Source organism: Ursus arctos, unplaced genomic scaffold, assembly GCF_023065955.2.
Source record: "Ursus arctos isolate Adak ecotype North America unplaced genomic scaffold, UrsArc2.0 scaffold_9, whole genome shotgun sequence".
NCBI lineage: Eukaryota > Metazoa > Chordata > Mammalia > Carnivora > Ursidae > Ursus > Ursus arctos.
This window is the reverse complement of record NW_026623111.1, coordinates 78,595,279-78,667,367: the sequence shown is the minus strand read 5'-3', so window position 1 is coordinate 78,667,367 and position 72,089 is coordinate 78,595,279. Positions and strand designations below refer to the sequence as shown.

Genomic DNA, 72,089 nt, shown 5'->3' with positions numbered 1-72,089 from the left:
TTGCAGATGAGGAACTGGAGGCACAGAGCAACTAGGTCTAAGATCAATAGTAGTAGGTGATAAAGCAGATATTTGAAGCCAGCAGATTGTTCCAGAGTCCACATGCCTACAGGATATGTTGTATTGATAGTAGATGCTGCTGGTGGTAAAATCGATACCAATGTATACCAAAATTAATACCAAATGGTAAATTTATGTGAGTTTTTAAATATGTAATTTTCGTGGGGTGTGTTTTCTCTTAAATTTTGTACTTTTGTCTCTTCTCATCACCTCCTTACCCTCACTTGAATGGAAAATTACAGAAATGTACATTCTAAAAGAAAACATTTTGTACTTTGCCAGCTACTTTGCAGTATGCTAAATTCAACTCAACTCAAGGAAAAACGTGTTTACCAATTGTCTGAGGAAATGCTATCAGCAGAATAATAGGAAGTAATCCATTATTCTGGTATAAGGTCGCTCTGAGGTAGAACTGTCTGTAATGTTGGGGTTGTTTATATCCTCGTATCCGTTATGGTAGCTATGTGGCTGTTGAGCGCATGTAATTTCATAGTACGGTTGAGAAACTAATCAATTTAAATTCAAGTAGTCACAATTGTGGCCCTAACTGGACAGTGCAGCTCTGTAGCATTACAGGGAGTTTTTATCAGAATCATCTTTAGCTTTTCAAAGTTTTTTCTTAGTGGAAAAATTCTATTTTGTTATTTGTTTAGAGTCAAATTTTTTTCTCTAATGTTGTATGTTTTTCTGAACTACATTAATTTTGTTTTCAAAAAAACTGGTCTCAGTCTATTATTTGTCCCTAAAATTTGCAAACCACTGGTCAAGAAATTTAGCTTTTCTTTCTCCTGTACTTTGTCTTTTGGCGACTTCAGTTCTGTTTAGAACAGGCTTTAAGGATTTTAACTTTGAGGAGAAAATTATATTCAACAATCTTTTAATTGATAGGGAAAATAAAATTTATAGGCAATTTAAAATTTTTTTCAAATTAGGTTTCATTTACTTTGTCTTTGCCATTTGTGCCTCTTAATGTTATGTAATTTAAACGTAGTTTTATCTTTATATCTTCTTTCATTCACGGGAAGAGTGATGGTTCTTCTCTAGGAGTTCGGTTTGAGTATTTTAAACTGAGAGAAAGTGTGGAATGGTGAAGAGCTACCTGAGTCAAAAGGCATGAGCTGGGTTTTTCTTGTGGTTCTTTCACTGAAGAGCTTTGTGATGGGGTAGGAAACGTAATATCATTGGTCTCCTCATTTGTAAAGCTGTTAAAGCAAATGCCCTAAACATTCTGATGATACTTATTGTTGAAAGTATGCTTCCAAATTAGCAATTACACACACACACACACACACACACACACACACACACACACTTCGTCAAATAATGTTCTCTGAACTAAAGTTGTTTCTAAAAAGTACTTATTCTGTTGTAGACTTTAAGTTAAAATAATCTAATGTTCTAGTCCAAGTTATAGTATCTTTGTTTTAGGGACTCACATATAAACAAGCATCAGATCATGGAATTGGTCATGCACAGCTCCCCCTTGGAAATTTTGTGAAGATGAATAGTAGAAAAGTTTTGGCAATTAATCATGGTAAGCTATAAGGGGATTATGAAAACATACTTGAGTGAACAATGTGAAGAATAATATTACCTTTGGACAAGTAGAAAATATACATCTTGCTGGAGACAAAGTTATAAAATGTAATCATTTATAATCTGTTTGAATATAGAAATAATACGTGCATATTTTAGAAAAAATTGGAAATATAGAAAAGTATAAAGAAAAATAAGCTATAATTTACTACCCAGAGATACTTGGAATTAACTTATTGGTGTGTTTCCTTTCAGTTTTTTCCTATGCATATATAATACTATTTGTTACATAATTGGATTTTTACTCTGTTGCATAAAATGTTATAAATTTGGGTGTTTTCCCACCATTTATAATTATATTTTTCTGTCATTGAATCAATATTAATGGCTACATAATATTCCATCATCTGAATATACAATAATGTAACTGTTCTGCTGTTGATCTTTTTTTCCTTTTTTACTACTGTAAATAACATTGTAGTAGATATTCTTGGACCTGAGTTTTTGCCTGCAGTTTTGCTTTCTAAGATTTTTTTAGTAGAGATTTTTGTTAGTATACAACTATTCATTGGCTCTTTTTATGTGCTAAACACTTTCTCTACAGCACACTCTAGGGAATTACAGAAATGAACTTATTGATTCAAGGAATGAACTTCTTCTAAGACCTTTGATAGGTAGTGGAAATTACTTTTCCATAAAGTAATGCAGATTAAGCCCTTCAGCAATATATTAAAGTGAGAGTACCTTGCAGACAGTATTTATATTCTTTACCTCTAATGTAAAGAAAAAAAAAAAAAGCAGGCAAGATGCTCCCCAGAGTGAGTGACTTAAAGACAGAAGAAATTTAGATTAATGTTAACCTTTTGTTTTGTTTGTTTCTTGTTTATGTTAGCATATAAAGAAGTGAAAGGGATAAAGAATAGGAAGGAAATGAAAAAGGTCCCCTGCCTATTGATTATAATTGACAAAAGATAATGCTAAATCTTTGAGTGCTCATGAACTGAATTGAACAAAAACTAGAGAAGAGGTAACAGGCCTGGAGGGCGTTGGGGCAGATTGGCTCTGACAGTGCATAGGAGAAAGAAGTGATGGGAACGAAGTAGTTACTAGGACATACTAGCACTCTTAATATGAAAGCAATGTATTTTAAAACACAGAGTGCAACATTGTGATGAACCTGGCTAAGAAATGTATGGAGTTTGTCTTTGTTGCAGTGTTTGAGATTATTCTGGAATATCTGGAAACCAGAGACTGGCAAGAAGCATTTTTTACTATCTTACCCCAACGGAAAGGAGCTGTTCCCACAGACAAAGCCTGTGAAAGTTCTTCACATGACAAGAAATCTGCCAGGGTTGAGGACGGATTGGACAGTGATTCCAGTGAGGAAGAAAATAGCAGAAATGAACCAGAATCACCACATTTAGAAGAAAAACAGGATAAAGAAAATAGCAATGAATCCACAGTGAACTCTATACCACACTAGTGTCATCTGTTGTTTTTGGTTTTTGTTTGTTTGTTTGTTTTTTGTTTAAGGAAAACTTAGGAGAAAATGAGGTGCTTCATAGAATATTCTAATTGGGAGAAAATTTTATTTCCTCTTCTGTTGTGAATTTTTAAAACTTTTTTTTAGAGCTAAGTGATAAAAAGCCCTTATAAGAAAGTATTCTTTGTTTTTACATAAAATTTAAATGTTTAATTTTTAAAATAGTTTTCTAAGTCTCAACAGTTTCTTGAGAATTTTACTTTATTGGTAAACCTTCATTCTCTTTTATTTACTGGATTATATTTTTTAGAATGTGCCTTCTGACCTTTCAGTTTTATTTTTTTATGTTTATATCAAGTGTCTTTCTGATTTATTGTCTACTTAGTTGTGGAGATAGATATTCATAAATCTCCTGTAAGTCTACCAAAATGTTCTGTATGGGAGGTTACAACCTATTTGCAGCTTTTTTATTCAACTCAGTTACTTCAGAAGAGTGCATTTATTTTAGGAAGAAGTGTTAGATTGATAAACTCAACAATTTATTTCTTTTGGACTGTGGAGCCTGTCTCTGTTCTTCCTCTGTGATGCCTTTTCGTGGTTCTAAAGCAATCACTAAAGAGTAAAGAATCTCTTTAATGTATTTTCTTAATTTCAATAATGGTAAATTATTTCAATTACAAAATGTAATTTTTCACGCTAGATTATTTTAAAAGGCCGTTGAGTATCAATTTTGTCTTAAATTTAAAAGGAAACAGCTCTTAGCTATCCTTTCTTTCTATGTGTACTTCTATTAAAAAAATATTTCTTGGTTCTTAAAGTGAATAAAGTTAACTTTATATGTGCATCTGTCTACTAGCATATAATATGCAAGCTAATATAACTATGTTTCTGTAAATAATCTAAGCATGTATGAAAAAGTATATATAATTGTATATATATATCTGTCTACAATCATGTATGATTCTCAGTGGTTAATGATAACAGGACTGAGTTGCCAAATATCTGTATTATTTGCATCAGTGATTGTGTTGAACAGCACTAAGAATTTGAATTTCAGAAAGTGCAAAAATCCGTATCTAAACATTTGTATGAGGACATTGGCAAGGGAAGATGGGACTAAAAAGAGATGTTTTTATTTTCTCCTGCTAAATGTAGAGCAGTTATGTTTACAGTAGTGATTGTTCTTTGTCACAGCTAAAGTAAGATTTCAGAAGCCTTCACTGAGTTTGGATAAATTAAGTTTCTGTTCTTTTTACTCATTGGCATCTCAAATTATGTACACAATTGGTAGAAAGTTCATTAGGTTTAGTGCTGATATTCACTGGCTCTTACTTTTTGTTGCTTTGTTCTTAGTAATCTATTATAGCTGTCCATTTAAAATAAGGTCTGTGAGCAAGGTATATAAATAAAGAAAAGCCCCTACAAGTCTAGAAGAGCAAAGTGTATGTCTTAAGTTGTATTTTTCAAAGGTTCAGGTATTCCTGAGTAGATATGGCTTAGTAGCACCAAATCCAGTTGACGCTTGAAAAGTATGGGGGTTACGGGCACCGAGCCCCCACACAGTTGAAAGTCCACGTGTAACTTTGTCCCAAAACTTAATAGCCTACCGTTGACCGGAAATCTTACTGATAACACAACAAGTGTATTAACATGTATTTTGTATGTTATATGTATTATATACTGTATTCTTAAACTAGAGAAGATGTTAGGAAAATCGCAAGAGCAAATACATTTACAATACTGTACTGTATTGAAAAAAAATTACATGTAAGTGGACCCATGCATTTCAAACCTGTGTTGTTCAGGAGTCAACTGTATTATGCCTTTTACTTAAATTATTTGATATGGAATGAGGCACAGGTTAATTCTGAAAGATGGGGAAAAGTCATTACAGGCACCATGTAGTTTAATTGTCACTAATTATGAAAGCCCTGTATTATTTCCTAGGGCTGCCGTAACAAATTACCGCTGGGTGGCTTAAGACAGCAGACATTTTTTCTCTTATAATTCTGGAGGCTAAAAGCGCAGAATCAAGGTGGGTCATGTTCCCTCTGAAGGCTCTAGGGAAGAATCCCTGGCCTCTTCTTGGCTTCTGGTGGTCCCGGAAATCCTCGCTGTTCCTTGCTTGCAGCTGCATCACTCAGTATCAGTTTTGTCATCAAATGGCTTCTGCCGTCAGTCTTCCTTGCTTGTGTCTGTGTCCCTCTTATAAGCTTATCAATCAGTTCATTAGTGTCCACATAATCCAGTACAACCTCATCTTAACCTGATTACATTTGCAAAGATCCTATTTCCAAATAAGGTCACATCCAAAGGCACAAGATATTAGGACTTGAACATATATTTGAGTAGGCACAATTCTATCCATACAAGCCCATATCTTAGGCTGTTGATGATGGAGACACAACCTTCACCTCAGGAAAGGTAAGATTACAATTAGAGATCAGTAATTGCTGAGGTATTTAAAAATCTTTTTTAAATAATAGATCTCTTTCTTATTTTTTTTTTAAGATTTTATTTATTTATTCGACAGAGATAGAGACAGCCGGCAAGAGAGGGAACACAAGCAGGGGGAGTGGGAGAGGAAGAAGCAGGCTCATAGGGAGGAGCCTGATGTGGGGCTCGATCCCACAACGCCGGGATCACGCCCTGAGCCAAAGGCAGATGCTTAACCGCTGTGCCACCCAGGCGCCCCTCTTTTCTTATTTTATGTATTATTTTCTCTCAACATTGTTTTGGCTTATTGAGGCGCCTTATTTAAGACTTCCCTAATATTGAAGTCATCTGTATTCGAACATCATAAAGGTAGGCAATTCATCTAGTATTTAAATAAATGCATCAAAAGGACTTGTCTCCTGAAATAATAAAATTTTCTCTCACTTCATATCTTCAAAAACCTGCAGTCTTAATACATCAAGCTCATTCATAAAGGAAGGAGCATTCTGCGGATCGATTGTCCAGAATCAGTGTTGCCATCTTGGAGCATTTGAAAATACTTGAGACTGGAAAAGAAAAAAAGCAAGCAATTCTGAAGGAATGTTAAGGTGAATGAACAATTATGAAACCCATTAATTACTGCCAATTACAAAGTAAAGTGATAGATCATTTCACTTTATAGATGGAGAGGGTCACAGGTGATATAGGTAAAAGGTAAGAATTGTCCATAGAGCACTGAGAACATGTACAGACAACAGTTGTAAAAAGAAATAAAGGGAGAAGAAAATGGCAGAGATCAGAATTAATGACAGCAGTGGCCTATGGTGCTAATTAAACTTTGATCTCAGTTGGCATAGAGATGTTTATGTGTGTTTCTAGCTCCACACAGAGTAGGCACTTCATAAATGTGAAGGAGAGAAGCGCTATCAGAATGAAGAGACAACAAAGTTAGTAGGAAGAGTAGGCTTAAATTTTGGCACAGCCGCCTGTTAGTTACGACTTTGGGGAACTTAATAATCTTCTGTCAGTCTTTGTGTCCTCACTCGTGAAATAGGAATGGTACCCGTTTATCCTATCTCTTCGGATTGAGCAATCGATTGATTTGAAACCAAGTAGCAACTAACTTCACGATACTTTCTCATTAACCTTTCTTCATTTCTTGCCTAGTTTCTCTTGTTTCTCATTTTTTAAATCATGTTAGTCACCCTACAGTACTTCACTAGTCTTTGATGTAGTGCTCCATGGTTCATTGTTCATGTATAAACACCCAGTGCTCATCGCAATACATGCCCTCCTTCATTCTTGTTTGACATTATGTGCCCCCCCAAAAAGAATAAATAATATATAAGCCTTTGTTTCAGACTCTGCTTTCTGAAGAACCCAGACTTAGGTAAGATTTTTAAAATATGAACTTTCTAAATTACCAAAATGAACACTTATGAAACAAAATATGGATATCACAGATCATGTAGTGAAATATTTTAAAAGGCAATGAAAACAGAATGCTAACATAAAATAACCACACAAAACCAAATCTCTCCTATGAGCAAGTATAAATGTCTAAAATCACGCAAGTTGTATTTAAAAAACCCTGAAACCTAAATATATGCTGTACTTACATGATGTTATTCAGCAGTGTTAAAAATAAAAGAATAGAGAAAGTCATAGTGGGTTAATAATATAAGAAAAAGAAGTCACAATTTAACATTGGGTAAAGATGAACACATTGTGACTAAACAAGGAACAGAAGGGCATGTTGTAATGTTCAAGAAAGCAATCCTTATGGGCGCCTGGGTGTCTCAGTCGGTTAAGTGTCTGCCTTCAGCTCAGGTCATGATCCCGGGGTCCTGCTCAGCAGGGAGCCTAATTCTCCCTCTCCCTCTACCCACTCCCCCTTTGTGTGTGTGTGTATGCGTGCTCTCTCTCAAATAAAATCTTTTTTTAAAAAAATGACAGTATGAATATCTATGCACAAAGTAGCATAGTATACTCAAATTCATTGAGAAAAAACTTCGGGAATTATATGAAATACTAAGAAATGCATTAGTGTAAGGAGGCTTTAACCCATGCTTCCCAACCCATGATAGCTCAAATGGACAAAAGATAAATCTATGGGAGATGTAAATGCTCTAATTAATAATTGATATATATATATCAAGTTCTCTAGGCTGAAAGTAGTTTTTCAGAGTCCATGTAATGTTCATAAAAGTATCTACATATTAGGCCACAAAAGAAAATAAGTTCCAAATATAAGAAATAGGCAGCTTCTCTGATAATATATTTAAGTAGAAAATAAACTTTTGAATGGGAGGAACACCTTACCACCTAGAACTTTTTTCTTCAGTGTTAGATGGTCCTTATTGTAAAAATTAGTGTTAGAGATAAAGTTGGTCATGTCTTCATTATAAAATTCTAAACTGTGTCTATACATCACTTCAAAGTGTATGAATCAAAATGGACGAAATTACAAAGACCACAGAACTACAACGTGTACCCTAATAGTTGGAAAATTTTATTACACATCTTTCTAACTGATAAATCAAGCACAAAGAAAAATTAGACAGGATATATAACATTTGAACAGCACAAATAACACATTTGTTCTAATGGATAGATCTGCAACTTTGTGTCCAACAATTTTAAAATTCTCATTCTTTTCAAGTCATATGGGACATTTATAAAATTAACCTTATGCTAAACCTCAAAACTACCCTCAAGAAAATAAAAAGATGGGTCATTTTTACAGATCACATTATTTGCCACAATGCAATCAAATCTTTAAAAATATAACAAGTTTGAAAAACACTCTATGTTTGGGAATTAAAAAAAAGAAGAAACTCTTCTAAACAACTTGTTGGTCAGAGAAGAAAGTGAAAATTAGAATATATTTAAAAGTAAATTTAATGAAACCACGGAATGAAACTTGTGGGATGCAGCTAAAGCAACATTTAGAGGAAAGTGTATAGAGTAAATTGCTTAAGTTGAAGAAAGACTAGCATTATTGACCTATGCATTTAACAAGTTAAAATTATAGAAATCAATAATGGAAATATTGGAAACATGAATATTATAAAATACTTTATGTCAATACATTTGAAAGTTTATATGAAATAACTAAGTTATAAATTAAAATTACCAAAATAACTTAAAAAAATTTTAAACCCCAAAGAATTTTTTAACTCAGAGTAAACTGGTGTAGTGTTTTAAAATCTAGCCCCATTCTGTTTTATGGGTGTATCTGTGAGACATACCAAGTGCAAACAAGTCAACTTACACAGACTCTTTGTAGATAATTAAAAATGAGGGAACACTCATTTTATGAAGCTTATTAACCGTGCTGCTCAAGTCTTATATATTTTCCCACTTATATATAGCTTTAATTATAATAAAACACAACATTAAATTTACCATATTAACCATTTTAAGTGTACAGTTTAGTAGTGTTAAGTATATGCACATTGTTGTGCAACAGATCTGTAGAACTTATCACGAAGCACTGAAATTCTATGTCCACTAAACACCTAATCCCATCTCCCCTCTCCCAGCCATTGGTAACAACCTTTCTACTTTGCTTGTGATTTTGACTACTTTAGATACTTCATATGGTGGAATCATACGGTATTTTGTCCTTTTGTGACCAAAGTCCTTTTATTTAGCATAATGTCCTCAAGATTCATCTATGGTGTAGCCTTTTTAAGGCTGTATAATATTCCACTCTGTGTATGTACCATATTTTCTTTATCCATTCATCTTCTTTCACCTCTTGGCTATTTTGAATAATGCTATGAACGCGGTATGAAAATATCACTTTGAGATCCTGCTTTCAATTATTTTCCATATGTAGACTGAAGTGGGATTGTTCGGTCATATGGTAATTCTATTTTAATTTTTTGAGTAGTCTCTAGCGTTTTCCATAATGGCTGTACTATTTTAAATTTCCACCAACAATGCATAAGGGTCCAACTTCTCCACATCCTTGCCCACTTTTATTTTCTGTTCTCTTGATGTCTGTGAGGTGATATCTCATTATGGATTTGATTGTGTTTCCCTGATGATTAATGCTGTTGAACATGTTTTCATGTGCTTCTTGGCAATTGGTATATCTTCTTTAGAGAAATGTCTGTTCAAGTCCTTTGCGCATTTTTAAATAGCAATGTCTTCTATCACTGAGTTATAGAACTTCCTTAAGTATTTTAGTTATTAACCCCTTACCAAATATATGATTTAAAAATATTTTCCCCATTCCATAGGTTGTCTTTTCACTATATTGTTTCTTTTGACACGAAGTTTTAAAATTTAATGAGTCTCATTTATCTATTTTTTATTTTGTTGCTTGTGTTTTTGATGTCATATCCAAGAAATCATTGCCCGATCCAATGTTCTTAAGGTTTTCCCCTGTATTTTCTTCTAAGAGTTTAATAGTTTTAGGCCTTACATTTGTGTCTTTAATCAAATTTGAGTTAGTTTTGTATATGGCACATGGTAACTTCATGCTTTTGCATGTGGAATCCAGTTATTCCTAACACCATTTGTTGAAGACAGTCCTTTCCCCATTGTGGTGTCCTGACGTGTTGGGAATCATTTGGCCATAAATGCAAGGGTTTATTTCTGAGCTCTCTGTTGTGTTCCCTTGGCCTATATTTCTGTCTTTATGCCAGTACCACACTATCTTAATTACTGTTGCTTTATAGTATGTTTTGAAATCAGGGAGTGTGAGGCTTCCAACTTTCTTCTTTTTCAAGATTTTTTGTTTTTTGGGGGTCCCTTGAGGTTCCATATGAATTTTAGGATTTTTTTTTCTATTTATGCAAGAATTGTCTTTGGGATTTTGATAGGGATTGCATTGAATTATAGATCTTTTTGGGTAGTGTGGACATTTTAGCAATGTTGTTTTTCAGTCCATAAGTATAGGATGTCTTTCCATTTATTTGTTTCTTCTTTGATTTCTGTTAGCAGTGTTTTGTAGTTTTTAGTGTAAAAGTCTTTTACCTCCTTAGTTAAGTGTATTCCTAAGTATTTTATCCTTTTTGATGCTATAGTAAATGGGATTTTTTTTTCTTAATTTCCTTTATTGAATCAGTCATTGTTAGTGTTTAGGAATGCAAATGATTTTTGTATCATCAACTTTGCTGAATTTGTTAATTCTAACAGGTTTGTATGGGGTGTGTATGTGCATATAATCTTTAGAGTTTTCTACAAATAATAGCATGTCATGTGCAAACAGATCATTTTAATTTGCCTCTTTTTTTCCCAGTTCTCTTGCCTTTTATTTCTTGTTCTTGTCTGATTGCTCTGGCTAGAAATTCCAGTATTGTATTCACTAGAAGTATGGTGAGAATGGGCATCCTTGCTTTGTTCCTGATCACAGAGCAAAATCTTTCAGTGGTTCCCCCTACCGAATATGGTGTTAGCTGTGAGCTTTTAATATACAGCTTTTATTATGTTGAAGTAGTTTCCTTCTATTCCTGGTTTGTTGAGTATTGTAATCATGAAGGATATTGAGTTTTGTCATCTTAAAAACTTATGCTAATACATGAGAATGAATGAATATAACTATATTAATAACATCCACCTCAAGACATTAGAATACTAATGAATATAAAGAAACTAAAATAAATAAAGAATGAAAGGAGGTATTAATGAAATAAAGTATAGGAACATTGTGGAACATAGCACTAAATCTAACGGATTTTTTTGAAAGTGATAATAAAAAGTAAAAAGCCATTAGCTAGCTGAATCAAAAAAATTACAAATACATAAAAATGAGATTGCAGAATACATACAGCAAGGAATTTAGAATTATGACGAATCTGTCTCAATTCTATGAAGATAAGTTTGGAAATGTGGATGAAAGGCTTAATTTTCTAAGAAAATGAAAATTTCCAAAATCAGTTCTGCAAAATACAGAAAATATAAACAGGCCAGTTATCATAGAAGGAATGAAATTGTCAAAGGGCTACCACCCCACAAAACACCAAACCTACATGGTCTGATAGGTGAATTTTACTGACATTTCTAGGAAAGGGAATGTGCAGTGCTACTATAACCTCTCTATAGCAGAAAAAAGAGAGAAAGAGAAAAATCTTTGACATTAATTTTATGAAGTGAGCCCGGTTTTGATATATATCAGTAGTGCCTATTGGTTAAGCACGTAGGTTCCAGCCACACTTTGAGTCAGCCACTAAACCTCTGCGTCAGAGAGAGTTAACTGTCCACCTAAATTCGATTTTCCTTTTCACAGAATATAGTCGTAACTGGAATATGATTCTTACTTAATTTTATCAGCCCCCTTTCAGCTAGACCATTTTCCAACTATGGAATGCGACTAGAAGTGACGTTTGCCATTTCAAGGCCAAGATTTTTTTTTTAATGATTTTTTATTATATTATGTTAGTCACCATACAGTACATCCCCGGTTTCCGATGTAAGGCTCAATGATTCATTAGTTGTGTATAACACCCAGTGCACCATGCAATACGTGCCCTCCTTACGACCCATCACCAGCCTATCCCATTCCCCCACCCCCCTCCCGTCTGAAGTCCTCAGTTTGTTTCTCATAGTCCATAGTCTCTCATGTTTCATTCCCCCTTCTGATTACCCCCCTTTCTTTATCCCTTTCTTCCCCTACCGATCATCCTAGTTCTTATGTTCCATAGATGAGAGAAATCATATGATAGTTGTCTTTCTCTGCTTGACTTATTTCACTTAGCATTATCTCCTCCAGTGCCGTCCATGTTGTAACAAATGTTGAGAACTCGTTCTTTCTGATAGCTGAGTAATATTCCATTGTATATATGGACCACAACTTCTTAATCCAGTCATCTGTTGAAGGGCATCTCGGCTCCTTCCACAATTTAGCTATTGTGGACATTGCTGCTATGAACATTGGGGTGCATATGGCCCTTCTCTTCACTACGTCTGTATCTTTGGGGTAAATACCCAGTAGTGCAATGGCTGGGTCATAGGGTAGCTCAATTTTTAACTTTTTAAGGGACCTCCACACTGTTTTCCAGAGTGGCTGTACCAACTTGCATTCCCACCAACAATGTAGGAGGGATCCCCTTTCTCCACATCCTCTCCAACAATTGTTGTTTCTTGCCTTGTCTATTTTTGCCATTCTAACTGGCGTAAGGTGGTATCTCAGTGTGGTTTTGATTTGAATTTCCTTGATGGCTAATGATTTTGAACATTTTTTCATGTGTCTGTTAGCCATTTGTATGTCTTCATTGGAAAAGTGTCTGTTCATATCTTCTGCCCATTTTTTGATTTGTTTATTTGTTTCTCGTGTATTGAGTTTGAGAAGTTCTTTGTAGATCTTGGATACCAGTCCTTTATCTGTAGTGTCATTTGCAAATATATTCTCCCATTCCGTGGGCTGCCTCTTAGTTTTTCTGACTGTTTCCTTGGCTGTGCAGAAACTTTTAATCTTGATGAAGTCCCATAAATTCATTTTATCTTTTGTTTCTCTTGCCTTTGGGGATGTGTCATGAAAAAGGTTGCTTTGGCCGATGTCGTAGAGGTTGTTGCCTATGTTTTCCTCTAGAATTTTGATGGATTCCTGTCTCACATCGAGGTCTTTCATCCATTTGGAGTTTATTTTTGTGTATGGTGTGAGACAGTGGTCAAGTTTCATTCCTTGCATGTAGCTGTCCAATTTTCCCAGCACCATTTACTGAAGAGACTGTCTTTTTCCCACCGGATGTTTTTTCCTGCTTTATCAAATATTAGTTGCCCAAAGAGCCGAGGGTCCATTTCTGGGCTCTCTATTCTGTTCCATTGGTCTATGTGTCTGTTTTTGTGCCAGTATCAAGGCCAAGATTTTAAGCGGATGTACCCTCCTTGTGGAAGGGAGAATAATGGCCCATCAAGATCCTAAGTAATCCCTGGAACCTGTGAGGTTACACAGTAAGGGGAAATCAAATTGCTAATCATTTGACCTTAAGATTATCTTGGATAAGGTGAATACCAGGCAGGTCCGGTGCAATCACAGCATCCTTAACAGTGGAAGAAGGGGGCAGAAGGGTCAGTGTCCGAGGGATGTGCTGTGAGAAAGACTCAACTTGCCATTGCTTGCTCTAAAGATAGAAGGGAGCCATGAGTCAAGGAGTGTGGGTAACTTCTAGAAGTTACAAAAACCAAAGAAACAGATTCTCACTTAAAGCCTCTAAAAGGAATATAGCCCTGCCAACACCTTGATTTTAGCCCTAGTGAGACCCATTTCGGACCCCTGTGCCCCAGATATGTAAGAGATTAAATTTGTGTTGATTTAAGCCACTAAGTTTGTGGTAATTTATTACAGCAGCCAAAGGAAATCAAGACTTTCTTCCACTTCCCTCTCCCTCTTTTGCCAGCAGGATGCAATTGACAGTGAAACCCTGGGTGATGTTAAGTCACAGGATGGAAGGATCCTGGGCCCCTGAATCACCAAGTTAAGCAAAATCACCTGCAGACTAAGAACACACACTTTGTTGGGTTTATTTTATTTATTTATTTTTTTATTATTATGTTCAGTTAGCCAACATATGGTACATCATTAGTTTTAACCCGGTGGTGGGTATTCAGGAGGGCACATGTTGGGATGAGCATGAGGTATTATACGCAACTAATGGATTGTTGTACATCAAAATACACACTTTGAACTCTTATGTGAGAAATAATACACTACTGTATTTGAAAGATGACATTTATTACAACTGTTGACCCTATCCCAATGAATACAACTCTCGGCACCTCGGTTTTCTTATTAAAAGAAGAGAGAATAGCAATAGTAGCTCTCTCGAATAGTCATTGTGAAAATTAAATATTACAATATCCAAAGTGTGTAGAATGATTCCTGATACACAATGAAGTATGATATAAATTTGTCATTAAAATTGCACAGATACAGGGTGCCTGGGTGGCGTAGTCGGGCAAGCGTCCAACTCTTGATTTCGACTCATGTCATGATCTCAGGGTCATAAATCGAGCCCCACGTCAGGCTCCACGCTCAGCAGGGAGTCTGCTTAAACACTCTCTCTCCCTCTGCCTCTCCCCCCACTCCCACTCTAAAAAAAGAAAAAAGGGGTATGTACACATACACAAAATTTACAGTATCTCTTGACTATCGTGGCGCACATTCTAAAAGATTGGCTAATTTGTAGATGAATCCAGCAATACACTGAAAGAATAGCAGCCATGGCCCAAGAGTGGTTTATTTTAAAAATACAAAAAAGCTAAATATTAGGAAATTTGTTAATATCATTCACAATTAGCAAAGAGTAGAAACTAGTTCTTTTCTGGCTCATAAATTAGTGATAATGTTTATACCTTTTTTGGGGAGGAGGCCAGTATTTTTCCATTATCACCATAGAATCCATTCAGAATCCATCCAACAGCACTGAACACTGTAGATTGTAAAAATTAGCTCAGATGTTAAAATTCTGTGTTTGGTTTTGTTTTTTCTCTACCAAGAGTTTGGGGCATGTGTCAAACTGCAGCTACCTAATTCTGTTATGGACGGTTTTTCTAGTATCAGGACCCTATGCTTATGTACAAATGCAATCAGTGCAAGACTAGAAATGGAGTATATAAATAAACATACTTCTTTTACACATGGTGCTAAATTAACTACAAATAGAAATACTGTCTCCATTATTATTTATTTAGTACATTATATACAGGTGCTCTGAGATTTACATGTGCCACCAGATACGGATTCTCTCATGCCAAAATACTTTTTAAAAATAATCTGATACTGTTATGGAGTGAAGCTCATGTTTGTGAAAGAAATAGCTCAGTCTAGAATTTCTACCTTTGGAATGTTTAAGGATAAAACGCTCTCTGGGGAGAGAGATTGCCTCCTTGTTGCATAATCCTTGCAGACATTGGTTTTGTTGATATGCTTTCCTGAATTTTAGGCCTGGGAGGAGATTTTGGTTTGCTGAAATATTCTGCAATGGGCATTTTCATATTATTTCTTCTTATAAACAATGTGGGCTTGTGCTCAGCCTCTGAAATAGAAAAAAGAAAAACTAAGTAAGACCAAAATTGAGACATCGAATATAGTTTCTGCCATGTTTTAGTACCAAATGACACACACACAAACCCCCAAACTATATGAAGTTTAGGTGAATTAAATATAACCCCAATTCACAAAAGAATCTATTCTTATCTTTCTTACCACCTGCTCATTTTTAATGAGTCATTTGTTCCATAACATGCAGGATATGTTCTATCCTCTCAAAATCAAACATTATTTTGAAAGGAATTCATTAGAACTGGTGATCGTAAAGATGATAGGCAAGGATGGGACCAATGAAAGAAAGGAAAAGGATTTATGGTCCTGATAGACAAAAAAGAAAATTGACAAACAGATTAGAACAAGTTCATTATACTTATAAGATCTCCCCAAAACCTATAGGGTCAGACTCAAGCAGGAATAAGAATCTGGAGAGGTGCTGTCTATCACCACTGGAAATGAAGAAGTATGATTGAGGCTTCTTATACAAAACTTCTTCAAATATCCAGACAGAGGCCAACAGGTAAGACACGAAGTTGAATAACAGAAACCATCCCTGTTGTGATTTTGTAGTTCTAGGGTGAGGAGTTTGGTAGAAGTCAGACACAATGGACTATCCTTGGTGTGTCAGAGTAAGGGAGTATTTTCTAACTTCTAAACTGTCTTTCTTATTGCCTGTTAGCACGTATAGACTCTTTGGGGTTTGGTTAACCCCAACAAAAGCTGCTGGGGTTTAGAGTGACCTCAAAGAACTCTGATCACCATATGATTCCTGGTATAAGAGAAACTTGGAGAAACCACAGGACAGACTTTTGTTTGAGGCTTATCGACATACTTCCGAGTTGTTGCTCTGTGGTCATTGTTGTTACACTTGTTTTAAGGTTAGGCGCTGCCAAACACACAGGGACATTTCAGTTGGCCTATTCTGGACCAAAGTAGGACAAGCTACAATTCTTTATTTTTCTTGGTCCAAATTGTAGGGTGTGGTTGGGCTTCTGGTGAGGACACAACTCTGTCCTCTCCCATACTTCAGCTGTCTCATAGAGCATCTGCTCACGGCCGATTGCCATGTTACTGTTTTCTCTGATCAACTTGGTTTCTAGTTAAAATAACTTAGCTTGACAGTTAAGCTATGAAGAACCAAACTCTGAGATCATTGTGTTTTTGTTAGGTCCGTGCAGGGCTTCTCCTATCACCGGGTTGGCAAGACTAAACCTATGTTTCCTGCTATCCTGCTATCTTACTTCTCAAAGAGTATCTGTCTTTCTCTGATGGGGCACTTTGCCTTTCAAACAAAGTTAAGTTTATGTCAAATTTATCTCGATGAGAAATTCAGTGGACACTCTCCCTTAAAAGTAACTAGAAATCGTCATTGAATTTTACTGCCTATAAAACCATAGATCCTTGTCTGTGTCCCTAAAGAGTTCAATACTTACTGGTTTCCCTATACCAACTCAGTAATTATCACAAACTGTACTTAACCTTTTGGCACTTCCTTACTTCCTTCAGATCCTTGACTTGACACTCTAGATAATTGGAGAAGAGAAAATGAAATTCAAAGATACAAACAAGTATTTTCTATAGACTGCACTATCATCGATAAGCTAAGTACATATATATCTTAAATATTCTATCCCAATTCTTTGTTTTTCAATGCAGACAGCATTAAGTGTACTTTCCAAAGAAAAATTCTTCTGATTTTGAGTAAACATCTAAACAATATCATACATTATTCACTAATGTAGAAAGACTGACCCTATTTCCCAGTTTCTCATTTTATGGAAACTTTAAGGTGGAGACAAATTGCAATACAAAATTCTCTGTCTCAGTGATTTTTAAAGTGACTTGGGTCTTGAATATTTATTTTCTCTTGATTTCAGCTTTTTAGCCAACTTTTTATTTTAAAGCAACAAGATTTTTTCTCCCTACTTAAATAATATCTTATCACATTCTTTCACCATATTATACATAAATATGTATTTTCTTCTGTCATTGAAATAATAAGGTTTAAGAAAAATTTATATTAAAATAATTTCCAATTCCTGTCATAGTTATTTTTCAGTCTAGCGGCGTCCAGGAGTGTGCCAGAGAAAATTAAGTGAAGCAATTTATTTTAATCTAGCATTGTTCTACACGAAAAAAAGTGATACTTGTGTGATATGCATTTAACAAAATACATAACAATAATACAATTTCAGTTTCCTTTATTGCTTCCATTTGTAGAACAAATGAAAAAAACTACATTTTCTTAGATGTCTGGATGGCTACAATTGGATTTAGAATGATTCTCATATTACATTCATGAAAATGAAAGAAAATAAATACACACTGTGGTCATTTACCGAATAAAGAAGAGACTGAAGACATCCGCATGCTTAGTGTTTTGAAAGATAACAAAAAGCAAATTAAGTCTTTCTGTACTACGTACCCTGTAGGTAGCCAGTATATCGATTTACCTGGTTGGTTGATGTCCTTGCTTCGTTCTGGTCAGCACTTTCAATTGTGCAGGTGAATTTGGGGGCGATTTAACTTTGGGTGGCTTTCTAGTCTCTGCTGTTAGATTTGCCGTGCTGTTTCTTCGTTGGGCCAACAAGTTTATTTCAGCCAGTTCAGCATGAATCAAAGCTGAGACCCACTCTTTTTCTGCTTTTAAGAAAAAGGGGGTAGGCATGAAGGTTATAATTATCACGTTGGCTAGAAGCACGGGATTCATTCTTTTATCCAGCACTCTAGTGTGAAAAGCTGGTAATACCTTTTCTGAGTAGGCATTTATCTGTGAGTCAAGGTTTCTGTGGAAAAGTTGGTTCACATCACCCTGATTTCTGTGGACCTGTCATACTACAGAGCAATGGAATACAGTGGAATAACTTTTAAATATTGAGTACAAAACCCAGCCTTTCAGGCTGCTGCCAAATAAAAAAAGAAAACATACCTATTCAAAATAATAAGTACGATATGATCTCATTAAAATAGACTAACAAGTAATAGTTAGGAGCATATCTCTAAAGATATGTACAGAAGTCATAATGACGGAAATGATGTCTGTGATGATTTGATTGATTATTGCTCTTCTTTTCTTGTATTTTTTCTGGTTCAGCTGGGTTTTTTTCCCCCAACAATAAGCCCATATTATTTGTGCATATTTTTTTAAAGTTACATCCTTAAAAAGGAAAAAAAAAAAAAGATAAGAACTAAAGACTCCTACCCTCAAATACTTCTTAATTGCTTGCCAAGTAGTCTAGAATTCCTGGATAAAAGACAATTTCCAAAGTGCTCCCTATTCAAAAATATTAGTCTATCCCTAACTCACTGATATTTCCCAACCTTTATTAGTGCAGATTCTCAAAGAGTGGCCGCCAGACCAGCATTATCAGCATCATCTGGGAACTTGTTAAAAATACAAATCCTCGGGCTCCATCCACCTCCAAAGTTCTGCCTGTGTCAGTCTGATGACCAGCGAGGTTTCAGGACAGACACTCTATGCTACTTATGGTTGTCCCACCTGAGACTGGCATATGCTTTCATGGAACAGACCCCAAAGGCCCCAAAGGAGGCTCAGAGAGGACTGAATTGATGGCTTTGGTGGGGAAACTGGCAAGGCTGTTAGAACCTAGAACTTGGAAGGCCGTGCTACGGCCATCCGTACCGGAGAAAGGAAACAGGCTCTGTGCTCAGAGTCCACAGCAGGCCAGAAAATATGCTCAGGGAGACCCCTGGGTGTGTGCACCTGGAGAAGCAGCACAAACCAGCCCTGGACACAGTGCTTCATAGCAAACCCCAAGAAGTCTAAATTAGGGCATGCCGAATTTGGGGTCATCGAATGACCAGTTGCATGCAGTCAATCACAGAGGACTGCAGAGACTCGGATACTGAATCACTAGGGAAGTTATATTGCAACAGTATGTTTGCAAAGCCAAGGTAGAAAACTTCAGATATTGGCACATCCCTACTTTCTGATGATACACTGAGCTCCGTGTCTGCAAATGCTTATTTTACTCTCACCTTTTGAGCTTGCATGAAGCAGCCACTGTAGAACTTCTGCCAGAGAATCAGTGCGTAAAATGTGACAGAGCTTCGCCAGAATCTAACAGAAAATATTAGAGTCACACAGCGAGCAAATACACGGCACAAGGGCTATAATAAGATTTTCTTTACTTCCTCCACAATCCCATCTTCCCAAATGTCACTCTGAGCGTGAAGCTCGATTAGGTCAACTGGGATTTTAGCCTGGGAACCAGATTTCAAACAGCGTACAGTGGAACCTTAGAACAAAACATCTCCAATACCAGTAAGGATTTGGGGTAGGCGATACAATGTTTCTCTTCTTTTGCCTGCTCAGTACCCGCATTTTCTGGAGGAGAGATTGGCTTTTCTTCTTTTGGGGGAATGGATCTTTCCCCGCTGTACCAGAGGTTTTAACGGAGATTTTCCAGTCACAAAACTGTCCCTGTCTGTACTGCCCCTCTGTACAGTGCGTGAATCTAGCTGGAGTCATTTTCCCTCAGTTCCCTGAACACAGTCATTGGGCCAATGGGTGGGAAATATAATTCCCTTTTGTCAATCCATCCTTGACTTTTTTATCTGGAGCTAAGGGCTGAAGTGTGGATGACAGAGGAGATAAATATATGAAATAACTGTAATAAAACTGGACTATAATAAATATTAAAGTACAAAACATTAAGCACAAGTAACGATGTTGCCACTTTGATCCTAAATTGTGTCTCCTCTTAGAATTTAGACGTATCTGAAATTCAGTCCTTTATACCCATCTGCCTACCAAATGTATCCACGCAGATACACGACAGGTACTTTGAGTCCAGATCATCTAAAACTAAACCCATCTTTCTCTACCTTGGACAGCTCCCTCGCATCTACAATATGTTCCTAGACAACACGTTCAGTAAATTCTTTCTTCTAAATATTTCTCGAATCTCTCCGTTCCTTTTTACCCCCCGGCCCTGACCCAGTCTAAACTATCATCAGTTCTGGCTTGGGCCGCTCTGCAACATGCTTTTCCCCAGGCTGCCTGAAATTTTTTCTTTTTTAAAAAAGATTCCCTAGGCTACTCTGCCTCTAATGGTTTTTTCATCAATATGATGATTACACGTTGCTTCCGCTTCTTCTAACTTAGGATCACTCAGTGATCAACTTTGAGAGACTATAATTATCCCTTTAGTGAGAGGAAGTCGAATATGTCCTTTAAGGAAATCTCCTGCATTCTTTTCATTGAGTTTTTTTCTGGAAGGTACTTAATATATTGGCAGGTGAATTTGATCTGCTGAAGCTTGATTTCAGGATTTGAGATTATAGACCTAGAGTAGCCCCTCCTGTAGGGCTAGAGCATCCTATTCTCTTTCTGGGGTTTCAGTTGAATTCCTGGTGTGTTCAGCAAGGTCTCTCTGCTCTGGCACGTCAGAACGTCAGCATCTCTAAGCGATGGGCTACCTCCCATTAGCTTTCTTCTGCCAGGTCTCAGAATCTCATCCTGTGCGTGTGCGATTTATGCTGAACTGAAGACTCATGGAACCCTTTACAGATTTCTGGAGCTCATTCTCTCTGCAGATTCCTCTTTGTAAATTCCAGCCACCTCAGAATCCCCAAACTCTGAGCTCTGTTTTCTCTACCTAGGGAAGACGTTCCTCTCGGTTTGGGCTCCACTTCTCGGTGCCGTGATTAGGAATGTGCCCCCGGCTGAAATCTAGGTTGAGTGTGGAAATCATCCCAATGGTTTCCCTTCTCTCAACTGTCATAAATCTATACTGTCTGTTGCCTAATGCCTGAAAACAGTCTCTTCATGTGTTTTTCCCAGTGATATAGTTATTTACAGCAGGAAGCTAAGTCTCGGACCTAATCCTCCGTTTGGAAGCAGAGTACCTTCCCTGCAATTTTGCCTCCACCCTCCAGATTAATTCTGCATATTGTATCTAGACTGATTTTTCTAAAGTACAGATCTGACCATGTAATCCTTACACTTACAAAGTAATTTCAGTATAACTCAGTGCTTAAAATTCTTCACTAGCTTCCCACAGCACTTCAGATGAATCTGAACACCTCAATACAGCTTGAAAGTCCTTTATTTCTGGTCTCCGAAGAGCTTCGCCAGCCTCATCCCCTGCAGCCTTCTCCCCGCACTCTCTGAGTCTGCCATATTGTTTTTAGTTCCTTGAATAAACAGTGCTCTCGCCTCTTAGCTTTAGATATGAAGGTCTCTTGTGTGGGAATGATCTCTTCCATATTTCTTTTCATCTTTTAATTATATCTTAAATATTCTTTAGGTTTCTTTCCCCTTGAAGAATCTCTCAGCTCCAAAATCTCCTCCTAAATGTTCTTACAATGTCTGTACAATCCCTCTCATAAGCAGTGTGAATGAAGGAATGAACTATATTCCCAAACTCTAGTATTTTGTCATTGATATTAGATATTTACAAAATAAATGAAGGTGTTTGGCAAACTTTTCATGTCAATGGTAAAGAGACTATTATTTCTGTAAATTCAAGATTTTTGAGAAGAAGTCTAAAGACAAGATAGTAAGAGACACAGAATTTTGTTTTTCTTTTCCTCTAAAGTAGTAATTGTGAAACTGTATACTCTTTCATACACACCCCTGCACAAACATATCTTGCCTTCATAGCCACTCAGAGTTACCAGCCTCGATAGTAGGAAATTAGAAGATATTTCAGATTTTTTTTGTAGAAGGTATGTAAGGTTGGAATACCACTAAAATGAAATCTCTTTCTAGGATTCATTTATACAAGCCAAAAAATTTTGGTAAGACCTATTTTCTCACTTTACCCCCTCTTTTTCATTTATTTCCAAATAGCCACCAACTATTTGATAAAATTCCATGCTGTGTATGTGCCAGTTAATAGTTTTCAAGCAAAGTGATGAGTGCTGACGAATCGGTTGTGAACAAGATAGAAAGGATCTCTTCCTTCAAAGAGTTTACATTTTAGTGGAATTTGTATTAATGTCCAGTTAAGTCAATATCTGTGAGGTAGAAGATGCTTTTGGGAGGAGGGCCCTTTAATTGATGCCCCAAAGTCCAGTTCTACAGGATCATGCTGCTGGTCTATTATTGATGTGCTTAAGGAAGTAAGACAACCTGACTAAAACTGCAGTCAGTTTATGGTTTGGTTGCATAGATCAGATGTGAGCATATCAGATGACATATTATAGAGAGGGCCTATGCCAGCTGATTTTCTACAGTTCCACTTTGATCTCAGTAGAACTTTTCTTTTTAATTTTTTAATAATTACTCGACGCCTAGCAGTTATTTAGGCATGAAAGATAAAGCAGGAACCAAGACAGAGGAGTGTGAGATCCTATAAGATTTTAGTGTGAGTGGGGTGAGAGGCAGAGACACTATTGAAACAAATGAATACAAACACATCAGATAGGCATGCGCTACGTCAAAGATAACAAAGGGTCGTAGGATAGAGAGTAAGTAGGCAGCTACTTTAGATTGGTGATCAGGGTAAGTATTTCCGAGAGAAATTTTTACTGAGACCTTAATGAGAAGAAGGTGACCACTGAGAGGACCAAGGAGAAGAGATTTCTTAGTAGGAAAAGTTCCTAAAGGTGGGAATGAGCAAATTATAGAGAATCAGTGGTGCCAGAGTGTGGCGGGTAACATGGACAGTGATTCTGAAGACTCTATATAATCGGGAGTCTTTCACCAGAAGCATCTGGAAATCATGTATAACCCCACTCTTGTCTGCAGATACTCCCCTCTTCTCCATCCCTTTTATTTTCCTTCCCAGTTTTAATCATCAGCATAATTATACCCCATGCCACTGTTACATTTTACTTTTGAAATAGTCCCTTTTCGGGACTATTCAATAACAATCCTCAGAATCTGCTCTGCTATTTGTAATTGCTACTACGGATAACTCATTTACAACTGTTAGCAAAGTCATCATTACAATGCTTTCAGCCTTAATTCATTGCAGTGGGTCTTACAGTGAGGCAATGTGGAGGTTACCAAAAGGGTCTAAAGAAGGAAAACAAAGGAGGAAAACAAACATCAGCCGATTGATTCGCTCTTTGTTATATGTCATTCTCAGAAATAACTGTGGCTGGAGAGAACCTTCCAGTAGTCTGATATGACACATTACTATAAATATAAATATAACTAAGTTTATAACCTCAGGCAGAGTAGGTTTGAGGAAAGAGTTTTCCACAGATAAGAGGCAGAGATGAATGTTGATTGGAGGAATCACTGACTTCAAGTACGTGAAGGAAATTATACAGGCACCAGCAAGAAGTAGTGCCTCCCAAGCATCAAGGATGATAGAGAAAAACATGGGAAGAAAGAGCCGAGTTTGTCGGCAAATGCCAAGGTCTTCATTATGTCTAAATTGAAGGTTGTGTTTCTGTAACAGCGACTGGTTGTGGTCCATATATACAATGGAATATTACTCAGCCATCAAAAAGAACGAGTTCTCAACATTTGCTGCAACATGGACGGCACTGGAGGAGATAATGCTAAGTGAAATAAGTCAAGCAGAGAAAGACAACTATCATATGATTTCACTCATTTATGGAACATAAGCAGTAGGAAGATCAGTAGGAGAAGAAAGGGAAGAAGAAAGGGGGGGTAATCAGAAGGCGGAATGAAGCATGAGAGACTATGGACTCTGGGAAATAAACTGAGGGCCTCAGAGGGGAGGGGAGTGGGGGAATGGGATAGACTGGTGATGGGTATTAAGGAGGGCATGTATTGCATGGTGCACTGGGTGTTATACACAAGTAATAAATCATGGAACTTTACATCAAAAACTAGGGATGTACTGTATGGTGACTAACATAATATAATAAAAAAAAATATTATTAAAAAAAAAAGAAGTAGGCCTTGCATTTCAGTCTAAGTGGTTTTAAATCAATTCAGTTGTTAAAGGGGAACCGCTAAAGAGTCTTAAGGATGTTAGTAATGTGATTTTTTTGTATGTTCATGCTGTTCCCAAGTTACAGATTTAGTAAATCTGCCTCTTACTTTGATTTCCTGATCCAGATAGTTTGGTATGCAAACAGTGTTCTCTTTGACGTCAGTCTTGGTACTCATCACCTCTGAAGAACAAGAGTCAGCAGTAGAGCATGGTTTTGGAGGAGACAGTGGCTTTTTTACCTTAATTTCTTCCTGAATCAAAGGTATAATATAATCAATATGCATTCGCATCCACTTACATTTAGTTGAATATAAAATGAATGAGAAATATTGTAGATAAATAAGAGATAGACATGAAAGTAAAGAGAGGTTAGTTTTAATCTTCCCTTAAAAATCTAATGATCAAATATTTGCATTTGGAGACAGAACCCATAGTGATGTATTATTTACTTTTTATGAAGCCATCTTTTTTTTTTTTTAAGATTTTATTTATTTATTCGACAGAGATAGAGACAGCCAGTGAGAGAGGGAACACAAGCAGGGGGAGCGGGAGAGGAAGAAGCAGGCTCCCAGCGGAGGAGCCTGATGTGGGGCTCGATCCCATCACGCCGGGATCACGCCCTGAGCCGAAGGCAGACGCTTAACCGCTGTGCCACTCAGGCACCCCTGTGAAGCCATCTTAAACCCTTGGTCAAACACCAAGATAACAATTTTTGAATAGTGTGTAACCTTTATTATCTTGCTCCTCCAGATAACAACCAACTTATAACACATGAGATTTTTCTGTTAAGTTAGGAAGATTTATGACAGGAAGAAGACAGTCCAGAGATTCCACGCAATGTCTGTGAAGACATTACATGCTGCTTCCTTGCTCTGCTGACTGGCAGCTGAGAGCTGGAGAATTAGAGAGCTCAGCTAAATTACTTCCCTTGACTAACTGGAAGAGGAAAGAGAAAGGCTATTTTCTTGTTCTGGGAGGTAAATATACTCTATAGTTTAAAAATAAAAAAGATTATAAGAGCTTTAAGTCCAAGAAGAATTATAGAAGGACTTAGATCTATGTGCTTATTCCAGAGAAGGCGTTTAACCTTCAGAAGTGAGTGATATTTAATACACGCAGAAGCCAGTAGCCGAATATGTCGATAACCGGGGACTGTGATGATTGGAATTGATGGAACAATACTGAACTATTGTAACGAAAATAAAGCTATATTGCATACTGATGCATTCTTTTGTTAACGTTTATTATGTAACAAGATTTTCTGTTTTAGGGAACAGCAATATATATTTTTTGGTTCAACCCTTCAACTGGATGCAACGAAAAAGGCAGATTAAGATTTAAAGTAATTAAAACTGTTGAGGAGTGAATAAGGCAGGAATTAATAGCCCAAAGTAAAGGGGAAGTGAGAAGTCTCAGCTGTAGGGAGTACAGTAGCCATTTTTGCCCTAAAGTCTTTCTTTTGAGAGTGAAAACTTTTCTTCTGAGAGCTTACAAGGTCCTGAAAGACAGGACTTAAAACTCAGGACCCAATTAAGGGCCAACGAAGGGCTACAGCCTGAAGATGAAAGTGACCTAGAAGTGCAATGGTCCTTAAAGAAATATAACCCAAGGTCAAGGTTTGAACTTGGCTTAAGTTAGTAGAGGCTGGTAGGGCCTCTGGGTCCTACAGAAACAAGCACAAAGTTCTCTTTGGAAAAAAGTGCTTTTATCATGAACTTCAGATTCCTACAAATAACTTTTCATACATAATGTCCAGCCACGAAGTCATGAGGCAAAAAGAAATTATAGGGCAAATTAGAAAAAAATTTTAACTTAAATGCTGGTAACAAAAATTATGAAAGCAGTTAAAACAATCCTCCAAGAAGAATTTATATCTAAATATATATTTTAGAAAGATAAAAGAGTCAAGTAAAGAACAATAAAATAAAGTATGTGCATGGAAAGAGGGAAAAGATAACATATATCAACAAAATAGAAAAGAAATATATAACAGAGAATCAAAAAACCCCACAAAAATTAGTTCTTTCTTACACTAATTGATAAACTACTATGGACACTGATCAGGAAAAACAAAGACATAAATTAACAAAACTGATAGGTAAAAGGATACATCTTTTTTTTTTTTTTAAAGATTTTATTTATTTATTTGACAGAGATAGAGACAGCCAGCGAGAGAGGGAACACAAGCAGGGGGAGTGGGAGAGGAAGAAGCAGGCTCATAACAGAGGAGGGGCTCGATCCCATAACACCGGGATCACGCCCTGAGCCGAAGGCAGACGCTTAACCGCTGTGCCACCCAGGTGCCCCGTAAAAGGATACATCTTACAGATCCTGGGTAGATTTAAAAATGAATATGAGGTTATTATGTATAACATTATCAATAAATTAGAATGTTTCAATGAAATGAATAATTTCATAAACAAAATCATTTCAAGAAGAAATAGAAAACCTGAATAGTTTGTTCTATAATGAAACAGATTTCAAACCAAAGAATGTTATCAGGATTGAAGACAGTAATTTTATGATAAAAGGGTCATTTCATCGAAAGGACGTAATAAACCTAAATAGTAATAATCCTAATAAGAGAGCTTCAAAATACATGATTCCAAACTGATATAAGTACCATGTACTAACTGATTATGCCACTGGAGCTCTGAAAAAACTGATATAAATTAAAAGAGAAATATACTATAGTCAGGGATTTCAACACCTCTTTCTGAATAATTGATAGAAAAAGTGGAGAGCAAATCGGTAGGCTACGGAAGACCTGAATGACAGTATCAACCAACCTAACTGGTATTTATATTACATTCTACCCAGCAACAGCAGAGTGAACATTCTTTTCATGGCACATGGAAAATGTATCAAAGTCGACCATATTCTGGGCCATATAACAAGTTTCAATAAATATACAAAGTTTCAAAGTACACAAAGTATATTCTCTGAATGCAATGGAATTAAACTGGAAATCAACCACATAAAGATATCTTTAAGATACCCCAATATTTGGAAATTAAACAACATAATTTTAAGTAACCCATGGATAAGAAATTTAAGAGTAAATTAGGGAGTATTTTGAACGGAATGAAAATGAAAGCTCAACATTGTAAAATTTGAGGCATGCAGCCAAAGCAGTGTTTATTTAAAAAGATTATAATAATATATGATCATATTAGGAAGGAAAAATATCTCAACTCAGTGACCTAAGCTTCCCTCTTCTATAAAGACATGAACCAAAATCAATGAAATAGAAAGAGAAAATCAGAACAAGAGATATCATCAATGAAATGAAAAGTTTATTCTTTGAGAAGATCAAGGTAACTACCAAACCTCTACTTAGACTCTTAGAAAAAAAGAAGACACAAGTTCCCAATGTCAGGAATGAGAGGCAGAACATCTCTACAGATCATATAATCATTAAAAGGATATGTTATGAATGACTTTTTATCTGTAAATTCAACAACTTAGATGAAATGGACAAATTCTTTGAACAATAGAAACTACCAAAGCTCCCTAAAGAAGAAACACATAACCTGAATGGTCTATATCTGAACGGTCTATATCTATATGAAAATAAGAAACTGATTTTGTAGTTAAAAACCCTGACTCAGGGGCGCCCGGGTGGCACAGCGGTTAAGCGTCTGCCTTCTGCTCAGGGCGTGATCCCGGCGTTATGGGATCGAGCCCCACATCAGGCTCCTCCGCTATGAGCCTGCTTCTTCCTCTCCCACTCCCCCTGCTTGTGTTCCCTCTCTCGCTGGCTGTCTCTGTCGAATAAATAAATAAAATCTTAAAAAAAACAAAACAAAACAAAACCCTGACTCAAGGAAAACTCCAGACCCAGATGGCTTCACTGAAGAATTCTACAAAACTTTTAAGGAAGAAATAATATCAATTCTACATAAAATCTCCCAGAATTTTAAAGAGAAGTTCCCAACTTATTCTATGAAGCCAGTGTTATGCTAGTACCAAAACCACAAAAGACATTACAAGGAAACTGCCAACTTATGAACATAGACACAAGAATGTTAAACAATATTTTATGAAATTAAATATATAAAAAGGTTAACACAACATGACCAACAAGGGTTTTTTCCCAGCAATGGAAGGGTAGTTTAACCTTTAGAAGTTAACCAATGTAATTCACCATATTAGCAGATTGAAAAAGAAAAATACGATCATTTCAAATAGATGCAGAAAAAGCATTTGGCAAAAACCAATCCCTATTTCTGATAAAAGCTTTCAGAACACTAGGAAGGAAAAGGAACTTCCTCAGCCATATGAAGGGCATCTATAAAAAACCTGATGTCGCAATCAATGATGAAAGTATAAGCTTTTCCTCTATAATTAGGTGCGAGGCAAGGGTGTCTGCTCTCATCACTTCTATTCTACATTGTACTAGAGGGTACCCTTTACAGTAAGGCACAATAGAGAGGTAAACATCATGTGGACTTGAAACTATGATAGAAAAATTTTAAATTTGGGTTTCATCAAAGTTATAAATTTTGGTTCTTCAAAAGCCACTGTTATAAAAAACAAAAGGTAAGCCTCAGACTGAAAGAAAATATTTCAAAATGTATATGTGACAAAATAATTTTTATCTAGAATATATAAAGAACCTTTAAAACTTCATAATAAAAAGACCAGCAACCAATTTACAAAGTGGGCAAATATTTGAATACACATCTCTCATAAGAAAATATAAGGATGGCAGGTAAGAACATGACAAGATGTCAACCTCACTAGTCATCAGGGAAATGGAATATTACTCAGCCATCAAAAAGAATGAAATCTTGCCATTTGCAATGACGTGGATGGAAGGAGAGGGTATTATGCTAAGTGAAATAAGTCAGTCAGAGAAAGAGAAATACCGTATGATTTCACTCATGTGGAATTTAAGAAACCAAATAGATGAACATAGGGGAAGGGAAGGAAAAATAAAATAAGATGAAAACAGAGAAGGAGGCAAACCATAAGAGACTCCAGGCTCTAGGAAACAAACTGAGGGCTGCTGGAGGGCTGGGGGTGGGGGGATGGGGTAACTGGGTGATGGGCTTTAAGGAGGGTGATGTAATGAGCACTGGGTATTATATGCAACTGATGAGTCACTGAAATCTACCCCAGAAACTAATAATACAGTATGTTAACTAAATCGAATTTAAATTAAAAAAAAAAATTTAAGCTGTAAAGAATATTGTGAAATGTTACCTTTTCAGAAAGGTATGTGAAGAAAAGCAGAGGAAATGACAGAAGTTGAACTAAATAAGGTAACTGTAAATAGTTGTTTCTTTACCTTTTTAATTGCTAAGGGATTCTCACTGGAAGTTTTGAAGCACTCCTTGATTTTTCTACAGGGCTCTGAAATGATATTGCAGGAAAATATATTTAGATCGAACTGAAACACTTTCTACCACATGACAGACATGTCACTTGCTGAAATAAAAGAGAGGGTATCTGGATTTCAAATAAGGTCAACTCAGGGATCTGTTTATAAATGTTGGAAACCTTGCAGGTAAAGTTATACCACAATAACATAATAAAAGTATATTTATATTTACAAAACTAGTTCTATGCCCAGGAAGATGATATAAAGAAAGACTGGAAGAGTTTTCTTGATCTGGGTAAACTAGTTTTTAAAAGTACATATTTCAGTATAAGACATGTTTTTCTGTTTCCTGTCCATATAACTGACACTTTCCCTGATTAAAGAGATTTCATGTGTGCTGTTTGCCCTGTAGCCAGAAGGAGATGCGTGCTGAGTTATAATTACATTTTTTACTTTATTTCTTATTTCATCAGTCTCTCAACCCTACACATTCCAAAGATTCATCTAATAAAATCACTCTAAAACCATTTAAATATTTGCTTAATCTCCTTCTGCACTAATTTAAAGATATATTCTCTATAAGTAACGCTATCTTTTTTACCGAAGCCACAGTTAACACAATTTCTTACAAGATGAAAAGATATTGTGCATTTCCCAATAGTAACTGAATTCGTTAGTTCTAGCTGAAGAAAGAAAAATATTGTGAAGTTACCTCTCTCCAGAAGAGAGCGGGAAGGAAGTAGGAAGAACAGAGTTATGGGCGGTGAGCGAGTCTGTTAAGTTAGTGTTCACTTGTGGGAAACAGAAACCACTCTATTTTAAGCTAAACTGTAAATGAGACAGGGAATTAGGTGTTTGCAGTCTCAGTGGAAGGGCTGGAGCAGTGAACCCACAAATCGCTTGAAGAGCGGCACCTTGCACCTGGCCCACCCAGGGGGGCACAGTCTTTATCACAATCAGGACAAAGGGGAGTCAGGATGCCACTCACACTTCAGTTGCTGTCACAACATCTGTGAGACTAAAGATGAGGCACTGGGTCACTGCTGAGATCTGAAAGCCACCGTATCTGCTGACATTGCCCTCTGACACCCATAAATCCAGAATCTGAACACTGGGATATTGTAGCAGGAAAAGCCCGTGTCTCCCGTCATGCTTGAGAGCCGACAGCAACCAAAAAGATCACCTGAGCCCCACATCTGAAATATAAATCTTAGCAGATGGCAACACTTAACTCCCAACTGTTAAGTTTCTGGGGTTTATGGTATAAGAAGGGACACCAGAGAGAAGGTGGAGTATGTGGGTTTTGATTCTTTATTGCTACTGGGTAAGGAAGAGGAACGCTTGAAAGGATGAAAGGAGTTAACAAGTGTGAAGACTTTAGAATGGAATCACATGGTCCCTCTTACTGTTATCCTTTGAAAGATAGTATATTTTACCACATTCTACCAAAATAATTTTCATGTGCCCTGAAACTTCCAGTAATAAGAGAAAGAGAACTAGATACAATTTCCACCATCCAGAACTCCTTCTATTTTACCTAGAGCTTTAGATTATGCCACTAATGATTTTTAAAATGTATCGGTGTAAGACATACAACATAATGATTTGATATATGTATATATTGCAAAGTGATGATCACAGTTAAGTGTACTTAACTATCCCCTCACAAAATTACCAGTTCTTTTCTTGTGATGAAAAATTTTAAATCTACTCTTGTAACTTCCAAACATACAATATTGTTAACTATATGTTCTGTTGATTAATCCCTTTTTGTTTCAATTCAGTAATCATTGATTAATTGATTACTGAAGATCAAACGCTGTGCAGGGACCTGGGGACACACCAAGAATACCAGAAACACAGAAGGCAATGACACTGCGCCCTGAGCTTCAGGAGCTGACTGTCTCACGGGGCGGGATGGAAGCGTGCAATTCCATCCCTACTGCATTTCCCTGACTCACTTTTTGTCGCAGTGGTTTCCTCATCAATGTTGGCTAAACATACATTTTTAGTACCTCTTAGATACTTTTGTCAGGATTAGAAACTAGAACCACACCAAACAGGTTTTGGACATAATAAAGACAATAATAATATTTATTAACATTATCGAACTACTGAAATGAGATTAAATGAGGGAAAATTTTTTATAATGAATAGCTTATTTCATAGCAAGAAAATTTCATGACTATTTAAGAATCACGGCAGCTATATTGACAATCATATAGACTACCCTCCCTGCCCTCCCCACCCCCGCCACCCCCGATAGTTTGCAGGAGGCCTCAGGAAAGATTTCATTAGTTGCAAGGGACTCACCAGAATGAGGCCGTGGGGGCACCTTGACCTGGTTTGGGGCTGGCGAGGCTCCTCTGACAGGGCTCTGAGGGGCTGCAGCGCTGGGTGGGTAACCGCATTTGGCAAACGGTATCTCATCCTTCTCTAAGTGGTTGAACTGGCCAACACCCCACAATGCTCCCAATGAGTTCTCATCATCATTCACAGTACAGATGGGAATATTATTCAAACCTAGGTGAGTCACGATAAACAGACCAGACAACCACATTAGGTTTTGGGTAGATTTTCTTTGAACGATCAGCCATTTCCCAACCAGATATTGCTAAGTCTACACAAGCTGTCAGACTACACATTGTTTGAACCGGCGCTAGGCCAATGTTCTTTGAAGGTCAGTGTGGCAAATTATGTTTGCAATGCATGCTTCCTGAAAATGTTCTGCCTTCTCGTCAGCCTTGAGAACCAGGCTCACACCTTTGATGTTGGTGTGGGAGTCAAGGGCAACAGATCTGCCTCCATCCCAGACAGACCTCGCATTTCCCAAGTCTTACGATGACGAAGGAATTCTGTTAGCCCTCTTCACGAACGCCACATTCAGGTGTTTGAAGCATCCAGATAGTCTCAGTACAACAAGGCCTCTGAAGAGACATACACTGGCCCAGCTTTTGTCCTGGCAGAAGGTATGAACAGCTGCAGGAGCTTGGAAACAGGATGAGGTAGACTGGGGGGAGGGAAGGAAGGAAAACGCGGTACAAAGGAACCCCCTTCCTCATGTCCAAGCTTTCTAGGCTCCTTCACTCTCCTGTAACAGTAATTTGCCTTTGGCTTACATATTGAATTATAGACAGATCCTCTTTTTGGATCGATGCCAACTCATGACATATTGACGGCTTAGGAAATGAAAGTGTGTAGGCCTTTGTTCTATGTTAAACAGTGAATTACGAGACATAGGAATACGTGGCTGCTTTGTTTCCAAGAAAGGTGCACAGGAAGCTTCTGGATAGTGTTTTCCATACTTGCTCACTTTTCTCAATTTCCTTCTAGGACTATCAGTCCACCGCCTTCTTATCTGCTCAAATGACGTCAAAAAGGTCTTTGTTGAGAACTCTGAAAGTTACCCCATCACGCTCCGTCCTTTTATGCTCTTTTGTTCTTCTGTAGCATTCGTCGCCTATCATATCTGCTTGCACATCGCTCTGCGGAGCTGCCCTAGAGTGTAAGCTTCACGAAAGCACGTATTTTGTCTGTTTTGCTTGCTGCTCTGTTCCCAGTGTCTAGAATAGTGCCTGGCACAAAGTTGATGCTCTGTGATTATTTATCAAATGAATTAATAACACAGCCAAATATAAAGCTTTTATTTAGTCTGATACTCAGAACTTTACGGATGGTAACTGCTGCTAAATAGGAATGAGAATAAAATTTTTGAAGATAACATCACATCTTATCATTTTATCTTAAACACCTGAGGTAGTGATTGACCCAGGTGGGTAATGAAAAATTGCCTACCAAGTGAAATAAAATATTAACATGGAGATGAATCAATGGAGAAATCCCTATTTTCTCTGCTATCTCCTTTAATTAAAAAATGGTTAATAAGCAATATGAGAGAATTCAATCTATCCAAGAGTCAGGAAAGAACTACATAAAAATGTAAAAAGTGCAATGTCATTCAAGTGGCTTCAGAGTCAAATGGGACAATATTAAATGATTTAAAGGTAGTCGGGGAAACGTGAAACCCAACCCAGCAGTGAAGGAGATTAGGACAGTATCAGTGGGAATTTCATTAACTTCCTTGAATATACAGAGGAATTAGGTAATGGAGTCCTGAGCTCAGGAAGGACCAGCTCCCCATACCGGGCATCAAATTTCTGTTCCAGTCATGATTCTGAAGGACTCACCTTTCAGAGACTGCCAGGTGAAGATTCAAATTTCACATTCCTGCCTAATTTTCTGATTGACATCCAACCTCAGTTTAAGGAGAAAATAACTCTAATTTTGTTTTTGTCCAAGGTAACTGTTTCCTTAGTTAATGGTGTGCTTTAACATTGGGAAGGTTTCAAATAAAAGACAGAAATAATAAAATACAAAAACTACATACTATTCTTATTCATGGGTTAAGTTTAGTAAAAACTATTGCATATGTGTTTTTAAAATGTATGTAATATTTAAGCAGAAAAGCATGAGAATATCATTAAGTTGGTAAACAGTAAAGAAATATTTTAAATAATGTATATGTCTGTATTTATGTTTAATTTATTAAATTTACAGGAGTTATTTATAGCTTGGTAAGAATCCATGTGATAAGGATGTGACATTTTTAAAAGAAAGCAAATCTACTTAATGAGTAATTGACATTTAAACTTTTAAAGGTATTTTTTTACTAAGTTTGTAAATGGGACTAAATATTAATCAAAGACCCCCTTGAAGTTATTTTTAAAATTTTCTAGATTTATAAGTAAAATAATAAAATTTGTAAGTTAAATTTTAAATGTTAAAACAAAAAGGTTTACAATTTTAAAGTTTACTTTAAAAATAACAAGTAACTGCAATAATCTTTATTGTGCTCAAAACTTTCCATCAAGGATGCCAAATACTTACTATCAGGGTAGCTAGTGCTATAAAAGTATTAGTATTCCTTTCACACCCTCTGTCCAAGCCAACGATGACCCAGCCTCTGCAGAGGAGAGTGGGGGTGTGGGCTGTGTTTCTTCCCCTTGCTCTTCCACTCTTCCTTCCCCACTCACTGCTTTCAGCTCCTCTGGAGTTGGGGTGGAGGATGAAGGAATGGTGAAGGGGACACAAAGTCTTACTTGCTTAATGGTTTTAATTTAGTGTTGAGGCATCTGTGAAAACAGATCTGTAGGGCAGAGAAGAAATACTGTTTCTTTCCCTCACAAGGTATTTTTGTGGGTTCTTTGAAGACCCCTGGCTGAGGAAATCTCTGACACTGTTCACTGCCATGGGTAATGTATCTACCAGATAATTGCTAACATCTCTTCCTTCCCACCTTCACCCCAGGTGAAATGTCACCAGCCTCTTTTGGCTGGAGTTGTCCTATTATCTTGTCCTCTTGGGCTGGGTTCTTGCAAGACCGTTCTCGACCAGCTTCCTCCTGAGTGTCCACTTGAGCCCACAGGAAACAAAATCCTTTGCCTGGTCTTCTGTGCGAAAGCAACTTAATCCCAGTCTGTGCCGCTGACACAGCCAGCTTCAGCCAGCTCCAGTCAGCTCTTGTCTTGAGATTTTAGAAGAGAATCAGACACCATTCTCTGTGTCCTCCATAACATAGAAGATACAGAACAAGTTCACCCCAGGAATAGTCTCCCCATAATCCACTGCAGAAACAGTGTAGGGCAGACCAGGAACAGCACAGGCAAGGAGCTAGCTAGCCAGTGAGCTCTGTCTCCTCTCTAGACATTCTCCATACATGGTTCCCTGACAAGCCCTGCAGGTCCAGGTGAAGGCGGCTACCACTGCTCCTCATGGAGGGGAAGGGGAGTACACAGCACCCCAGTGACTCTTTTCAAAGAAATCCTCATTCTCATTCCTTTCTATGAACTTTTCTCTAAAGCAAAAGAGCCCGGAGATAAGCTACCATCATAGGGCCAGTTTTTAAATTATCTCTTAGCAAGTCACGCGTAGATGATCTCAAAATTTGGCTTTAGCAAAAGTTCCAAAAAGCCTCATTTAATTCCACGACTAGATATAATGCTTTTTTGCCATGAAGTAGTGATACTCAGATTTCTTTGGCTACTGTGCCCTTTGTTCAAACACATTTTACTCCATCTTTATCTCTTACCCAGATCTCTAGGACTCTTCAGAATACAGTTAAAAACTTCTGCCAAGCAAATGTAATATTTTAATATAATCATGTCTATAAATTCAAACCTTCCCTATACTATGTAATAGAAGAGGTTGTAGAGATCACTAGTTTGTAAATTAAATGGAAAATTTTCATCTTTTACATGCACTATTCCTTCTTTCCTTAAAATCATTTCTCTCCATTTTCAGAGACAACTTTTTCCATCCTAGCACCTCTGCTATTTCTTTTTGGTCTCTTTCTCTGGATTTTCTGTGTCTACACATCTCCGTGTTTTTCAGAGTTCTGCTGGGATTTCTTTCTTGGGCAACAACGTTGCTGTTTTCAATATGCTCCTGCTTTTCAAATCTACTTTACAGTCTCATCTAAGCCTTAGGCTCCAAGTCTCTGCTTGGTCATTTACTCCTGAATGTTCCGTTGGCACAAGTACAACATGTTTGTCTGAAATGAAGCTTTTAATCTTACCTCCTGTGTATGTTCTTCCTCCTACATGCTCAAGACTGAGAGTTGGTCCACTATCCACTCTGTCAACCAAGCTAGAAAACCCTGATAGTAATTCTAGACTTTTTATTCCGTCCTTAAGTCCAGTAAATGCCGAAGTCCTGCTAATTGTTTCTTTTTAATGTTTATCATGTATCTCCCAATCGAAACCTCTGTCAAACGCATTCTTGACACTCCTCCAGTGGTTTCCCTATCTGTGTACTACATCTGAACTCTCATCATACTCCTATCATTGCACATAACACAATGTATTATAGTTATTTCCTTGTAGTCTTATCTCTTCCAAGTACACTGTGAGCAGAAACTGGCTTGTGTTGTGTTGTTAGCAAAGTAAATGTATGTATCACAAATAGAGACTTTAAATTGACATTTCCTAGACTGAATAAACTTACTGATGATTTGATTTTTAAGGATTTATCTATGAAAATAAGATTAGATCTCACAGACTAGAACATTTGAACGTTGGTAAAATGGACCGTAAGAATTATCGTTGGGGTAAAACTAGAGAAATTAGTTGTAGTGTCCTTGTACTGAGTATGGGTTCAAAGCACATAACTGTTAACACTCAAAATAAAGCAGCTTGCTGCTCTTCTCTTCCTCATACAATTCCAGTTACTAGGCTTTCTAAAATTAGCATGAATATCCTTGAAAGATTTCCAAAGAAAATGTTCTATTCAATTGAACGTATATTTATATGCGGACATATATTACTATACGCAAGGCTTTGTGGTAGACATTGCAGGGGATTTGAAAACAGTCCCTTGCCTGCCAACAGTTTTATATTGTATTATAGATATAAGATAATTCAAGGCAGAATGCGAATTAACATATACAGGAGTTATTTGTAATTTACTTTAAAGTATTTGAAAGTCAGAAAAAATATTATACTCAATTTGGTAGTATTTGCCTCCATAGGAAAAAAAAGTTCTAATTAAATGCAATGCATATGCACTCCAATGTTCATAGCAGCAATTTACACAATAGTGAAACTGTGGAAGAAGCTGAGATGTCCTTCAACAGATGAATGGATAAAGAAGATGTGGTTCATATACACAATGGAATATTGCTCAGCCATCAGAAAAGATGAATAGCCACCATTTGCATCGACATGGATGGAACTGGAGGGGAGTATGCTAAGTGAAATAAGTCAAGCACAGAAAGACAATTATCATATGGTTTCATTCATATGTGGAATATAAGGAATAGCAGGAAAGACCACAGGGGAAGGGAGGGAAAACTGAATGGGAAGAAATCAGAGAGGGACACAAACCATGAGAGACTCAACTGCAGACAATAAACTGAGGGTTGCTGGAGGGGAGGTGGGTGGGGGAATGGAGTAACTGGGTGATGGACATTAAGGAGTTCATGCGACGTGATGAGCCCTGGATGTTATACGCAACTAATGACTCATTGAACATTACATCAAAAGCTAATGATGCATTATATGTTGGCTAATTGAATTTATACATAAATAAATATATAAAACAATGTTTTCTCATACGGATTTTGAAAAACTCTGCCATCAGATTTTGCCAAGACAATAGATTCCAAGCCATCGATGACTTCTTTATTGTAATATCTGTTTGTTTTCTCTTGGCCTTCATTTTCCTGACCTTCTTTAGGAATTTGTCTTTGATGGTCAGTCACCCAGCCATTCTCACTGAATCTCGCTTTACCTCATAACCCTCTGATGGCTTTCTCTGTGCTGCTCATCTGGGCTTTTCTCTTGCTCTACCCCAAAGTTCAGGCATCGCTTCTCCGCTCCGCTGTCTGCCCTGGCCCATCCGTGATCCCTCTCACGTGGATGACTGAGTCAGCCTTTTAACTGATCTCTCAACCCCTACAGAGGGCCCTGTTCCTCTTTCACTTTCAGCTAGAACGATTTTTTAAAGAATGAAATCGCTTGCTCAAGGACACACAACTAGAAAGCTGAGGTCGAATATGAACTCTACTTCAAATTTATCAGAGGCTCTAAAATTTAATCTGGATGTAACGTAAGCTTCCTTCTCTCCTTCCACAAGAATTATCTCCCACGTGACAGGCACTCTAAGAAACGGAAATAAGTGGTGAGCAAATCAGACACATCTTCTGCTTTCAAGGAGCTCACAAATTCATAGAAGATGTTTGATAATAATCAAATAAAATATTTCAACATAAGCTGCAATAATTGCTGTAGCAGATGTGGGGGTGCCTCTACCCGAACCGTGCCTTCAGGACCAACACACTCATCTGTCCACCCGACAGATGTGTCGGCTACCGATGGCTCACGCTGAGTCCCTGTCTGGGAATTGCTCTCATTGTGCTCTCATGCACAATGAGAACTTGACCAGAGAGTGGTTGATGGGGTTACAAAGGCCTGACCTCCTTGCTTTAAGCTGAGACCCCTCTATAGAGTGGTGCATGGCTCCTTATGGGACTGACTGGCGCCTCTTTTGTCTGCATCACAGTTCAACCTCTGTCCAATCCTGCTTCCCTGGCCTCTTATACATGTTGTTCCTAAGAGCAGTCCCCAGTAAACCTCCTTCACACAAATCTCCATCCCGGAGTCTATTTCCGGAGAACCTGACCAAAGGCAATTGCTCTGATAGAGTACCATGAGAATATACTATAAGGAAATTTAATTTAGATTCAGGATGTGGAGCTTAGAATATCTCTTTTAAGGTACATTTAAACCAAAACCTGAAAAATTAGAAACAGCAAATAATGAGGGAGTTTTATTGCAAGAGGAAATACTATGAGTGAAAATCCAGAGGTGGGAAAGGTCTTATATGTTCAAGGAACTTAGGCAAGTCCAGTGTGGCATATATATAATGAAGATGGGGGAGGTGGGCGAGTATTGATAGGAGATGAGTCATAAAAGGCAGAGGCCACATCATAGGGAACATTTAGTCTATGTCAAGATAGACATTATCTTAAGTGCAAGGGAAGTCTCTGAAAGGTTTTTTGTTTTAAAGATTTTGTTTATTTATTTGACAGAGAGAGAGACAGTCAGCGAGAGAGGGAACACAAGCAGGGCGAGTGTGAGAGGAAGAAGCAGGCTCCCAGTGGAGCAGGGAGCCCGATGTGGGGCTCGATCCCAGAACGCCGGGACCACACCCTGGACCAAAGGCAGACGCTTAATGGCTGAGCCACCCAGGCGCCCCTCTGAAACATTTTGAGTAGGACATTTAAACAGTTAAATTTGATTTTAATATGATCTTTCTTGTTCTATGGAGAGTGGACTGGATGAGGGCAGGAGTGGAAATTGAGCAGTTAGGAGGCTACAAATTGCAAAAGTGGTAGTCAGATCAAGAGATAATAATGGCCTAGAATGGAACTGTAACCGTGGCCGTGGAGAGAAGTGGCTTAATTTACAAAATATTTGGAAGAAAAAGTGACAAAATCAAGGGAAGTATTGCAAGAGGAAAGGAAGGAGAGGAAGGAGTTCAAGAATGGCCCAAATTGTATAGTACCACTTACTAGTTAAGGTAGACTAGTCGGAGAAACACACTTTTGAAGGAAGATCCAGAGTTCAGTTTCAAAGAGCAAAATTCAAGGTGCCCATGAAGCATCAGTGCCTCACATAAAGGTCAAGCAGGCAGTTGACTATGGAGGTCTCGATCTTAGAAGAGAAGTCTGAGTTTATGACACACATTTGAAAGTATTTGGCCTATAGACGGTATTTGAAACTTGTGAATGAGTAAATGGGAATAGGGTCACAGTATAGATTAAAGAGAGAAAATGGCCAAGGACTGGACTGTGAGAGACTCCAACATTTACTACAGACTCAGAAAGAAAAAAAAATTGGGGAAGGAGAAGTCAGAGACAGGAGGGAAATTAGCAGTATATGGTACTAAAGACACTAAATTTTAAAATGTGAAGAAAGAAAGAAAGAAAGAAAGAAAGAAAGAAAGAAAGAAAGAAAGAAAAGAAAGAAAGAAAGAAAAAGATGGGGAAGGCATGAGGGAAAGATGGAGGCAAGGAGAAATGGAGGGAGGGAGAGAGACAGAGGGAGGAAGGAAGGGGAGAAAGAGAAAGAAAGAGGAGAGAAAGTGAGAGAAAGAGGGGAAAGGGCTGGAGGATAATATAAATGCATCCCCAGGGCTAATACAGCATGTAAATGCCAGCATGTCCAAGCAGTTTGTTAAAATATTGAATACTTCTATACCAATTGGTCAGTCATTGCTATGAGCTGTTTGGCACCTCTCCAGGTCCCTTTCCTAACAGTCAAGAAATCCCAGGATTAACGCCTGGCACAGAGGATGCCTACCGGCTCTGCTCTATCTCCAAGGCTGGCATCTTGTCTCAACAGTCAACGTCTGTGCCTCACCATTAGTTAAATATTTTGAATAGTATCCCTGTGTTTACCCACAAGAATAATCAAGGAGCCCAAATGCAGGGAGAGAGAGAGACATTCTAGGACCTGGAGTCACCTTACCTTTGATGTGGCAGACCCTCCTGGGATGAGGGGTGTGCCGGACTAGAAAACAGCCTCCATTTCTAGCCATGATATGACTGCCTTTGCTCTCAAACACAAGAGCAGAAGCCGGGGATTTGACTCACGTCCTTGGGGTACTGGTTTGCCCCTCTCCACTGGTGCTGCAAAGGTCTTGGGGTTCTACCTCGTTAACCTCACTTCCAGAGGTGCTTAGACCCTGAAATCATAGAAGGACAATCATTTTGATGAGGGGGTTCTTGACATTTCTGTGCACATTAAACATTTCTTCCCTCTTTGCCCGAAAGTGTTCCTCTTGTCAAAACAATGTGAGGCTATTTTACTTTAGACCAAATTTTTGTAAACATTGAAATGAATACAGGCATGGGTGGAACAGAAGAATTTCTCCTGGAAAATTCAAAACCTTAAAATATGTTCTATGTTTAATTACATTTAAGGTCACTGTGTTAGCTTACCAACATAACGATACATAATGTGTTTATCAATTTTGATACAGTAAATGAAAATGAGAGCTTTAAAATATAATACCCACAAATGTGTGTTACATTACTGCACCTTTCATGTTACGATGTAATATGTATAAAGGGAACCTTTCATATTATGCTTTAAGACAACCAGCTTCTTAAATTTGTATCATCTTCTGAGAAGATAGTGACACCTAAAGGAGAAAACAAATCTGATAAAAAAAGATTAATATTGCATCTACAAATGATAAATTAGAGAACCTTTGGCATGTTATTATTTGCGATTTTCAGTAATATTTACTGATTTTCTATCAATCACTCAGCAATCATTTATTAGACACCTATAGTGTCATAGGCCTAAGGGAGCAAAGATAATGTTAGGGCTCTTTGGGAATTTACAATTATGTTGGAAAAAGTTTCTGGATTAGAAACATAGGAAAGAGTTAAATAAACTTTCTCTCTTTTTAAAGATTTTATTTATTTCTTTGTCAGAGAGAGAGAGAGAGCACAAGCAGGGGGACTGGCAGGCAGAGGGAGAAGAAGGCTCCCTGCTGAGCAAGGAGCCCCATGCAGGATTCAATCCCATGACCCTGGGATCATGACCTGAGCCAAGAGCAGACGCTTAACCAACTGAGCCACCCAGGCGTCCCTAAATAAACTTTCTTAGAGATGGCATACTCTTGGGGCGCCTGGGTGGCTCAGTCAGTTAGGCATCTGCCTTGAGCTCAGGTCATGATCCCAGGGTCCTGGGATGGAGTCCTGCATCCAGCCCCATGTGGGGCTCCTTGCTTGGTGGGGAGCCTGCTTCTCCCTCTCCCTCTGCCTTTCCCCCTGCTTGTGCTCTTTCTCACTCTCTCTCTCTGTCAAACAAATAAATAAAAACTTAAAAAAAAAGATGACATACTATCTTAAAATTTAAAGAAGGATTTTTTTTTCTGGTGTTTGTTTATATTTCCTATCTTACATGGAAATTCATCATAGCAATACTGGGGAATATACATTTTATTTCTAACCACCACAGGGAGTTTTTCTGGTCAGAATAATTTCAGCATTAAAATATGTCCATGTTCTAGAAATTGATCTCAAGATTTTGTTTGGGCACACATTTTTAGTTCATTGACTACCTTTTTAGACCAAAGAATCTGTGTTCAACTTTTTCATGGTATAAATTCAGAGCGTATGGTGTATAAATTACAAGCCCTGTTGTCACAAAACATCTAATATTCATAAATTTTAAACTTTTCTAGGCTAAATAAAATATATTAAAATATTTTTAATTTATAAAGTACTGTTATCTAACAATAAAAAGTATATTTTCTTATTGTTCCTTATAAATAATTAGGAATTAGTTCTACCCTCTTTCTGTACCTCAAACTGTAGACTTACTCATTCTCCTTTCTGTGTGGGATCTTTCACACAAATAAGTTAGTAAATTCATTTTTATCTGTATTGGGGGAAAAAGGTACAGTCGGCAATTTGGAAAGTGGAAAGGACACTGAACTGAATAAAAATGAGATGTATGGTCCTGGCTTTGCCATTAACAAGCTAAGTGACCAAGGATAAATTCCTTTATTTCCTAGATTTTGATTTGCTCATCTGAAACCTGATGGGACTGATGGAGATGGCAGCTAGAATATTCAGCTATTCTACTATGTGTGTCTTCCGCACCTCGATCATTCTCTTAGGTTAATTTGAAGGGTGGCGATATACTTTACATTCTGGTGTTAAAGGTCAATAAACAACCAAGAAGACTCTTCTTCTTCCTATGAAAACTGCAGTGCGTCCAAGAAGTCTGAAATTCATCTTGCTCTTATATTTAAAAAGGTGCTATAGTGCTTACTCTGGGATTACAGAAAATTCAATTATCTGATGTTATGACTTTATTGTTTCTATTGGAAGTTTCAAAATAATTTTAAAGGGATAAAGGCAATATGTAAATATTTTATCCACATATATCATTAAAAATTTTACAAAATCCAACATACATTATGGGCTACTGAAAGTCTGATTTAAACTTAAATTTTAGGGGCACCTGGGTGCCTCAGTTGGTTAAGTGGCTGCTCAGGTCCTGATCTCAGGGTCCTGGGATCAAGCCCCGCATCAGGGCTCCCTATTCTGTGGGGAGTCTGCTTCTCCTTCTCCCTCTGCCCTTCCCCCCACACCCCCCCCGCTTGTTCTCCCTCTCCCTCTCTCTCAGATAAATAAATAAAATCCTTTAAAAAATAAACTTAAATTTTCAGAAATGAGGTAAATGAATAACTCAAGACAAAGTTGTACTTTGAATTGTTCTAACAAGTGATCTAATGATGAAAAAATAAAACTACCTCAAACCTGAAGAAAAGTGAAACTATATTTTGCCCCATGAAAGACATTGTTAAGAGAATGAAAAGGCAGCCCACAGACTGGGAGAAAATATGGTGAAACACATATCTGATAAAGGACTTCTATCCAGAATAACAAGGAACACTTAAAACTCAACATTATGAAAACAAATAGCCAAATTAATAACTGGGCAAAAAAGCTGAATGAACACCTCATCAAAGAAGATCATCAGATGGCAAAAGAGCATGTATATAAAAAGATACTCAACATCATTTGTCGTTAGGGAATTACAAATTAAAACAATGACATACTGCTACACACCCATTAGAATGGCTAAAATCCAAAATACTGATAATGCCAAATGCTGACAGAAACGTGGAGCAACAGGAGCCCTCATTCATTCCCAGTGGGAATGCAAAATGGTACAGCCACTTTGGAAGACAGATTGGAAGTTTCTTACAAAGCTACACACGCTCTTACCATCTGATCTAGCAATTTCACTCCTAGATGTCTCCCCAAAGGAGTTGAAATCACGTTGACACAGAAACCTACACATGAATGTTTATTCATAATTGCCAAAAAATAGAAGCAACCAAGGTGTCCTTCAATAGGCGAATGGATAAATAAACTGTGGTACAGCAACACAACGGAATACTATTCAGCAGTACAAAGGAATGAGCTATCAAGCCATGAAAAAAATGAAGGAACATTAAATGCATATTGCTAGGAAGCCAGTAGGAAAAGGCTGCATACTGTATGATTCCAGCTATACGACATTCTGGAAGAGGCAAAACCATGGAGACAATAAAGACATCAGTGGTTGCCATGAGCTCCAGAGGGGAAGCGGGGGAGTAACGAACAGGTGGAATGCAGGGGATTTGCAGGGCAGTGACACTGGCCCATAGCATACTGCTCTAGACTGTTTGCCATCCAGGGAATTGTGACAGTGCTTCTGAGAGCAGTGTTTCCTTTCCTCCAGCCTCTTGAATCGGCCTGTATATTAGCACACCACTGGATTTTATGTAGACTACGTGACACAAAATCCTCAAAATCTGTGTTTCAGAAGCATTAGTAATCATCTAGTCCTAACCCTGGTCAATGTTACTTTTGAACTAGGCAAATCTGTATTAAATATTCATAATCTTAGTCCAAAATAACACTTACATACAATGTATGTTTAAAACAGGAGAACACATATCTGATCAACGAAGAGCTGAAAGTTACTATGAATTCCCAGAGATGTGAAGATCGTCATTTAGGTGATAAGTGCTGAACCATTTTGCATTTGCTAGGGGCAGCCTAAAATGTACACCGCTCAGATCTTCACTTCATTCGTTGTTCTGCCTAAATGAGGCCTTCTTCTCCAAAAGGCTTCCTTACCCTTCTCTAAAGTAGTTCCTACCATCTTCCCAGCCTCCATTCCATCACTCTCTAACCCTTACCCTCCTTAAGCTATGTCCATAGTGCATGTCGCTCTCTGACTTTTTTTTTTTTTTTTACATTTCTGTGTTTATTTTCTGCTTCTCTCCATAAGATAGCATCATCACATAGGCAATGGTCTGGTCCAACCTCTGTATTCCCTGTACCCGTCACATAGTATATGCTCGGTATTTGTTATACGAAGTTAGTTTTCCACAGAATACATGTGGAAATAAATTCCACAACCTTAGTTTATTTTATTTGTATGATCTCCTCTATGACGGGTGGCTTACTTTAAAAGATAATACCCCATTACCTCAAAACAGATTTATTTGGCCTTCACATGGTCTTGAAAAGAAGATGAACCTAAGGTCCATGAACTAAAGCAAACCTAAACTGATTGAAAATTATTTTAATGACGAATTTAAAATTATACCTGAGGACAGTTTTCAAAGAAGGTAATCTTGTTGACGGAACTCAAGGTTGCTGATACCCTCCAAGCCTCATAATGGCTCTATATTGAGCTGTCATTGATTTCCTTAAATCTATGCACTTGAACTGGGAATTTTCAATTGGCAGAGACAGCCTAATGTCTAATGCTTCCAAAGGAATCTCACTGTCTCCCCCCAGTTTCTCCCACTGTTGCTCCAAGGAGCCCACGGGGCTCCCTGGTTGTTAAGATACGCTACACAGCTTAGCAACATGGTAACATTCCTTAGGGAAATCCAAATTCCAGAACCTTTCCACCTGCCATTCTTCTCAGAGCTTCACATACTCACAGTTTGGCAAAACCACATGGCAACAGTGACTTTTCTGTTTCAGACATATCATAGTGTTGAGCTGAATGCAAGAGAAAGGGAAAGAAGAAAGAGAAAAGAGAAGGCAATTTCAGTCATATTGATACTTCGCCCCATAATTCTGCTTGAAAAAACATACCGTGCAGACGTAATCAAATGTAATCAAATTTAGCTCACCCAAAACCTCTGGGGAGAAAGTGTGAGTGATTTTAAGGGCATCCCAGTCATCCTGCTTGGTAGTCAGGATGTCCATGATGATGACTTGTTCAAGAACCTTAAAAAAAATCAAAATGTTAATTAAAATTCATAAGGAAACATTAAGTAATACAGTTAAGACATAAAATTTCCAGTGAAAAAGTGAAGGTGGAATCATCTAGTAATTCCATATATGCATGCACACACACACACACACACACACACACACACACACACGTATACACACATGTTGCTTCCAGCTATCAGGATTAGATATACTGGGACTTCCCTATATTTTTCTTTTCAGACCATATATGATTTTTAATTTCTGAATCACAGTCTCTGAAATCAAAGTAGATAATTTCTAAAGACAAATACTAATTTGAAACAATGCAAGGATAGAGCCTAATTAAGTCTATTTTCTTGATTGGCCCCAAGAATTAAAGGTTAAATATCTCCTCATGCCTATAACCCATTCAGGACTTATGCCATACTGTTTAACTGTATTTTATGGAGGATTTAAAGGATTTTCTAAGGTAATTTTGACATTCTGATATTTTCATTCTGCATTTTGTAATCAGTTAAGCATTTGCTTTACACGGCAAGTCACAGAGACTTACTTTCCCTCACACGAGAGAGTCCAATAGCCCAGAGTTGGTATGGAAGCCCCATGGTGTCATTATGGGTCTAGGCTTGTTCCACATTTTAGATTCATCTTCCTTAACACGTGGCTTCCTTCCTTGAAGTTAACTCTTAACCAAGGTGGTTCCTAAAGTTCCAGTCACCCAAATGGCTGCTCTGTCTCCAGACATGAAATGCATAGTTCAGGCAGAAACAAAGAGAAGGGAGGGTAAGCACTGACAACGACACACGGTGGCTATGTGCTTCCTCCGTAAAAGCTTTCTCATGAGTCCGAGACAATACTCTAGATGCTTTGATCACTTCTAGCTGCAAGGGGGAGAGAGAAAACGTGGCTTCTTCACAGGGCACATTGCCACTGATTTTTAAAAAAAGGGGCTCAGTTACTAACAAAAGAGGGAGATAAAGTATATTGGGTTGTAAACAGCAGTCTCTACCACAGATCCTGACATTCATACCTAACCTCTGTGGAAGAAGCGTCTATGCTTTCTGTGTGGTCGCACCTTTCATTAGAGAGAGCCAAGAGTCCATCAGAGGGAGACATATCCTTGGCTATGGAACTATGGGTCTATTATATTCCTTTTATGAAGACCTATGGGACCTTTCTTGTCTCATTACTGGGGAAAATGGTACAACTGGTTTGTTTGGGCACAGTTTGTAATAATTCTGTCAGAACCAAGGGACAAGAGGTTGCTCTGTTGCCCTGCTCAGGGCACATGTGTATCTTTGTTGCCTTGGTAACAGACTACCAGTCGAAGACACTCTATTATTTTCAGCAAAGACAGAACATAGACAGAGAGATTTCTTGGAATATGTGCATGAATTTTTTAATGGTGATTCGTGATTTTAAAAACAGTGTCTGGGGCACGTGGGCGGCTCATTTGGTTAAGCATCTGACTCTTGGTTTCAGCTCAGGTCATGATCTCAGGGTTGTGGGATCAAGCCCCACATTGGGCTCTGTGCTCAGCGCACAGTCTGCTTGTCCCCCTCCCTGTGCTCCTCCCCCTACTCACGATCTTGTTCTCTCTCAAATGAACAAATAAATAAAATCTTAAAAAACAACAGCTACAGCACTGTCTATGGGAATCGTAAGCAGGAAAAAGCTGCCAGGTTGTTCATTGTCCACAGGTATGTTGAGTATTGCTATGGACTGAATTGTGTCCCCCTGAATTCGTATGTTGAAGCCCTAACCCGTAATGTGACTATATTTGGAGATAGGACCTTTAAGGTGGTAATTAAGGCTAAATGAAGTCATAAGGATGAATCCAAATCTGATAGGACTGGTATCCTTATAAGAGGAAGAGACACCAGAACTCTCTCTTTCTCTCCATGCACACATAGAAGAAAGGCCCTGTGAGGACACTGAAAACAGGTGTCTGTCTACTAGCTGGGAAGAGAGACTTTACCAAAAACCATCTTTTCCAGAACCTTGACCTTGGACTTCCAGCCTCCAGAATTGTGGAAAAAATGAACTTCTGTTGTTTAAACCACCCTATCTGTGTTATTCTGTGTTATCACCAGCCCTAGCAGGTGAATACAAGTGTGAACATGCAGGACACTCTGTTAGGTCCGTTTTCTCCACATATAAGCAGTGTAGCCACATCTTGGAGCCGTGAACTGCTTAGACCTGTTCATCTTTATCTTCATTTTGCATTTTCCATAAAAATGCCAGTGGTGTCTGCTTAAAATATAAGAAAGTAATGTAAATAATTTATGAAAGGCAAAATGCTAATTTTAAATAATGCAAGAATAAAAGCTTATTTCATCTGGTGTCATGCCCATCCTATACTTTGTTCTGTCAATTTTGGAAACACATGATTCAGCCTGAAATTTGCAACAAGTATCTGCAATCACAGAAAAGAGTACTTTGTGATCACCAGAGCATAACAAAAGTACTGATGTTAAGTATAGTAGAAAGCATGCTAAATTAGTCTCCACATTTCCCCCCCTGGCGTATATACCCTGTATAATCCCCGTCCCTTGATTGTGGGCACACTTGTGAATATGATGGATGTCACTCCTGTGATGAGGTTACCCTCTATGGCAAAGATGAAGAGATTTTGCAGATATAATTAAAATCCCTCATCAGAATTTCTGTGAGTTCATCAAAAGGAGATTGTTTGGGGGTGGGTCTGACCTAATCTTCAAAGGAAGATTTAGGCCTTCCCTAAGATCAGACAAGCTTCCCTGCTAGCCTTAAAAAAGCAAGCTATCGTGAGTTCTACAGCTGCAAGGAAATGAACCTGTCAACAACCCTGAGAGCCTGGGAGAGGACCCCAAGCCGCAGATGAGCCCCCAAACTCAGCTGGTACCTTGACTGCAGCCTTAGGAGACCCTGTTCTGAGGACCCAGCTAAAGTTAAGCCATGTCAACCCTCCTGACACATGGAAACTGTGAGGTAACAACCTTGTCTTGTTTTAAGCTGCGAGGTTTGTAGTATTTTACTAGGCAGCAGTAGGAAATTAATACAATAAAATGTAACTTACGAAGACTATTCATAGTCCATACTCAAACATAAACACAGTATCTGTTTCACGTACCAGATCGTGATCTCTTCAAGTGAGTCGTGAAGATGGCTCCCGGGACTGGGTCATAAAATAGATCCATGTGTTCTCAGGGGTGTGTTAGAGTAACGGGCTGCGTGCATGTCCTTGGGTAGCAGGCCAAGCAGGTGGGAATTCAGCTGGTCTGCCCTGACGGTGTGGACTGATCGTTATCAGCTACGTCCCTTCCAAGTGGTTGGTGTCCATGCCACGTGAGTTGTCGGATATTTTGAATATCATCTCTCATTAGAGGACAATTTCTGTCTTCTCAATTTTGAGACATTGTCTAAAATTGCCCAAACAAACCAGTTCCTGGAAGGGAGAAGTGATTACTGCCTACACTTGACATTTGAAATGCCTCAGGTGGGAGCTCACCGGGAGAGCACGGATGTAGTGAGAAGACAGGGCACGAGTTAGGCCAGTGCGACACTTCATGGGGCTTTCAGAGGTTCGTGACCATCCCAAGACCCATGGCAAAACCTGTCACAATTCCAGGACCTTTCAGTTTCAACACACTACTGATACTATTAGTAATGCAAACAGGAGGCTGGGTGTTCTTAGGACCCGTCTGATAGAACAGAGCCTTAGCAGGAAGCCCTGCCAGCCCGCGGAATTAAACTCTTGAGAGAGTGAGAGGTGACTGTCTAAAGAGGGGTTAAGCAGAAGCCCTTTCTTTTGACTGTTTTTGCCAAGATCCATAAGTGAATGCAAGCGAATGTGAGTGTGCATGTGTGCCCACGAGTAGGGGACGTGCGGTGAGACGAGGCAGGTGTCCACCATGATCACTTCGCTCTTGTGACCCTGCACGTGTTTTGTGTGTGCTAGTTCACCCTCAAGGACATTTTGAAAACAAGTCATTTTTATTGGAGAGTGCCACGGGGCAGAATGTGAGTGTGATGAGAAAGACAGTTTTACAGAGAGAAACGACGGAAAGAACTCAGGCTTCTGCCTCCTTCTCAGTATCAGTCATGCTCATTGCTGTCTCTCCCTCACTCTCAGCTTTTCTCTCACTGTAGCTGAGGCTTCTGTGTTGCTGCATTTTAGTTTTTCTCTTACTTTTCAACTAATAGTGTTTTTATTTTAATAAATGTTTCACTCCACAAGCTGCATATCATTCTTTCCAGAATCTTCTCTGAAAAACTATGGGCCAGACATTGTGCAAAGTGTTGGACATAGTTGTAAACAAAAAAAAACCCTGATGGCTCCTTTCTTCAGAAAGCTCAAACACAGACTCAAACACATCAACCTATATCATCTCCCAGCTTGTCCATCAAATACTAACTGTTCTAAAAGCATGTCCGTAGAGGAATCAAGATTTGTCCGTCCAGGTCAATTCCGGGGGAGATGGTGAGGAGGCGTATCCTAAGTTCTCCTTGTCACGTAGATACTCCTAGTGTCAATAACCCAGATAATAACCTGAAGAGTGGAGAGACTCTCTACAGCTAAATGTAGAGAAGAGGCCACATCAAAGAGGGTGGGAAGGGGAGAGACACGGTAGGGAGCCAAACTGACCAGTAAGACCGTCCGTGGGCAGGAAGGACACCATGGGTGCTGAGAGGAGAGAGGAGCGGGCCTCACAGTAGGCACCCCTGGTGTGGGGGACCCACACTGGGAAGACAAATCCTCAGAACATTTGGCTTTGAAAACCACAGGGGCTTAACTTCCCAAGTTTTTATAATCAGTGGAGCTTAACACCTGGAACTTTAAAATTCATCAGGCTCAGCCAGAGGCTGCTAGGAAACAGAGTCCCTACCCTTAAAGAGACAGCAAAACAAATATCCCTGCTGAGACACAGCATCGGAGTAGCAGTTTGAAAAATACGTGGGGTATAAGAGAGGGAGTTTTGTTTACTAATCTCAGAAAGTGTGCTGGAAACGTAAGGATCTTTGGGAAACTTCTCTAAGAAGCAAAGAACTGGCAGGCACCATTTTCCTCCACCCCACTCCAACCCAGATACATGGACACCTGCAAGAACCAACACAGTGTGAACATTCTCCACTTAACTTGCTAATAGTGTGCTCCCACCATCCCTGCTCCCACATTCTCCTGAAGACCTAACCCTCCAATCTGGTAGTTCTCCAAAGAGGCTACAAGTCCCCTCTCACATCAGACCAGCACAAACCTTGCTCACACCATGCACTCTGTCTCTGGGTTCTCCCATGGACTCCCCAATATGCCCTTGGCAGGGATCCCTCCAAAGGGGCACCACAAGCATGGCAGTGTGCAAAGCAGCCCTGGTGGGGGCCAATACCACTCCAAAATGACTCTTGCCCTGGGGAGAGGGGAAGATAACCACACACACAGCAGTGGGCTAGGGGCAGACATCTGGTCTGACTGCAAGCGTCTCAGGGGACGGCAAAGGGGAAAGAGCCCTGCATTTTGCTGTTACTGTATCTCTGGCAAACACCTGGTCTGACCCAACTCGAGCACAAGGTGGGCCCAGATGGACCCACTAACCGGACCAAACCCTGCCCACAATAGGCAAAGAAAGCCATTGCAGACAACTGGACTAAAGGCAAATGCGGCTCCGACACAAAAGTAGGGAGCACGCAACACACAGCAGACACCCCTGAAATCCTGGGTTCTCGTGACAGCGGACATTGCAGTGCGGGGCACTACAGGATTTCTTCATTAGGCCACTATTTAGCAGGAGATGTTGCTGACTTTCCTAAAATACAGAAACAGACACACAGAGTTTGACAAAATGAGGAGACAGAGGAATATGTCCCAAATGAAAGACCAGGACAAAATCACAGCAAAAAAGCCAAATGAAATGGAGATGAGTGATACGCCCGATAAAGAATTTAGAGTAATGGTCATAAAGATGCTCACCAGACTTGAGAAAAGAGCGGAGGACCTCAGCGGGACCCTCAACAAAGAGATAGAAAACATAAAAAAGAGCTAATCAGGGATGAAGAACTCAATAATTGAAAGTAAAAATATACTAGGGAGGGGCACCTGAGTGATGCAGTCCATTAAGTATCTGACTCTTGGTTTCGGCTCAGGTTGTGATCTCAGGGTTGTGAGATTGAGCCCCATGCCAGGCTCCACGCTCTGTGCCCGGTGTGGAGTCTGCTTGAGTTTCTCTCTCTCCCCCCTACTCTCTTGCTCTCTCTCTAAAAATAATAAATAAATCATTTTCAAAAAATATACTAGAGGGAATAAATAGTAGACTAGAAGAAGCAGAATGGATTAGTGACCTGGAGGACAGAGTAATGGATAGCACCCAACATAGGAGCACCCAAACACATAGAACAGCTGATAACAAACACAAAGGAGGGGCACCTGGGTGACTCGGCTGAGCATCCGACTCTTGGTTTCTGTTTAGATCATGATCTCAGGGTTGTGCGATTGAGCTCCACATATGGCTCTGTGCTCAGCAGGGAGTCTGCTTGGAATTCTCCCTCCCTCTGTCCCTCCTCTTGCTTGTGCCCTCTCTCTCTCAATTAATTAATTAATTAATTTGTTAGTTAATTAAAATAAATTTTCAAAACATAAAGGAAGTAATCAATAGTAATACAGTAATAGTAGGGGAATTAAACACCCCACTTACATCAATAGATAGATCAGCCAAACAGAAAATCAACAAGGAAACAGTGGCTTTGAATGACACATTGGATCAGATGAATTTAGCAGATATGTTCAGAAAATTCCATCGTAAAACAGCAGAATACACATTCTTTTCAAGTGCACATGGAACATTCTCCGGATTAGATCACATTAGGCCACAAAACAAGTCTCAACAAATTAAAAAAGATTGAAGTCATGCTATGCATCTTTTGTGACCACAATGCTATAAAACTAGAAATGAACCACAAGAAAAAATCTGGAGAGAGCACAAATATATGGAGATTAAGTAACATGCTACTAAGCAATGAATGAGTCAACCAAAAAATCAAATAAAAAATACATGGAGACAAATGAACATGAAAACCCAACAGCCCAAAATGGGATGCAGCAAAAGCTGTTCTAAGAGGGAAGTTTATAGTAACACAGGCCTACTTCACGAAGCAAGAAAAATCTCAAATAAACAACCTGAAATTACACCTAAAGGAGCTAGAAAAAGAAGAACAAACAAAACCCAAAACCAGTAGAAGGAAGGAAATAATAAAGATTAGAGCAGAAATAAATGAAATAGAAACTAAAAAAACAAAAAACAAAAACAAACAAAAAAACCCCAATAGAACAGATCAATAAAACCAGGAGCTGTTTCCTTCATAAGATCAACAAAATTGATAAAATTTTAGAAAGACTCATAAAAGAGAGAGAGAGAGAGAGACAGAGGACTCAAATAAACAAAATCAGAAATGAAAGACGACAAATAACAACTGACGTCACAGAAATACAAAGGATTGTAAGAGAAGTTTATAAAACATTATATGCCAACAAACTGGACAACCTAAAAGAAATAGATAAATTCATAGAAACATATAAACCACCAAAACCAAATCAGGAAGAAAAAAAATTTGAACAAACTGATTGCTAAGCAATGAAATTAAAACAGTAATCAAAAATTTTCCGAAAGTCTAGGATCAGATGGCTTCACAAGTGAATTCTACCAAGCATTTAAAGAAGAGTTAATACCTACTCTTCTCAAACTCTTCCAAAAAATACAATGGGAAGGAAAAACAAAACTGGGTGTATCAAAATCCCAGATTTCAAGATATATTACAAAGCTGTAGTAATGAAAACAGTATGGTCCTGGCAATTTTCTAGGAAAAGAAGCTGAGCTAAGGACCAAGGAGGCATGCCGCCAAGTTTTCAATTCAGTATTACCTTAATCACTAGGTTTCTGCATTGTATAAAGGAGCGCTGGAAAGCCCAACATATCTCTAGATTGGCTGATATCTAGTGATTTGGAGACAGCCTGGACATTGCAGGAAAAGTAATTTTTTACTTAGTATTCTTTTTTTTTTAATTTTATTTATTTATTCGACAGAGATAGAGACAGCCAGCGAGAGAGGGAACACAAGCAGGGGGAGTGGGAGAGGAAGAAGCAGGCTCGTAGCGGAGGAGCCTGATGTGGGGCTCGATCCCATAACGCCGGGATCACGCCCTGAGCTGAAGGCAGACGCTTAACCGCTGTGCCACCCAGTCACCCCTACTTAGTATTCTTTATCTTCTTAAAGGTAATTACAAACCAGTGCTCTTGTTTATTGGATAAATTAGGGAGTCACTTATGTTCACAACTTCTTTTTTGGTTTCAAAGGTGGGATAGTAGGTTACTATTTGTTATGAGCATACATGCTTGTAATTCTCGTTTCTTTACCATGAGAGTAAGGAAATAGTGAAAGTTAACTTCTAAAGTTCTCATTATTTTAACAATTCTTATTAATTTTTATTTTGAAATAATTGTAGACATACAGAAAAATTACAAAGATAGCACATAATGTTTCTAAATACCCTTTAACCAAGTTACTCCTAATCTTCCATTACTATTGGTAAATTTGTTACAACTAAGGAACCTACGTTAGTACATTACTATCAACTGAACTTCAGGCTTCATTCAGATTTCAACAGCTTTCCCACTAGTGTCTTGTTCTGTTTCAATATTCAATCCAAGATGCCACATTACACTTTGGACAAGCTGGGATATGACTTGTGCAAGGTAGGGATTACAAATTTTTAACACAGTTTTACTGAAATATGATCGATATCCGAAAAAACTGCATGTATTTAATGTATATAATCTGATGAATTTGGACTATGCAAACACCCCTAAAATCACCATCATGATCAAAGTAATACACTTCTCCATCACCTCCAAAAGTTTCCTCATTCCATTCTTGTTGTTGCTACTCTTGTTATAAGAACATTTAACATGAGATCTACACTTGCAATAGATTTTTATGCACAATATAGTATTATTGTTATACAGGCATCATGTTGTACAGAAGTTCTGTAGAACTTACTCATCTTTCACAACTGAAATTTTATACCCATTAACAACTCCCCCCCCCCCCCCCCGTTATTCCTCCCTGCAGCCCGTGGCAACAGCATTCCACTCTGCTTCTGTGAGTTTGATTTTTTAAGAGACCTCATGCAGTGGAATCATGCAGTATTTGTCCTTCTGTGATTGGATTATTTCACTTAGCATGATCTTCTCCAGTTTCACCCACGTTGTTGCGTATGGTCGATATCTTTTCTTGAGACTGAATAATATTCCATTGTATGGAAATACCACATCACAGTTTATTTCTTCATTTATCCATCAATGAACATAAGGGTGGTTTCCATGTCTTGACTATTGTGAATAAAGCTGTTTTAAAAAGAGACAATCCCTGGGGTACCTGGATAGCTCAGTAGGTTAAGTGTCTCACTCTTGGTTTTTGCTCAGGTCATGATCTCAGGGTCCTGGGATCGAGACCCACGTTGGGCTCTCTCTTCATCAGGGAGTCTGTTTGTCTCCCTCTCTCTCTGCCCTACCCCCTGCTCACTCTCTCTCTCTCTCTTAAATAAATGGATAAATCTTAAAAAAAAAAAAAAAAAAACACACGCACACAATCTCTACCTTGAACACGTGGGAAGATTCCAGAGAAATCTGGGTCCTCTCATCTCACACTGTCTCTGGATTACACTATAGAAAATAGTTCATTAGATTAGCTTAGTTAAGTTAAGATTAGCTTAGCTAGTTAAGATCTTGGAAAGGATAAAAAGTTAATGTGACTTAAGACAGGCGTATTTTGAGTAGTCATGTGACAAGAGAGGAAGAGACTGGGCAGTATGATGTATAACCTGGTCCCAGGATAAAGTGAGAGGGGTGCCTGAGGAGGGCAGGAGACCCCAGCATGAGCAGGTGGGCCGGGCTGGGGCAGGCAGGGGTGTCCATCTCTCTCCCATACTAGACGGGAGCCTATGAGCACTAGGACCTGTGTCTCCTCCTCTTCCTCTTCCTCAGTGGGACTGGCACATAGCAGCACAGCACATACTGCCTGCGGATTGCTGGTTGACAGGGAATGTTCTAGAGAAGAATCTGATAGCAGCATAAAGGTGGGTGAAGTCTGAGAAAGGCAGGGCGGGGGAAAAGGGAGGAATGTGAGCCTTAACAGGAGAATGAAAGACACAGGAATGGAACCGGCAGTGATCCAAACAGAGGCAGAGCGGAGACAGAGAGGGGGAAGAGCGGATTAGTAATGGACAGAGAAAGGAAGCAAGGAAAAGTGCAGAGGTTGCTGCTGGGTAAGAGCACTTCTCTCTTGGTTCCGGCTGAGGAAGTCCACGTCCCCAGAGTACGTAGGGGGGAAAGGAGGGACAAAGGAACACACAGTAAATGGCCCCCATTAACGGTGCTTCATCTGTGCCAAACCTTTTATCTCCATCAAGGCATTTAATCCTCAAGATACTTTAGGAAACAAGCGTTACTACCTACATTGTAGCGAGCAGGAAACTGTCAGCCAGGGAGATGAAACTGTCTTCCCCGACAGCAAAGATGTTAAATCGAGGTCGGCCAGAACCCAAACCCGGCCTTCTTACTGCTGACTAGTGGGCCCCGAGCCAGGCCCAGGGGTGCGGACTCCGCTCGGGCAGGAAGAACTGGTCATGCCGTGTGCATGCAGCCCTGACGGCTTTCTGTGCACCTGCGGGTTCCACGCGGTAAAGCGCAGGCCATCGGGCCTTGCCCAGGAGCTCTGACGACCGGCCAGGGCTGACCCCGGACGTGAGCACTCTGCCACTCGAAGTCGATTTTCTCATCAGAAAAAGGGATCTGGGAGGACCCGTTTCCTTGTCTTGGCTGCAGAGGGCCCGCGCGTGTCGAGTCCGAAGCGCGTAGCCTGCCCGGGACAGAGCTGCGTTCTTACAAATACACCCTTCTTCCCCCACCGTCTACTCCCTGAGCTTTGCGGCTGCATCGAGCCTGTTAAAGCAGAGGTTTGTCCCAATCCCAAGTGCCCCCTGCTTCCACAGACCCCGGGGGGCTGCCAGCCCTGGAGGGCCGGCGCAGGGCACAGCCGCAAACCGGGTCCGGACCGGCACCTGACGTGAGGTCAGAGCCAGCGCACGCCGCACGTTAGAGGGAAAGGCATGGCCTGCGGCAGCCGGTCTGGCACTGCCGACGCACAGATACGCACCCGGTGAGCGTGCCTGTGTCCGCGGGAGTCTCAGAGCGTAGGGAGGGGAGAGGCAGAGTACAGAAGCCAAGAAGGAAGCTAGCAACTGCTGCCTGCACACCAGGACGTGTGCTCAGTCCTATCACGGCTGTTCTCAGCCCTGCGGCGGAGGCTGGGGGGTGCCCCTTGCCACTACGTTTGGGCCAGGCCGGGGGCATGGTCGGTGGCATCTTCAGCCCTACAGGCCTCTCTTTTTGTCATTGTGTTGAGTCTGACTTTTTTGGCCCAGTATTACATTGGTAAATCCATCCGTGATGTTTGGGAGTGGTGGTAGTTGAATTTTATTTCTGTCTGGTATTCCATTATAGAATATGCCATAGTTGTTTACCTGTTTTTATTTTGATGGACGCTTGGGTTGTATATATATTCGGCTTCTTTGAACATTTTTGTGCGTGCATTTCTCTTGGACACATTTATAAATGGATTGCTGAGGCACGGGTGGTGTAATTTTAATTTAGTAGATAAGGCCAGAAGTTTCTCAATGCGATAGTTTCAATTTATGTTTCCATCAGTGGTATGAGGGTTCTGGATGCCCCTTATCCTTACAACACCTAGGATTATAATTCTTTTTAAATTTAGACCATTCGGGTGGTAATTAGCGGTACCTAATTGGGAATTTAAATATTTATTAATCTATCTAGCTGAGGTAGAATTTCTATACAATAAAATTCATCTTTTTAAAGCTATAGAGTTCAGTAAGTTTTGACAAATAGGCACAGTCATTTAAACTCCACCACAATCCCGATAGAGAATATATCCATTGCCGAAAGTTCCCTCATGTCCTTTGGCAGTAATTCCCTTCCTCCATCCCCATAGCCATGCAAACACTAATCTGTTCTGTGTCCCTATAATTTTACCTTTTGGGGAACATAATGCAGACGGCATGTAGCTTTTGGATCTGGTTTCCCTTACTCAGCACAGTATTTCAGTTGCCGTTGCTGATTATATCGTAGTTTTCTCCCTTTTACTGCTGATAGTATTCCATTGTTGGAATATACTACAATTTATTTATCCATTTAGCCTCCGATGAATATGTGAAGAGCTTCCAATTTTTGATCATTATGAATAAAACTTCTGTGAGCACCCGTGTCCCCGTCTTTGGACAGGACTATGTTTTCATTCCCCTTGGGTAGATGACGAGTACATGGCCAACTTATATGTTATTTGCCCTTTGGCATATAAGTGACCAAAAAATATGTATCTGGGCACTTCAATGTTTCCCGAGTATTTACTTATTGCCCGTAACTGAACTAAGTATATAACATACATACATTATTTAATATACTTACATACAAGACATCTGTGACCCAGACAAACTCGGAGTTATACAAGGTCACACAGACCTTGTCAGAGCTGACATTCTAACTCGGACTTATTGAACTAACACTCATATTCACAACTTCTGGTCCACGCGGGAAGTAAATGTTACTCAGATTCCCGCAGATTAACTCACGGTATCAGCCAAAATCAATGACGGATGTGAAAGGGCTCCCCAAAGGGTAAGCCAATACGCAAAACTAGGTGTTGCTATTGTGGGCTTAATTTGCAGATGGTGCAACCCTTCAAAGGCTTAGCCACGGCCCAGAATACGAGCTGTGAGAAAGACGCACATTTAGTGATTAAGAGCATGGGTTTTGTATTCAGACAAATTGGATTTTAATCCTGGCTCTGCCTTGTATTAGATATTTGGTTTTACAAAATTAAATAACCTCTCCTTAAGGTTAGATCTTCATTGGATAAAGGATAATAAAACCTACTGAATCAGGTTTCCATGAAGTCTGAAAGAAACAATGTTCAAGAAATAGGAAAAAAAAAAAAGATCTTAAAATTTGTATGGACCACGAAAGACCCCAAATAGCCAAAGCAATCCTGAGGAAAAATAACAAACCCAGAGGTATGTACCACACTCCCTGGCTGCAAACTATACTACAAAGCTAAAATAATAAAGACGGCATGGGACTGGCATAAAAATAGACACATAGAAGAATGGAACATAATAGAGTGCCCAGAATTAAAGTCCCACATATTCGGTCATCTAATATTTGAGAAGGGAGCCAAGAACACCCAATGGGGAAAGGATAGTCTCTTCCACAAATGGTGCTGGGAAAATTGGATAAACACATGCACAACAATTAAATTGGCTCCCTGTCTTACACCACTCACAAAAATCTACTCAAAATGGATCAAAGACTTAAACATAAGACCTGATACCATAAACTCCTAGAAGATAATACAGGGAAGGAACTCCTCAACACTGGTGCTGGCAATGATTTTCTGGATATGACACCAAAAACACCAGCCACGAAAGCAAAACTAGACAAATAAGACTACATTAAGTTAAAAAGCTTCTGCACAGTAAAGGAAACCATTAAAAAATTAAAAGAAAAAATTAGAAGTTACAGAATGGGAAAATATATTTGCAAATCATATGTCTAATTATGGATTCATGTCCAAAATGCATAAAGAAACCCAATAGCAAAAAAAACAGACAATCCAATTAAAAAATGAGCAGAGGATCTGAGTAGACAGTTTTCCAAAGAAAACACTCACGCATAGCCAATAGGTACAGGAGAAGCTGTTCAACATCACCGATCATCAGGGACAAGCCAATCAAAACCACAATGGGATAGCACCTCAAATCTGTTAACATGGCTATTACCAAAAGACAAGAGATAGCATGTGTTGGCAAGGATATAGAGAAAAGGGAACCCTTGTGGAAAACAGTATGGAGGTTTCTCCAAAAAGTAAAAATAGAACTTCTGTATGATCCAGAAATACTTCTGGGTATTTATACAAAGGAAACAAAACCACTAACTCATAAAGGTCAATGCACATACACGCTCATTATTTACAATAAATGTAGGCCACTCTTTCCAGTAGCCAAGACATGGAAGCAACCGAAGTGTCTATCAAGGGATGAATATGCAAAGAAAGTGAGGTATATAGATACAATGGAGTATTATTCAGCCATAAAAAAGAAGGAAATTCTGCCATTTGTGACAACATGGCTGGACCTTGAGGGCATTATGCTAAATGAAAAAAGTCAAACAGAGAAAGACAAATACTGTAGATCTCACTTATACGTGGAATCTTCAAACAAACAAAAAACCTGAACTCATAGATAACCAAGAACAGATTGGCAGCTGCCAGAGGCAGGGGCTGGGGGTGGGGATCTTATTATCCATACTGTTATGCAATTTGCTTTCTGTACTTACTATCGGACGTGATAGATAGATAGTGTTTCACTTGTTTATTGCTGCTTAAGAACCCCCCCCCCCAAAAAAACCTCAGTGGCTAAAAACAAGTTATTTTTTTCTCTAAACCCTCTAGGTTGACTGGGAGGCTCTGCTAGCTTCCCCTGGGCTCACCCTTGCAGCTACATTCAGCTAGAGGCTGGGCTAGCAGACCCCACAGAGCCTCACACCTATTTCTGGAGTCTTCGTGTTGGCTGATGGGCCGGTGTCTTGGTTCCTGACACACGGCCTGTTGCCGTCCGGTAGGCTGCCGCAGCTCCTTTACCTGGCAATTTAGAAATAACAGCTCAATAAGTTACGCTGCAAATGAGCACTTACTATTGTAGCTGTTCCCTGAACACTTAGTCGCAGACTCTTTAGTGCTATTTGCTTTTTTATATTGAGATCTTGTCTATCCAACTAGATCATACATTTCTTTTTTTTTTTTTTAAGATTTTATTTATTTATTTGAGAGAGAGACAGAGAGCGCGAGCTGAGGGAGAAGGAGAAGAAGCAGGGAGGCCGGTGCGGGCCTCGATCCCAGGTCCTGGGATCATGACCTGAGCTGAAGGCAGACGCTTTTAGTGACTGAGCCGCCCAGGCGCCCCTAGGTCATACATTTCTTAAGGAAGGAGATTTTTTATATGTCTTCTTTGTCGGTCAAGAAGCACTTAGCATACATAGTGTTGTTACAGGATTTCTTTTCCTTTGGCGCCCACGGTTCCTGGTCATGCAGCTATGAAGAATGAAGAGGTAGAAAGACCAAGAGTGGTGGGCAGCAAAGCAAAGGGTTTTGAGAGTACAAAGCTCCTGAAGAGGAAGGGGACCTGAGAGGGTTGTCACCAGAGTTTCTAGTCTAGGGTTTTTCATGGGCTTGTTGGCGGGCTGTTTAATCTGATTAACTCTCCAGGAGTCTGTCACCCAATCAGGTTTTTGTCATCTACGTACACATAGGAAAGGGTGGAGGCCTCCTTCCAGGTGGTGTAAGATCCTTCCAAGGGTGGTTTCCTCTTAGGGTGGGGCCCCTGTCCCTGCCTGCCCGCCTTCCAACTGCCCTTCATTAGCGTCTTGCACATAGATGCTTTTAAACTAATAGCTTGTTGATTGACTCGTAATGTCACCAAGAGTTGGCATTAAAATGCCTGTGTGAGCTGGGCTGGCAAAGGGTCCATGTGTGAAGCAAGTGCAGCACAACACCAGGTGGCGTGTTGTGGACTACAATGAACTGGAGAACGCAGGACTAGTCTTCAGAGAAAAAATGTAGGCGAAACAGAGCATATCTGCTGGCCTCATTCCGCATGCTACGTGACAGCTGATCAGCGTTTCAGAGTGATCCACACGCCCCCCACCTCAGAATCACGCGGGAGGGGAGTATGTCAAAAATACAGCTTCTTTGACACAATCACCAGAATAGCCAAAATGAAAAAAATAGATAAAGCCAAGCGTTGGTGAGGGTGTGGCATAACCGCATCTCTCATACTTTAAACATGCTTCCAACAAAAGCAGAAATGTAATTAAAATTATTTTTCTAGGGGCGCCTGGGTGGCACAGCGGTTAAGCCTCTGCCTTCGGCTCAGGGCGTGATCCCGGCGTTATGGGATCGAGCCCCACATCAGGCTCCTCCGCTATGAGCCTGCTTCTTCCTCTCCCACTCCCCCTGCTTGTGTTCCCTCTCTTGCTGGCTGTCTCTATCTCTGTCAGATAAATAAATAAAATCTTTAAAAAAAAATTATTTTTCTAACATAAGTAAATATTTCTAAAACTAAAAACATCTTCTTAGTAGCCTCATTAGTAACTAGTCTTCCTGGGAAGGTAAAAATGCAACCCAATACAAAATCCCATCTTTTTACACAGGTTTAGTTTTGATTTTTTTGTTTTAGGTTTCAAGAGCAAAGACAATGACCTTAAACCTGAGTCTGATTTTATGGCCTTAAAGATTCATCTGGACCTATTGATAACTCATGTATCGAACACAGAACAAATTTAGGAAGGAATTGACTGGCATCATTCAGGAAAGAGGTGTGTGTTAATATAATACATTTTATTTTTTTAAATTTATTTATTTTAGAGAAAGAGAGAGAATGTGAGTGGGGGGAGGGTCAGAGGGAGAAAATCTTCAAGCAGACCCCCTTGGAATGGGAAGGCTGATGCGGAGCTCAATCTCACGACCCACGAGATCATGACCTGAGCTGAAACCAGGAGTCAGATGCTTAACCGACTGAGCCACCCAGGTGTCCCTACTACATTTTTTTAAATGTTTATTATTTTCATGTATTTTAGAGAGAGACGGAGAGAGCACGAGCAGGAGGGGCAGAGGGAGAGAATCTGAAGCAGACTCTGCACTGAGCACGGAGCCCAACAGGGGGCTGGATCTCACAACCCTGAGATCAGGACCTGAGCTGAAACAGAGTCGGTTGCTTCACTGACTACACCACCCAGGCCCCCCCAATATATTTCATTTTTAGAAAAGAAGAGGAAGGGGCTTCAGTTTGAAATAAAATTAAAATAACAATATGTATCAGTGTTATTGTCTTACGTGACCTCTATTCTTACATTTCTAACCTATGGATACTTTATTCCTAAATTATCACAGTACTTGGTTTTTATTATCAGTTTATACCTGGATAAAGTATTTTTCTATTTCCTCTACATTTATGTCTTTCTAATACAGAATATTCAAATTAGGGGGTCCAAGCCTAATAAATCTTCAGGCAAAAATATTTGCGTTTTTCCATTTACCCCATAAAATTATATAAGCAGTGATTAGATACTCTAATACTCTAATCACTCACTTCTCTAGTGCCTTGAGATGTTCCCTTTACATTGTTTCTCTTATCATCTAGGAAAAAGGGAGGGGTGTAATTAAGTCTAGAATGCAGAAAAGTGTTCATTTCCAGGCATATCTTCCTGAACCAAGGGTGTTTAAACTGCGTGCACACTTGAGGACACCTGTTTTGAATATTTCCGTGGTTGACTGGATGTGCAAGAACGCCTTCACAAATCTTTGAGTGACAAGTGCTGGGGAAAGAGAAGACTCAAAGAATAGGCGTCAGTACCCATTTTAGGCTTTAGAAGCCAGGGACTATTACTTTTGCAATTATTGTAGCAGTCTTGTTGGCAAAAGAAACAAAAGTTTTGTCAGGCAGCAGGCCACCCGTCCCTGAATTCAGGGGACTCCTAGGAATAGCACGGTCAAGGGAAGCCAGGATTTTCCTCAGGAAGAACCTTTGGTTTGCTCCAGCATAGAAATAATGATCACCGGGGCGCCTGGGTGGCACAGCGGTTAAGCGCCTGCCTTCGGCTCAGGGCGTGATCCTGGTGTTATGGGATCGAGCCCCACATCAGGCTCTTCCGCTATGAGCCTGCTTCTTCCTCTCCCACTCTCCCTGCTTGTGTTCCCTCTCTCGCTGGCTGTCTCTATCTCTGTCGAATAAATAAATAAAATCTTAAAAAAAATAAAATAAAAAAAATAATAAAGAAAGAAATAATGATCACCTGCATGTGTTGGGGGTGGGGTGTATGTGTATTTGCGTGTGCGTGTGTATTTATGACACACAGAAATACAAATACAACATTTTACAAATGCTGTGAAGAAATCAAAAGGGTAAGGTGATTAAGGATAATAAATGGGTCTATAATTTATAAGTGTCTAAAAATTATCATAATCAAGGGGGTGCTTGAGGATTGTGTAATGGATAAAGTAAAAGCACTCTGGATTCAGGACGCTTGGGTTCAGCTCCTGGGTTCAAATCCCAGCTTCGTCACTTACTATCTTATGGGCTATTTTCCTAACCTCCCTGCCTCTGTTTCCCCATCTGTAAAACAAGAATACTATTTACAGCATTGGGCTGTTATCTGACATCAGATATAGAACTAATCTATTTAAAAAGCATCTCCAGGGGCACCTGTGTGGCTCAGTCGGTTAAGCGTCTGTCTTCGGCGCAGGTCATGATGCCAGGGGCCTGGGATGGAGCCCCGCACTGGGTTCCCTGCTCAGCGGGAGCCTGCTTCTCCCTCTCCCTCTGCCTGCTGTTCCCTCGCTTGTGCTCTCTCTCTGTCAAATAAATAAATAAAATCTTTTAAAAAATAAAATAAAAATAAAATGAAAAGCATCTACAAAGAATCTTGGAAAATGGTACAGCCTTACTTTGTCCATATCATAATGCACTGCTAATGAAATGTTGTTCTGGAAGCCTTATGTACTAATTGTCTCCATTTTTATATTACAGTGGTAAAGTTACATCTCCATTTTCAAAACCTTGATGACAAGAAGTATGAAGTCTTTCAAGAAAACTAGCCTGGATTTTTTTAATTGTCATGGCACTATTTGCTAATTACAATTTTTTTTTAATTCCTCCATTGAAACCAAATCTGAACTATTCTCAGCAGGATTCAAGATAACTCAACCTATCACTCCTAGATTATACAAACTCTCTACTCAGCCAGAGCCCATGTTTAGCCATATTCATCAATACCAGATCTGCCACATCCTAAAATTCTTCCTAACCACTGGCAGCCTCAGATCCCAGTATAACTTCTTCACACTTGGCCACCCCTAGATTCTTTTTCCCGGTGTGCTTTCTCTAACTGGTGTTTGCCTCTGAGAAATAGCATCTTTTAATTGAATTTACTAAACGAAGGGCTCTGTTGCATTATTTCATGCTATTGATATCTATATCTATTATACATTTCTTTATAGCATTCAGAAAACGACTTGATAAAAATGAAAATTTGCAAATGGATGAAAGATGGCAAAAAGAAGTACATCTCACAGAATAAGCATGGTCTATGTAGTTTCCAATCTGATCCATGTCTTAAGAATAAGGTTCTTTAAAGTTATTAAAGGAGGAGTCTAAAATCGGGAGATGTATAATTACTAATATGCAGCCGATAAGTTTTCAGGTGCACCACATTGCAAGATACACAATTATAAAATAATTATTCGTTAATTCAATGAACACTTACTGGGCGCCCACTGTACCGACTCCACACAGAGTCATTCCTATTCCTTGTAAGATGGGGCACAAGGACAGCACATCCTTGGATTAGAAGCAAGTAGTTTCGTACAAAAGAAGATTTCCTAGGTGCTTCCTAGGTGCTAATCTATGCAGCAGAGAGGCGGTGAAACCCAGTGATGTAAAGCATGGGCTTTGGAGTCAGGCAAACTTGGGTTTTGTCCCTCCTCCAGCACCAGCTGTGTGACTTGGAATCGACTTTCTCCACCGCTGAGGCTTTAGTTTCCTTATCTGTTAGTTGTAGATAATAAAACTACCGGCCTCAGAAATTTTTTAGGGTCATATGCGATAATGCACAATATCTAAAATATGGTGAACATGCTATAATTTTTTTTTTTAATGTAAGAGTAGTTTTTATCACTGAAGTACCTGAGCAGTGCTCTGTACCTGTTGGGAGGGGCTGGGGGGCGGGATTGGAGCTCTGCAGTCCCCACCCATTTCAGAGAGAGTAAAGATCTCATCAGCGGTTTTGTTCCAGGATTCTGAACTTTCCATCTCTCCCCAACACAATTATCTGTGAAAGAAATCATCTTTTCATCCATACGTCCATTCAAACAACACTCAACAAACCCAGCTCCATACACCACCCGCCCTCCAGCAGGACACTAAGCTACAAACTACATGTCATGGTTAAGTAGCCTATTGACATGTCTGTTACTAAATTTCATTGAAATTGGCCTACTCCCCCAAAACGAACTCACAAAGGGTCAGTGTTTGCCTTGGGAAGAGATGGGGATTTGCATGCTCCCCAACTGACTTGAGTGAAGATTAAGCCAAAAGGGGTTCGGGGTGGGGGGTCGGGGGGGGGGGTGTACAGATGCTGACGTGGCAGCCAGACCTGGGCTGATCACCATCATTCAAGGACAATTCCAGATATTACCAGATCCCCAGGAAATTTAGGAGGAGATAGAGGTGTCCAATATAGAAGGTTATATCCAAGCAAATAAATCACAGAATGACTATAAAGATCCAAACTAATGCCCAATATTCAGACTACAGATGTTCACAACAGTGTTGATTCTTATAGCAAAAACCTGGAAACTATATGCCTGAAATGTAAAAGGATGGATTAAATATTTGTAGGTAAAGCTATAGAATAATATACAATAACATGGAAAATACTAATTATCATTACATGAAAAGAGCATATAGGACAGAGAACGGCAGAGTGCTTTTCATTTTTTAAAAATATTTGTACAACCCAGATTGCCTCAAATTCCCCAAACTTCAGGGCCACCAATCAGATGGCTTCCTGCCACCGGCTGCTCTCGCAGTACTCTCTGGCCCCGAGTGTAATACAAACACTCCTAGTACTAACTACAAAGTGATCACTACTGCACTTTCTATGGACCAACTTCTATTCTAAGCACTTTATATTTATTCTTCACAAAGCCTAAGAGGATGGTATTGTTATTTACATTGTTTGACAGATGAGAACACCGAAGCCGCAAAGGTTTATGTAAATTTGTCACACAATTAGAAAATACCTACATCAGGAATCACACTCAGGTATTCCGCCTCAAAGGCTCTGCTCTTATCTAAGAAGCTAGCGTGTCTTCACTAATTCCCCAGTGCACAGCAACGAGGTGGTAACAATCAACAAAATACGACTGACGAGTGGGGAAGAACAGAAGAGAGTTGAATTGAGGAAAACATAAAACTGAATTTGGCATTTCATGGCTCCTTGATGACCAGCAGAGTCCTTACTCTGTGGCCTCATGAGAGGTCCCAGCACCTCACCCACATCTCCCCATCCCTACACACACGCACGCACACACATGCTCACACGTGCACGCTCGCACACACGCACGCACACACAGCAGAGGGCATTGTGCTGACTGTGTTTCCAGTATCCTCAGCCTACGTCCTACCCACCCTCTGTGGGGACAGACAGGCAGTGGCTGTCCTACTGATACTTCAGATTCACACACTCCTGACAGAAGAATTATCTGAAAGAATAATCTTTCTTCGCCTCTTTCAGCTTTTCATGGCTTAGCTTGTCCTTATGAGACTATTTGTCATTGGATTTAGGACCTACCTGAATAATCCAGGATGAAATTATTACGAGATCCTTAACTTAATTATACTTGTAAAGACCCTTTTCCCAAAAAAGGTCACACTCACAGGTTCCCAGGGATTAGGATAAGGACACATTGTTTGGGGGGGGCTACAAGATACCGTGGCAAGGGAATCAGTGCTTGTGTGTGCGTGTGCACGGGCATATCTGTGTGTTTATGTCAGTTAGAAGCAATCTTAGCATCCATTTCAGGGGTTTTCAACAGAAACCCTGCAGACGTGAGCAAGTCCCCCAGGGTCACACAGAGAGCTAGCTAGTGGCAGAACTGGTCCCATGTGCAGAAGAACTAAAAGAAATGCTGCATCTTCAGTCTGAGAATGCTGACAGCTTTGCAAAATTTAGACTTATATGAATGAGCTTTTTGTTTCTCACATTTCTGTCCCCTCATCTGAATAAAAGGGAAAGACAATGGAAATGTTGATTGAGTTCCTTGGGAAATTTAGGATGGACAACTTCACTCCAGCTCATCAATCAACAAAAGAGAAAAAGGGATATGATCAATTTATTTTTTTCCAGCTTGTGGATCTAATTACTATCAACTCCTATCAAGTGATTTCTCTTCAGATGAGATGTTAAAACTCAAAGCGAGTGCTTCGGAATGATTCTTCTGGCTCTGAGAAGAGAGATGGCATTCACTGGGAGAAGTGCTCTACATTACATGTTTAAGTCTTCATAAAAAAAGCTTAAAGAGTATTCCCTGTCATTTGCATAGCCGCATTAGTTATTTCACAAATACTGAGAGGTTAAGGCGATTCTTTCGGATTTTTTTTTTAAGAAGGAAATATAGGATGTGAATAGAGGAAACAGGGAAAAGGAGATTTGGTGCGCCAGTTTTAAAAAATGCCTGATTATATAGTATCTAAACTTGTCAGAAAGATATAGCAGGGTGTTGTTGTTTGGAGGGCCAGAGGGGAATTCAAGATTGTTTTCAAACCGACCTTAAGAATCCTACTCTATTTATCGACCTCCCTCCACGAGATTTTTATTCCCGTCACAAGGGTTGAATGCCATCTTCACCACTAGGTGGCGGCAACATGCTACACTGGGCACAGACTGGGCTGTGCCCAGGTCAGTGAGGGTAGGGGCAGCCTTGGAGGCAGGATCTGCTATGGCCATTCAGTTCCCTCAACTAACAAACCCCTTAGAAGGTTAAAAAAAAAAAAAATCAACAAAGGCTTATGCACAGCCCCTTCAATACGATCCTCTTAATAAATTAGAACATCTGTAATAGATTGCTTCCACTAGTGGAACATTCTACATCTTGGCATAGCTATTTACCAGCAAAAAATCTTCAGGTTTCTCTTCATCCAAGTTGAGATATAAATACTTACAATATTACATCGCAGGAAAAGCAGAGTGAACAATTAGCATTATTGTTACAGAAATGCCTTACAAACTCAGAAGTGCTAGAGAAATATGGGCTATCGCTGACTATTAAGTTATTCCAGGATCAAAAATCGCTGTAGAGCCAGGCCTCCAGCAAACACGTGCTCCACAGCCAGAGGACCCTGACCGCTCCTCCAGCATCCAGATGTCCTGTTCCCTTTCCACCCTGGGCTCACCCACTGCCTGATTTTTCAGTGCCTCCACATGGTCTAAAATGTTACCGTATTGAAGACACACTTGACAGCTAGCTGCTCATTTATGATGGGCTGGGCATCCTTTTCTTACTCTGGCATATAACTGGCTAACGTTAACTGCACTCGCTATTTTTCTCAACCCTGGCTCCGCATCAACCTACTAGGGAAGGCTTTTTAAAACACAAATTGCAGGCCCTATTTCAGAGCTCTAGAATTGTTGCCAGGCTCCTCAGGTGCTTCTGACCTCAGTGTTGTCTTTGCGGTATAAGAAGGTCATCACCTTTGGCTACATTCTTCAATGGATTGATGAGTTAGTGTTGCCCGGGATGCCCCAGCCCCTGAATCTGTCTGGTAGGTCACCCTTGAGTATCTGTGCCCCCCAACCTCTGCATATCGATATGGTTATACATCCTTGTCCTTTCGTGCCCTGCCACCCACTTCTAATGGTAAGAACGACCTCCAGTTGCCCAATGGGCCTCTGATGTAACAGAACACACACTTGCCCTTGGTGTGTCTTCTGGGACCCACTTTCTGAGGTCCTGTGTTTGTCTGGATACGTTCAGGATCCCCATACGTACACTTTCTGCACCACTTCTTGCTAAGAGCCTGGAGAGAAGAGATGTTGTAATATGTCCCCCTTTTGGCTAGAGGTCCCTCATGTGTTAGTTTCCTAGGGCTACCCTAATGAATCATACAAACCTGATAGTTTCTGGAAACCAGAAGTTCAAAATCAAAATATTGGCAGGGTTGATCTTCCTGGAGTCTCTCAAGCAGAATCTGTCTCATGCCTCTCTTGCTGGCAATCACTAGTGTTCCTTGGCTTATAGAAACACCATTCCAATGTCTGTCTCTGTGGCCACATGGCCTTCTTTGAAAGACGCTAGTCATCCAATTTAAGGCTCACCCTACTCCAATATAAACTCATATTAACTACTTACATCGCATCTGCAAAGACCCTATTTCCAGATAAGGTCACATTCTGAGGTTCTAGTAGACATGAATTCTGAGGGGATAAGAGTCAACCCGCTCCTTTCTTCCTAGCTAGATCTTAGAAGAGCGTAAGACAGCATTGAGGCTTGATTGAGATTTTACCCACACCATGAGTCTGTATCTCTATACGGAGGTTCCTTCATCCAGAGAGAAAAGAACTAGAAATCTAGCTTTTCATCATTGAACACACGCTTAAGAAGGGCAGTTCAGAGAAAATAATGTGAAATACGAATTTTTCAGGGTTTGCCACATGTACCCTAATAAGGTTAATTAGCATGCATTGGGCAGCTACGCTGTGCCAGGCTTACCACTGATCTTCAATAGTAATAATAATAAAAGCTAATACTTGTTGATCCTTAACTGTTTGTCAGGGAATATGTCAAGTGTTTCATATATAGTATATCATTAGATTTTTTAACAATTCTGTGACATAAGTGCTTTCAGCTTTATCCTCATTTTACAGATAAAGAAATTAAGACTTGCCGAAATTAGGTAATTTATTGAAGGTAAAAACAATCTCAAATGGATGTCAGAGTATGAATTTTTAAACAGTGTTCAATGTAGTCTCCTCTTAAGAAAGACATTATCTTCTCTATTTGGCAGATAAGAAAGGAGTACAAGAAGTTAAGTCATCTGCCTGAAGTCTCCTAGCCAGTAAATCTGAAATGCAAATCCTAGTGTATTTTGCCTTCAGTCTAAATTCTGTCTGTAACTCCTGAATGACATTTTGGGCTCTACAGAGGCCCAGGTGATAATGGCAGTGGAGAATAGTGGGTAGTTTGGATCTTTGAGGATTCAGCTGTTAGGAAGGAAGGAAGGAAGGAAGGAAGGAAGGAAGGAAGGAAGGAAGGAAGGAAGGAAAAGAAAGAAAGAAAGAAAGAAAGAAAGAAAGAAAGAAAGAAAGAAAGAAAGAAAGAGAGAGAGAGAGAGAGAGAGAGGGAGGGAGGGAGGGAGGGAGGGAGGAAGAAAGGAAGAAAGAAATGAAAAGAAAAAAAAATGAGGCAGTAGAATTATGGATAATGACTTTGATATGTGTGCCCAAGAGTTTGTTAAATACACGCTGGTCTGGCTGTGACTGGAAGCTTGTATTCAAGAGACCTTTCTTCCTCCTTGAAGCTGATTCTGTGCGTGGGTGGGCAAGACAGTAAAGGTTTCACACTGCTCTGCGGCTTGGATGTGGCGCCATGGGAGTTATACAGGACTCTTCAAGCTGAGAATGATGACACATTGTAGCACTTGGATGTAAGATTCAGATCATGAGCCTGTTTCCAGTTCATTTCTTTTCTTTTCTTTTTTCTCCCTCCTCTTCTTCCTCCTCTTTATTCAGCTATTTTGTAAACACTTCCACAAACCACCCATAGTTTTCATTGTCACTCAAGTAACATTTCCCCTTTGAGATTACCTTGGTGGCTTATTTCAAATTGTGTCTCAGTCCCTCATCTATAAAAATGGACTTATTCATGACGAAAACTCTCAACACAGTAGGTTTAGAGGGAACATACATCAACATAATAAAGGTCTTATATGAAACACCCAGGCTAACATCATATTCAATGGGAAAAAAACTGAAATCTTTTCCTCTATAGTCAGGAACAAGATGGGGACGTCCACTCTCACCATTGTTATTTAACATACGGGAAGTCCTAGCCTCAGCAATCAGACAGCAGAGAGGAATAAAAGGCATCCAAGTCAGCAAGAAGGAAAACTTTCACTGCTTGCAGATGACATGACACTACATATAGAAACTCCAAGGGACTCCACCAAAAACCTCCTAGAACTGATCGATGAACTCAGTAAAGTCACAGAATACCAAATCAATAACAAAACTATGGTGCATTTATACACCAATAATGATGCAGCAGAAAGAGAAAGTAAGGAATTGATCCCATTTACAATTTACCAAAAACGATAAGATAGCTAGGAAAAAATTTATCCAAAG

General features: G+C 39.3%; 2 protein-coding genes across 6 annotated transcripts in view; one reads left to right on the top strand and one right to left on the bottom strand.

The window, feature by feature from the left end:
- Nucleotides 1-4,509, top strand: part of TRMT10A (tRNA methyltransferase 10A) — a 17,035-nt gene extending 12,526 nt beyond the window's left edge. For 3 of the 5 annotated variants that reach the window (XM_026509671.4, XM_044388063.3, XM_026509668.4), the window contains exons 7-8: nt 1,489-1,594; nt 2,811-4,509. In XM_026509671.4, the coding sequence (XP_026365456.2) occupies nt 1,489-1,594; nt 2,811-3,079 (375 nt within the window). In that variant the 3' untranslated portion in view covers nt 3,080-4,509. The remainder of the gene's footprint in view (nt 1-1,488; nt 1,595-2,810) is intronic. The other 2 variants (XM_048211776.2, XM_026509672.4) reach the window with 1 other exon arrangement.
- Nucleotides 4,510-13,979: 9,470 nt separating this feature from the next.
- Nucleotides 13,980-40,820, bottom strand: CUNH4orf17 (chromosome unknown C4orf17 homolog). The gene is made up of 8 exons (XM_026509673.3): nt 40,751-40,820; nt 32,037-32,246; nt 29,691-29,755; nt 24,505-24,648; nt 19,515-19,596; nt 17,969-18,155; nt 16,995-17,038; nt 13,980-15,504 (listed from the first exon to the last, which is right to left on the bottom strand). Exons 1-8 carry the CDS (start codon nt 40,818-40,820, stop codon nt 15,317-15,319), a joined length of 990 nt encoding a protein of 329 aa, XP_026365458.1. The 3' UTR covers nt 13,980-15,316.
- Between the last annotated feature and the right edge of the window lie 31,269 nt (nt 40,821-72,089).

Excerpts from the sequence above, each read along its gene's own strand:
- CUNH4orf17 (XM_026509673.3), bottom strand. The coding sequence starts at position 40,820 with ATGGCTAGAAATGGAGGCTGTTTTCTAGTCCGGCACACCCCTCATCCC. Across the intron at positions 32,247-40,750 it reads GAGGGTCTGCCACATCAAAG|GTTTGAATAATATTCCCATC; the intron begins GTAAGGTGACTC and ends TGACTCACCTAG. Across the intron at positions 19,597-24,504 it reads ATCTGGATCAGGAAATCAAA|ATTCTGGCGAAGCTCTGTCA; the intron begins GTAAGAGGCAGA and ends ATTTTCTGTTAG.